Source organism: Monodelphis domestica, chromosome 4 (assembly GCF_027887165.1).
Source record: "Monodelphis domestica isolate mMonDom1 chromosome 4, mMonDom1.pri, whole genome shotgun sequence".
Classification (NCBI taxonomy): Eukaryota; Metazoa; Chordata; class Mammalia; order Didelphimorphia; family Didelphidae; genus Monodelphis; species Monodelphis domestica.
In genome coordinates this window covers 448039215-448111303 of record NC_077230.1, presented here as the reverse complement: position 1 = coordinate 448111303, position 72089 = coordinate 448039215, and the positions used below count along the sequence as shown (strand labels likewise).

Genomic DNA, 72089 nt, shown 5'->3' with positions numbered 1-72089 from the left:
TGTTAAACAAGTGATTTGTTAAAACTTGATGTATCACTTTTCCAATTATCTCTCTTTGATTTTGTATACCAGCATGCCAAGAATATGGATATAAAAATAAATCCCAGGCCTGGGAATGTCGGAGATGCTCAGAGATGCAAAGCAGTCCCATGGCCATAATGATTAAGCTGTCTTCTGTTTGTTATTTATTTTATTTTATTTATTTTGACTGATTGTTCGCCACTTGTCGGGAACCCTGGAGTTGCAAGTGGGGCTGGACCATGACCGCGGCACCTTTAATCTCCCCTTTTTTTATATCACTGGAACAGACCTAGTAATGGTATTAAAGGATCAAAGACTGCACAGTTTTATAGTGCATTGGGCATGTAATTGGGAAAACAGCAAAAATAGCAGCAGGAACTAGAAATACTTTCAAATTATATCTAGCAATATTTATTCTCTTAATGTTATTTTCTAATTCCTTTAGCTAACATATTGAGAAGTATGATAACAATGGGAAGCTTGAATTTCCTATTGTCCTTACTAAGAACTCCTCTTTTCTTTTCCCCATTATAAGCAGTTCTTTTTGCATTTCTATAATCAATGTTGATTTAGAGCATTTTTTTTTAACATGACTTGATTTCTTCTTCTGAAAAGTGCTTATTCATATCCTTTGGCCATTTTTCAATTGGGGAATGACTTACAGTCTTATAAATTTGGCTTATTTCTCTATGTATTTCAGAAATGAGGCTTTTATCAGAGAATTTTGCTTCTTAGTTATGATTCCTATGTATTTCCCTCCATCCAATTTTCCCGATTTATCCTTCTCTCTCCTTTCACCCTATCCCTACTCAAAAATATTTTGCTTCTGAACACCTCGTCCCCTAGTTCACACTTCCTTCAGGACCTCCTTCTATTTTCTTCCCTTCCTACTTTCATGTAGAGCAAGATCAAGATTTCTAAATCCAGCTAAGTATGCATATTATTCCCTCTTTGAGCCAATTCTCTTGAGAGTGAGGTTCAAGCATTGCCCACTAACCCCAATCTTCCTCTCTACTTTATATATAGTAATAAAATATGGCACTAGTGGTTCAGAGTCAGTTTTCCCTGGCAGGCTTTCGCTCCGGAAGGGCTGTGGTCAAGCTGGCTGCCCAGCAAACTTCCATATCCTAGAGCGAGGGTCTCCATGGCTTTGGACAGAAAGGGAAGGTATAAGGGTGGTCATGACACTAATGTCTAGAGTGCCCTTGGGTCTGTTAGTACAAACTTGTTGCCAGGAGCATGTAATGCAGCTGGAATCAGTAAGCATCAGTTCCTGGTTGTCCCTAACCTTTTGGATGTCCCAATTATAAAGCCAGCTGTCACTGCTTTATGTCTTATATAAAATACTTTTGAGAGATTAAAGGGGTTGTAGAGGAGGAAAAGATCTGTTTGTCATGCTGTTCATATGACCATCTTTGCTTCTTCATAAAAGGCTCTCTATACTTGTTCTATCTCCATGGTAGTTTGATCAATCCCATGAAATCAATTATCTTTAATGTAGAAACATTGCACATAAAGATGCTTTTCTCCATAGCCCATCTCTTCTTCCACATTTGCTGTTTCTCTTGAGCAACATTATCCTTTACCTTGATTAGAATTTCTTTTATCAGTTAAAATCTTACCTTATGCCAGAGTTCTTTCCTCGTTCCAATCAAAACCAGTGCCTCCACTTGCCCTCTATATCTTGGATGAGCATCATTGGAATGTGAGCTCTTTCCGTGAGGTGACTGTTTTTGTCTTTAGAAGCCTAGTCCTTCACCAGTTCTGGGCACACTTACTAATAATCATTGATGTGCTGACCATCCTAATAATATATGAAAATATAGTGGTGTCCCTACGTCTCTATGCCACAAGGAAGCGTGTTGGTATTTTCTACATGACCTTCACTATTTCTCCAATTACTTTAACTTCTGTTTAATGTTCTCTTTATTTAAGATAGACAGACAGATATATAGATAGATGGACAGACAGACATAGATAGATAGACAGATATAGATAGACAGACAGAGAGAGAGAGAGAGAGAGATCCAACTAACAAATCTAACAGACATTTATTAGGCATCCTATGCAAGGCACTCAATTACATACAAAGAGAAAAACAAGTCTTCACCATCAAGGAGCTTCCATACAAAATTCTATTTCCTCACCTGAATCTATCTATGAAAAGTCACCTCCAAGAAAGGCTGCACATTTCTATATTCACACTTACTACTGCCAAGTAATGCGAAATGTGTGGTTGCCCTCCAATCCCGGGAAAAGTGGCTTCGCTCTATCAAATACATCTTGAAAGCTTGAGGGGGTAAAAGCTGGGACAATCGCTAATCCTAGAGCAAATTAAACAGCAAGAGGCATTCTCCTTCGACTCTATGGCTTTAAGGATAAACTTTTTAATAGACCTCATTGTTCATGACCAAAGTTCCTGTGTCTAGATGAGGAGAATGAATGAAAGAGCATTTATTAAGCACTTAGATGCTATGTGCTGGCAACACACATAAAAAAGTGGAATGTCTCTGATCTCAGAAATTCACATTCTAATCAGGGAGACACCATATCAAAAGTTTGAGCTACAAGTTCCATGTTGCTCAGGGTACAACAGTAAAACAAGATGGTACGGCACATACTCTAATGTGATTTCCATGGATGAAACCACATTCATTTCTAATGTTAAATCATTTGACCATGTCAAGGACTCTGGTGGTGAGAACCTGCTTTTCTGAATCCTCCGTCGTGGATGTTATAGTTGCAAAAGCAGTTTGCCAGGTGGCATCTCCCCAAGGATTGCTATCTTGGTTAACAGGGAACAAGGGCTAAGCTAGAAGTGGTGGTCTGCGTGGCAGTGCTATTTCCAGAAATCTAGGGCCTGGAATCCTGGGCAATCTGCATTCTCACAGGAGTGAGGATGGTGATCCAAGTGGTGGCGGCATGACTCCCCTGACATGTGATCTCCTGTCTTCTCTTCAGGGTGCTTTGCCACTTCCGCTAAATTGGCTTTCTTGCCCCATAGGTACGAATTGGTGAAGGTCACTGGCCCCCTTTGATTCGTTCTGCTACACTGGATGACAGCTATGGGGCTGGGCTAGAAGCAGAGTCTGTGGAGGCCTCCTAGTGCTAGGGCTCTAGCTGCCTGATACTGATAAATGGGGTTGCTCCTTCATTGATGGGGACTAAAGAATTGAAAGAACTGGGTCTCTATGCAATCTCTTTATTTCACCATAAGATGAATAAACAATTGGGAAGAACTTTCAGTAATTCACTCAACATTCTTTTTAATACCTACAATCTTGTAAGCCCTCTCCTCACTTTGCATTACTCTGTGTTGATTCTTTAATATGCCTGCATGTTCCTCATGGTTTTTGCTCTATGGCATGACAGTTTCCATTGAATTGAAGTACTGGTTTGCGTAACCATTTCCCAATCTGGGGTCCTTACACTATTTCCAGATGTAGGCTTTTAAAAAAATACTATGTATAAGACTTCTGGAAACAACTTTGTATATAGTTTTCTTTTCCCCCAAGGACATATTTTAGTCAGAATTTCCTCTTCAGAGAAGAAAGCTCTTACAACTATTCTCTATTGTCAGATTGTACAAATTCTATCAATAGCAGAAACATTTTTCTCCCCACAGTCCTGCCAATATTTGATTGGATTGTTTTTAAGTAACTCCTTTCAGTTGTTTGTGATTTGGGAGTAAAGAGCTTGGAGATCTTTGCAGAATACTCAGAGAAAGTTTAGTTCTTATAGATTCTGCTCTTGGGATACTTTGGAAGTTTCTACAATCAGACCTTCCACTGACATCCTCAATTCAAGTCCTCCCACCCTCAAAAGCCTTTACCTTCTGTCTTAGTAGTCATTCTAATAAATGAGCAACAAGAACTAGAGATCTAGGGTTGTGACATGCCCACAGTCACATAGTTAAGAAGTGCCTAAACCCAGATTTGTACCCAGGTCCTCCTCACTCTAGAACATCCCTGGTGTCTTAGCTTCTATTCTGAAAGGCAATTTTTTATGCATAAGTTTGAAGAACTTGATTACTAGATTCCAAACCATGCCTTTTAGGATTTATACAAATTAGGCTCTTCGTGACTTTTAGCTTATAATCTTATGATTTTTGAAGTCTTCATGATGTCAGTTCTATTTTTGTTGTTTAAAGAACTTTATCTCTATCCTTCTGGAGTTTGAAAATTATGTACAGATTTTGTGCATATGATTTTGCGTCTTTTTCCTGTTTTAAGTGTTACTGCTAATTCTTCTTAGCTATGAAGGATATTCTTCAATATAATCTTCAAGTTGAATTCTTCACAAATGGCCATTTTGGGTAGGTTGGAGAACCCCAATTCATTCTCAACAACAGATTTCCCTCTGCCTTTGTATAAATCCTAGTATAACTCATCAGGTTTTTGCCCCTCTTCGGCACCTGGCACCTCCTCCTTACCCTGGTCATCTTTGTATACATCATCCTAGACATCATCAGGCTTAGAAAGTAGGGATCAGTTTCCCCTGCTCCTCGCCTTGCCTATCAAGTAACTTCTACCAACAAGATTATTCAACCCATCCACATCCCTCTATTTTTATCACTGTCTTAGATTATTTCACAAGTTGTGATATTCTTGAGTTATAAAAGAAGTCTTCTCACAAGTGGGTTCCTTTAGTCTTGACCAGAAGTCCGGCTTTATTATAAGACTGGCACTGGTGTGTAAACCTTAAAATTTGTTAGACTTATAAATGTTGGAAATTTCACCATTGGGAAATTTCATACTTGAAAAATTTCCTATTGAGAGTGGGAACTCTATTGGAATGTGAACCCCATTGGCATGGGAGGTTCCTCCTCCTCCCTTCTTAAGATTACTTTAGGACAGAAACCTTTTTCTGAACAATGGAAAGGGCTTTGACCTACACGCTTAAGCATAGAACAGGAAGTTCTTTGAGTCATGATTGATTTTAGAATGGATACAATGGAGATACTTGGAATGACAGAACAAGGTCTTGGGAATTGCAATCTCCACCCTACTCAGTCGTAACAGGATTTAGGAAGGGCTGCAGCATAGATCAAAATTTAATTATTCCAATCTCTACCCTTCTCAGGGTAACAGGATTTAGGAAGGGCCTTAGCAAAAGATCAAGATTTAATTATTTGAAAATATGACCTTCAACAGACATGTGCAAAGCCACAGACCTCTGGGTGGTCCTGGGTTAAGCTAGAACCACCATTGGCACAGGGAAAATGATGGAGAGTGATTGGTAGACGTGAGAACTGAGGGGAGGGAACTTGGATGGTTTCCTTAAAGATAGAGGGGTCTGAGGACTGAGGGGTTGGTTGGAGAGTTTTGGCTATGAGTGGTTGGAGAGGTGCTCTGAGAAGCTTGCTCTGAAGTAAGCTGGAGGTGGAGGCCCTTGAGACTGTTTCTCCATTTTGGTCACGTGAGTAATAGGGAGTGATCTCCTTTCTTTGCCCCAGCTATCTAAGGGCTTGGGCCTTTTGGCCCAGCCTAAACAGAAGGGGTATTTAAGCCCTATTCCCTTCTCTCCCCATTCTCTCTCTCTCTAATTCCTTTCTTCCTCCTGTTTTAATTAAACTCTATAAAAGGTTGACGGCTGACTTGAGTTTTCATTTAGGAATTACATAGCTGAATTCCTTGGCAACCTTAAATGAATATATATATATATCAGTCTTTTAAAGTTATTTCCTTGTCACAGGTGCAATAAACCTATTTCTTTTTGGCTTGGAGACTTGGTTTCCCTTACTTGCATTCCTACAGTTTGAAATTATACAACACCTTACTGAATGAATGTGGGGAAAATTTCACACACAGATCACCTTTTTCTCACCATCAGAGAATTCATACTTAAGTTTTATCTTGACTATGAATTCTCTGATGATGAGAAAAAGATGACCTGTGTGTGAAGTTTTCCCCACATTCACTCGTTACATTCATAAGGTTTCTCTTCAGTATGAATTTTCTGATGTTGAGAGGATAAACTGTCACTGAAAGATTTTCCACAATCAATAAACTTATAAGACTTTGGTCCAATACGAATTCTCTGATGTTTCATAAGGGAAGAGTTCCTACTAAAAGCTTTGCCACATCTACTACATTCATAGGGTTTCTCACCAGTATGAACTCTCAGGTGTAGAACCAGTAATGCATTCTGCCTGAAGGTGTAACCACAATCATTACACTTAAAGGGTTTTTTCCCCAGGATGAATTCTCTGATGATGAGAAAGAGAAGAACTATCACTAAAAGATTTTCCACAAGTACATTTATAAGGTTTCTCTCCAGTGTGAATTCTCTGGTGTCTAGTAAAAGATGAACTGTCACTGAAAGATTTTCTACAATCATTGCATTTATTGGGCTTCCCTCCTGTATGAATACTCTGATGCTTAGTAAAAGAAGAGCTATCACCAAAGGCTTTGCCACGCCCACTCCATTCATAGGGTTTCTCATCAGTGTGCATCCTCTGATGTAGTATCAGAAGTGCATTCTGCCTGAACCCTTTGCCACATTCATTACACTTTTTCTCCAGTATGAATTCTCTGGTGGGGAGAAAGGGGTGACTGTGTGTGAATGCTGCACGACATTCAGAACATTTGTAGGGCTTCTTTCCAGTATGAATTCTCTGATGTTGAGCGAGAGACGAACTGTCAATGAAGAATGTTCCACAGTCACTACATTTATAAGGTTTCTCTCCTGTATGGATTCTCTGATGTTTAGTAAGAGAAGAGCCATCATTGAAAGCTTTACCACATTCATTGCATTCATAAAGTTTCTCTCCAGTATCAACTCTTTGATGTAGTTTAAGAAATGAAATTTACTTAAAACTTTCCCACACTCCTTGCATTTATAGTGTGTCCCTCCAGTACACATTCCCTGATGTTGAGTTAAGAACTTACTGTGTAGAAATGCTTCCTCAAATTTATTATGTTTGTAGGATTTCTCTCCAGTAGCTATTTTATTACATAGAGCTGAAGAGTAATTAAATTCTTTCTTACAAATATTTTTGTTACAACGTATCTTTCTTGAGATTCTATGTTTTTAATTGCTTCTGAATACTGTTTAAAGTTATTCCCACGTATATCATATTTATGAATACTCTTTCCTAGAGAAATGTCTCTTTCTATAACAATGCTTGACTTATGAAGGAAATTCTTCCCAAATATATCACATTCACAAATTCTTATTTTATAAGGTATATTCTTGTGGCTGATTGTTATTTGCCTCAAATTCCTTTCATGGGTCCCCTGTGGCCTCTGGAATCTGCATTCCATGGTCCCAAATTGAAGTCCCATAAGTCTTATTCTGCAAGTCTTCCCTGGGATAAGTCTTTCAAGGAAGTACCTTGCTTTGCAACTGAGTTCTTGGTCTCAGGTCTAGCCTCCCAATTTATGGGGAAACAAATCATTGGAGTAAAAGCCCATGTTCATATTGGAGATATTTTCTCCTCACTCAGATTAAAAATAACATTTCCTCACAAACATCTGGTGAAATACTTAGACTGAGTAACATCCACATTTACAGATATAGAAAAGCCAGGGGAGACAGGGATTATTAGAAGGAGAAAGACTAAGTAATAGAAGTTCAAGGAAGGGAGGAATAAAAATAATCTGTAATAGCAAAAAAAAAAAAGGGGGGGGTGGACATAAGGAAGGTGAGGCTCCAATTGACTATTAGAAGATGTAGAAGATGTAGAGTATGTGGATTATTGGAGAAGGAACAGGACAGTGGAGGCAGGAGGCATACTCCTGTTTGTCAGTATATGAAAGAGTTTAGCTTAGATGAGAAAGAGAGTGTCCTTTCAGTAATAAAAAGTTTAAAACAGGCAAAAGATGAGATACCATTACTAGAGAACTTCAAGGTTGTATTATCAGAAGTCTGAAAAAAAAAAAGACAAACTTGTGGTCTGACCATATTCAAGAAAACCAAGGGCCCCAAGTCCTACCTTCAACACATAATGGTTGAGGGAATGGCAGGAAAGAAAAGATGAGAAAGTCAGGCAGGTGATTTGATGACAATAGGTCTATGGGAAAAAACTAATGTCTGAAAGTCTGAGGCCCCCTCTCCAGGACTAGTAGACTGAGTAAAACTACACACCTAATACTCCAAAGACTGAGGAACAGAGCTATTGACTACAATAACTACTATCCACTCGTCTTCTCCCTTGCTTACTTGGATATGTGTTTCTTGGTACTTCTTTCACTGCTGTCCATGATACTTCTTGTTCCAACAGGGAAATCACTTCTGCTTTGGACACCAGAAGCCTTGTTCATGAGTTTTTTAAAAAAGAAATGAAACAGAGTTGGAGAAAAGTATCAGTCTCACAATTTAATCCTAGCTAATCTTCATTAGGAGAAAGAAGACATGATAGGAAAGCTCCAAGAGTGACAGATTTTTAAAATTTATTCTTATATTTCATTTTACAAAAAATTGGTAATTTACCAATAAGAAATTTCCAAATTATTCAAAGTTACAAGATTCAAATTTTCTTCTTCCCTCCCCCTTCACAGAGCTGGCAGGCAAGCAAGCAATTCAATCTGGGTTATACACATATCATCACGTTTTCCATTCCCAACTTAGGAAACACTCATGACCCTCTAATTGGGGTTTTTGTAGATGGTTTAACTCTGGAAAGACCAAAGAAAAACCTGATCTTTGGTTTGGACTCTGAGTCTGTTAAGGTTCAGAGTCCTAACTTGATTCCTGTTGAGACTTAACCAGTAGACTGTGCTATTTTATAATTTGAAGGTGAAGTTGAGAAGTATAAGGATAATAGCAGTAGTTTTTGTTTAGATAATATAAATTTGGGTTAGTCAGATCAGGGAGGAGTAGTGTAGCCTGCAAAACACAGGAGAACTGGTTCCTCCTGGAATCTGGGTGTTTATTTGGGTGGATTTAGAATCTCTTAGAATTAGAAGTCCTTTATTTATCCTTATATAGTACAATAAACATTTTATGTTTATAACAAGAGTCTCTTTAGCATCCTTGCACCTGGGCCTGACGGGAAGTTCACATTTGAGCTTCACTTGATCACTGAAGATACTTTTGAATACATCTATCAAAAGTATTGGAACACTTTTAAAAAGTTTTGAATCTATATAGAAACAGTTTTTCCAGCTAAATATTTTCTTTATTTTTACACTGGCTTTCAAGTGGAAGTCTAACACCATTAAGGGAAACAATCCTTCCTTCTGGAGGGTCTAGATTCTCCTCCAATTAAACTCCTAAACAGAAAACAGACTCATATGCACATATACCCTTGTGGCACATGCATACCCAAAGGCATAGAATTCTAGACCAAGGATTCTAAACCACAGAGGATCCAAGAATCAGAGGTGGAAGGGACCTTCCCTCTAATTCTGACTCTTTACAACATCCCCAAAGGGGGGTTATTCACATTCCAGATGCTAACCTTCCCCAACAACTCCTTTTGGGCAGCTCTCATATTCAGGATGGTTTCTTTCCATGTCAGAAAGATCTTCCCTTCCCTCTTTTCTTGCCAAGGCACATTCCCATGAACGTTCTACTTTCCTGAGTTAGAGGGACAGCAAAGAGACAAAAAAATTTTTTTTGAGAAATTTTTATTGATTGATTTAGAATATTTTTCCATGGTTACATGATTCACACACTTTCCCTCCTCTCCTTCTACCTCCCTCCCATAGTCAACAAGCAATTCCACTGGGTTTTATATATAATGTGAAGAGTGAAATATTGAGGGAACTCATTTACTCATGAAGGGAAATCCAAAATCAGAGAACTTATGCAGAGTATGTAGAAAATGACTCCTCAAAGGGGAGCAAGTTATCTGAGTTCAACCAAGAGACAGGCCTTCAGTATCATGCAGGTGTATTAAAAATAGATGATCTGTGGAGCTATTTATAGTTGCGGTAAATGATATGCTCTGGTTCTGACGAGAGATACTGGGGAAAACTCAGGAAGCCCAGTTGTAATGGAGATAGAGGTACTTCTGAGAGATAGAGAGATACTATTACAGAGAGATATTCTAGGGTTGCCTATTGATCACTACTGATGTCTAATTGATTATTTTTCCTAAGCTCCTCCTCCCTCAATCCCTCCCGTCACCACCCTATTCTGAAGCCTTTGGCTTCGCAATCACCCCCACCCCCCTGAGTGGACTATAGGATTTATCAGGAAAAACTCTTTTCTCTTCCTTTTTCAAGTAAGGGGGTTTATTGGGAACAACAGGATGGAGAACCGAGGTAAGATGAGGTGAGAGGGATAAGGTGTTCCCTAATCTCTAAGGAAGGTTAGGAGGATTTTGGGAAATGTCAGTTCTGTCACAGCTGTGACACAAGTCTGTCAAGGAGATATGAAGGACAATTGATTTTCTTCTGTCTTCTTCTAATCAGCCCAGTATATAACAATCAATGACCAACATCAGCCACACCAAAGCCTCAGCCTAGGACAGAAGCCAAGGCAGTCTCTCAGTTCATCCCCTGGCCATGCTCCACCTGACATTCCTGGGAACATCCTATTTGAAATGTTCTTTCTTGATTGACATCTGAGGTCCTTTACTCTCTGTCTCCCATGCATGGAATTATCTCTTCCTTCATGCCTCTTCCACATTGGGGAAAACTCCCAGAAGTCTTTAGGGAAGCAAATGGAAAATGGGGATAGACTAAGAATCCAACTTCCCCTACCTGGCTTTAATAGATCTCTCTTTCTCTTTCCTGCAGTCAGTTTCAAAGAGTCTATCATCATGAGTGCTTGTCTCCAAGAAGGAATGAAAAACACTTCTTATCTGCAAAAGTCTTCTACTGATTCTGACTCTCAGGTGGGCACAACATTGGCTTTCCAACACCAATTAGTAGAGCCACATGCAAGACAACCATAAGGACTCATGATAAGAAGGGCCCTCTGCCACCAGAGAAGGAACTGATGGAGTCTGGATGCAGACTTCCTTTTTTCATTGCTCAGATTCTCTTCCACTCAGTGATGAGTATGGGGAACAGTTTGACAGTATTGCTTCTGTACACTCCATATCACATTGCTTGCCCACTGTTACAGGGAAATTAGCAGGAATAAGAGATCCTGCAAGGCAGAAGAGCAAGGTTCCAGAACTCTGGAGAGTGACAGGCAGTTCCTTCTGAGAGGGACAGTAGAGCAGCCAGGAGTTGAGTTTCTGCCTAGTTCTTCTGGGAAGGATGTACAGAGCTAGATATTCTCTCTCCTGTGGCTTTCCTGGTGATCCAGTCTGTTCTTGTGGGTCCCTGCTACTGCTGAGACTGATTTCCAAAAGAGATGCTCAAGACTCCAGAGGACAACTGTCAGTGAGACCTTCCTTTGAATCCTGTTCCTGCTACCTGCAATTCCGTCCCATTTTTATATATTAACTAAGGGGGTTTCATTTCACTAGATGAAGCAAGTAGATTTGTAGGTAGTGAAGTATTAAATGGTGGAGGTAACCACTTGACTTGGGTTTTAGATAGATCATCCCAAATCCCTTCCTCCCCTTATCTGAAAATGAACTATTGTCTGAGTTAGATTTATATACATTATTTCAGTAGAGTTATTTCACCACTCAGAGAAAGGGAAGGGGAAAAAGAGAGATATGCTGTGATTCTTCCACACTCTGCCCTTCTCAGAAGGCATACTGGCTGCACTTTCCTGTCCTTTTCCTGGTCTCTCTCTTTCTCGATGCTAGTCTCCCTAGCAGGCTAACTCTCACTCTCCAAGGCTACAATGGCCCTCAGATCCAATCACACATGGCAGCTGAAATAGCCAGAAATAGACATGCTCCAATCAGATTCTCCTCGAGCAGCAGGGATCCCCCACCAGCTCATCCACGCCACTCACAAGGCCCTGGTTCCACAAAGATCTGCTTCTCCTGTGTTTCACAGGCTACACTAATCATCCCTGATGTGATTAACCCAAATTTATACTATCTAAATAAAAACTACCACTATTATCCTGATAAATCTTAACTTTGCCTTCAAATTATAAAAAAGCAAAGGATAGCTGGTTGAGTCTCAACAAGAACCAAGTCAGGACTCTGAGCCTTAGCAGACTCAGAGTCCAAACCAAAGACCACATCTTTCTTTGACCTTCTCAGAGTTAAACAATCTATAAAGACAGTAATTGATAGTCAATAGTACTGCACACAGACAAAGGACATCATTATGTCCTGAGTCCCCCCTCACTCTGGAAAGCAAAGAAGTCATTGTAAAACCAAGACTGAAAGTACCACACTTCCCTTTCTCCAAGTTACACAGAAGAGATTAGCAATCACAGTTTCTCAGCTTGCTTACCTCTATAATAGCAACCCTGGTAATGTTCATGTGTGGAGTCATTTTCATAAACATTATCCTGAGGGAGAGTAGCACATCCAGCCCCCAGGAATGTTGCTGTGCTTAGGATTTTTCTCTCTATAAAAGTCTTTCTTTTTGTCACAATAAAGGAAGTCATAGCCCCAGTCATGGTGCCATGATTCTTCCCCAGGTCCTTCTCAAAAGGCATGCTGGCTTCACCTTTCTGGTCCTTCTCCTTATCTCACTCTTTCTCTCTAGCTGCTAGTTTTCCTAGCTGACTTACTCTCACTCTCCATGGCTACAACAGCCCTCAGATCCAATCACTCATCACCAGTCTCCCACACATGACCCCCATAGAAAGGGGAAAACAATTTGACTCAAAAAAATTTTAAAGAAAGTTTAAAATCAATTTTACATTTAATTAAGGGAAAAAATAGAATGTGATTTTTAAAAATGTACCAGGCTGGGCCCAAAATCTGCTCCTTAGATAAAGAAATCCAAACCTTCTCAAGGTCTATGCCATCTCCCCAGGGAAGTAAATAAGCCCTGAATTAAGGGAAAATTCCACCACCTGGAGGTGATCAAGATGGGGCAGGGCAGAGCTGAGGCCTGGAATAAAGGCAGAACTCCCAGAGCTTCAGAACCTTGGGAGGAAAGAGGCCAGATAAGGAAGTGAGAGGTACCAGGCCTACACTTTCTGATGGAGACTTCCTCAGGCAGCCCTCAGCCTGGATGAGTCTTTTTAGGTGGGAGCTCTTGTTCTGTCCCACTGAACTGAACCTGAGGTTACTCTATTGAGCTTCAGGGCCTTCTGGGGTCTGTTCCTGCTGTGGGTGAGTCTGCCCCATTTTCTCCTCCTCCTCCTCAAGTCCTCCTTCCTTCAGTCCCTCACCCCAAGCTCTCAGAGGGGTCTCCTCCTGCCTTAATGAGGACCAATGACCTAGAACAAGGTAGCTGAGGGTCACCCCTGATTGCAGAGGAAAGGAGGCCCTGGATTCCTCAGGGGCCTTAGTTCCCCAATGAAACCCTTATCTATGAAACCTCTGGTAGGTGCTACTCCCAGTTCTAGGTGATGGGGAATCAAAGGCCAAAGGCAAATAGAACCTTTCCTTTAGGAGTTTCCCATTTACCCTAAGGCAAACAGATAAGAACATAGGGAATGGGAAGGGACCTCAATACTAAGAAGGGCCAGGGGAACCAGGAGATATTCCCTTGGGTGTCCTGTTAATCCTATGTATAGCTTCCTTGGTATGTTTTTGTTTGAATGTTGTCTCCTGTGAGCTTCCTCAGGGAGGAGCCATTTTTTACCTCTTTCTTGGATGTCCAGCACTTAGCATAATACACAGCTCATAACAAGCTCTCAAGACATGTCCATTGATCTATTTTTCATGTTTAGAGTGTTATCAAATCGGTTACAACTTGACATAGAAAATTTAGAAACTTCAGAAGCAGATTTAGAGATAATAGATAAATTAATGGATAAATAAAATATCGACAGCAAGTCTATTCTATGCTGGGCTGTACTGAGCACTTTATAATACTACTATCTCTTAAGATCCTCACAACAATCCTAAGAGGTAGGTTGTCACTTTACCATTGAGGAAACTGAGTCAGCAGAGGTAAAGTGACTTGGCCAGGGTCACCCAGCTAGGAAGAGTCTGAATCCCAGATATGAACTCAAATCTTTCTGACTCTAGGCCCTTATGAACTCTTCCCTTCACCATCACTTCACTGCTACTAGATTAGGAGGGACCTTTTCTGCAATTAGCAGTTGAGGAAATAAGAGAAGTCAGTGATTTACCCAGTGTCTACTAAGTAGTTAGTCTAATAGTTGCAGCCAGATTTCCTGTCTCCTAAACTAGGGTTCTCTTTAGGCCACAGTGCTGCTTCCTATGACTGATGGTGGAGTCTGACTTGACTCTCCTATCCCAATCAGACCATGCCATTCTCCTACTCAAGGAATGCCAGTGACTCCCATTTGCTCTGGAATTCATGGGTCCAACTATGTGACCCTGAGCAAGTCACCTAATCACCACAGTCTACACTTTCCTGCTCTTTTCCTTTGGAACCCATACACAGTACTGATTCTGAGAGGGAAGGGAAGGGTTTAAAAAACAAAGAATTCATGAGTCTTCCTCTGTTCAGCATTGATAGGCCTCTCTACCTCATTCCAACTTCCTTTTACACAGTGTTTATTCATTACAATCATTCAGTTGTCCTTCTGATATTTCCCCTCATCTTCCTTCATCCTTGAACCCTTTTGGTAGTTCTCATGGCTTGGATTCCTGAATCTCTGATCACTCCTCATTACCCACCTCCTTCAATTCCTTCCTAGCTCTGTGTTGCCCATGGATCATGGCCACTTTTCCCTACTAGTTCTGTTGACCTTCTCTGCCTTTTCCCCATGAGTTCAGGCTATGTTTGAGAGAACTCAAGGACATTCCTCTTAGGGCTATTGTCACTGTGGGGTATGTGCCTGGTTGTTCTCAGCTACAAGGGTCCCGTTCCCCTAGAAGAGGCCACAAAGGAAATTTGTGTATTTCATTTCATCTCTTTCAGACTGGGAGTCCAGGTCTAAGACCAAGAAGGAAACTCCAAAGTAAAGCATTCCTGAGGAAGAAGGAAGCAAAAAGATTGGTCTTGCATTCTGCTTTGGAGAAGTAGAAATTGATGAAAACAAATTCTGTGGAGAAATCAGAGAAACCAGGAGTCACATTTGGGGCATTTCATCTTTACTCATTTCAGAAAAGTACCAACATGTATACTGGAGAGAAATTCTACAAGTGCCCCCAATGTAGGAAAGCTTTTAATAAAATCTCAAAACTCATTTTACATCAGAGAATTCATGTTGGAGAAAACCCTTGTGAATGCAATGACTGTGGGAAAGGTTTCCATCATAGGTCAAAACTTAACATACATAAGAGGGCACATACTAGAAAAAATCATTATCAATGCAATGACTGTGGGAAAATGTTTATTAATGGCTCAAAACTTATTTTACATCAGAGGATTCATATTGGTGAGAAGCCTTTTAAATGTAGTGAATGTGGGAAAGGCTTCAGTCATAGGTCAAAACTTATTATACACCAGAGAATTCATACTGGTCAGAAGCCATTTCAATGTCATGATTGTGGGAAGGCCTTTAATCAGCATTCCAATCTCCTTCAACACCAGAGAATTCATACTGGTGAGAAGCCATTTAAATGTGATGATTATGGGAAGGCATTTAATTGGATTTCCAAATTCCGTAAACACCAGAGAATTCATAATGATGAGAAGCCATATAAAGGTAATGATTGTGGGAAGACCTTTAATCAGAATTCCAACCTCTCTGTTCACCAAAGAATTCATACTAGTGAGAGGCCATTTCAATGTAATGATTGTGGGAAAGCCTTTATTCGGTGTTCCACTCTCTTTCAACACCAGAGAATTCATACTGTTGTGAAGCCATTTCAATGTCATGATTGTGGGAAGGCCTTTAATCAGAGTTCCCACCTCCTTCAACACCAGAGAATTCACACTGGTGAGAAGCCATTTCAATGTCATGGTACTGGGAAGGCCTTTAATCAGAATTCCAACATCTCTGTTCACCAAAGAATTCATAATACTGAGAGGCCATTTCAATTTCATGATTGTGGGAAGTCCTTTAAACAGAGTTCCCACCTCCTTCAACAACAAAGAATTCATACTGGTGAGAAGCCATTTCAATGTCATGATTGTGGGAAGGCCTTTAATCAGAGTTCCCACCTCCTTCAACACCAACGAATTCATACTGGTGAGAAGCCATTTCAATGTAATGATTGTGAGAAGGCCTTTAATCAGAGTTCCACCCTCCTTAAACACCAGAGAATTCATACTGGTGAGAAGGCATTTAAATGTGATGATTGTGGGAAGGCCTTTAATCAGAATTCCCACCTCCTTCAGCACCAGAGAATTCATAATGGTGAGAAGCCATTTAAATGTAATGATTGTGAGAAGGCCTTTAATCGGAGTTCCAACCTCCTTAAACACCAGAGAATTCATACTGGTGAGAAGCCATTTAAATGTAATGATTGTGGGAAGGCCTTTAATCAGAATTCCCACCTCCTTCAGCACCAGAGAATTCATACTGGTGAGAAGCCATTTCAATGTCATGATTGTGGGAAGGCCTTCAATCGGAGTTCCACACTCCTTAAACACCAGAGAATTCATACTGGCGAGAAGCCATTTCAATGTCATGATTGTGGGAAGGCCTTTAATCAGAGTTCCCACCTCCTTCAACATCAGAGAATTCATACTGATGAGAAGCCATTTCAATGTAGTGATTGTGGGATGGCCTTTAATCAGAGTTCCACCCTCCTTAAACACCAGAGAATTCATACTGATGAGAAGCCATTTAAATGTAATGATTGTGGGAAGGCCTTTAATCAGAGTTCCCACCTCCTTCAACATCAGAGAATTCATACTGGTGAGAAGCCATTTAAATGTGGTGTTTGTGGGATGGCTTTTAATCAGAGTTCCCCCCTCCTTCAACATCAGAGAATTCATACTGGTGAGAAGCCGTTTAAATGTAATGATTGTGAGAAGGCCTTTAATAGGAGTTCTGACCTCCTTAAACACCAGAGAATTCATACTGATGAGAAGCCATTTAAATGTAATGATTGTGGGAAGGCCTTTAATCAGAATTCCCACCTCCTTCAGCACCAGAGAATTCATACTGGTGAGAAGCCATTTAAATGTCATGATTGTGGGAAAGCCTTTAATCGGAGTTCCACCCTCCTTAAACACCAGAGAATTCATACTGGTGAGAAGCCATTTAAATGTGATGATTGTGGGAAGGCCTTTAATCAGAATTCCCACCTCCTTCAGCACCAGAGAATTCATACTGGTGAGAAGCCATTTAAATGTAATGATTGTGAGAAGGCCTTTAATCGGAGTTCCAACCTCCTTAAACACCAGAGAATTCATACTGATGAGAAGCCATTTAAATGTAATGATTGTGGGAAGGCCTTTAATCAGAATTCCCACCTCCTTCAGCACCAGAGAATTCATACTGTTGAGAAGCCATTTAAATGTCATGATTGTGGGAAGGCCTTTAATCGGAGTTACACCCTCCTTAAACACCAGAGAATTCATACTGATGAGAAGCCATTTAAATGTAATGATTGTGGGAAGGCCTTTAATCAGAATTCCCACCTCCTTCAGCACCAGAGAATTCATACTGGTGAGAAGCCATTTCAATGTCATGATTGTGGGAAGGCCTTTAATCGGAGTTCAACCCTTCTTAAACACCAGAGAATTCATACCGGTGAGAAGCCATTTAAATGTAATGATTGTGGGATGGCCTTTAATCAGAGTTCAAATTTAATTGTCCATCAGACAATTCATACTGGAAAGCTTATTAAAAAATATTGAATGTGGTACAGATTTCAATAAGAGAACAAACTTCCTGGTACATCAGAGAATTCACACTGGTGAGGAACCTTATTAACGTGAAGGCTGTGAGAAAGTCCTCAGTTTTCAGTCATATTTTCTTGACCATCAGAGGGCCCATATTAGTGAGAAACTTTAGTAATGTGATGAATATGCCAAAGGGCTCTGTAAGCATCTAGTACTCATTGATCATCTGATCATGTTAGATATAAACCTTTTCCGTACGCTTCTTGTGAGAATGTTTTGGTACGAAATACAAAATTTTCTACATTAGAAAACTTGTGCTGGAAAAAAAACTTTCATTTGAAAAAAAAGTTTCATTTGGCTGTATGATAATCATGAAATGTGTTTCTGTTATGTAGCCCAATAATGAATTCAATTTTTTATTTCATTCTTTACCTCATTTTTGACACTCAGATAATACAAACCATCTATATTTATTATTTTTATTAATATATTTTCTCCTCTCATTTATTCCTAGCTTTCTATAGGATTGATATTTATCTTTACATATTACAAACAAGGTAATGTTTTCTAGTTTGAATGTCACTTCATCTTGATATTAATATTCTAATTTCTGACTTATAATAAAATGTGATTTTTAGAATAATTGCTTATTTTAAAACTAGGGATTGTTTATCTTCAATGGTTTTTAAAACTCATCAGTGTTTTTGTTAATTGAGACATTCCACATGTCTTATTTTAATAAGAAATTCAAACTATTTCTAAAATTTTAGGAATTTCAGTTTATTTTCAATAATTTTCTTTTTATTCTTTTTGTCAATCCCATCATTCATTTATTCATTTATAGCAGAAACATATAATGGGGACAGTAAATGGACAAGTTCAGTAGCAGGAATAAGGGAACATTGCTGAACAGAATATGTCCCCTGTTGGTATCCATACAATATCTGCACATTAGGTGGATTGTCTGTAAAGGGCTGAGGAAGAAGAGATGAGTTTGGATCTGTACTACTAGGGGCAGATGCAGACTAGTAGTAAATGGGAAGAATTGGGTGTTTAAGGAAATGATAGATTTCCAGATAATGGAGGTAGATAGTTTTGAGTGATGTTAAGATCAAGCATATAATCAACTTTATGGATGGCTAAGTCACCAAGATAATGTTAACTTGGATGTGGAGAGGCTAAAGAAATGGGCGGCCAGCCCATTAGAGGGGGTATCACCATGGATGCTTCAGACTCGTAGATGAGAAGGCGATTGATTTGGAGGAAAAAATGATGTTCTGAGCACTGGAATCCAAGAGAAAGGAAAGAAGTCTCTCAGTTTTGATGGGTTTTCCCCCCTACTATATTGCAATTCTCTCCATTTGCTTTACAAGTTGCACTTGAATGGTTCCTTCTGTCCATGGATGAATACCAGTAGTGAGAAGGTGACAGTTTTGTAAAAAGTTTTCCAAATGATTTTAAGTCCAGGTTTCCAAGCAGGCTTCACAGTGTCTTTTGGAGTGGGAGAACTTGGCAATATTCCAGAGAGATTTTTCCATTTTGTCCCAGAAGATGCATTTAGACAAATCGTGTAGACTTCCTCATCTTACAAGGGCAGCCCTCATACACCTTACAGCTAATTTGGGGAGGAGGCAGAGAACTTTTCCCAGTAGGGGCCCTACTCTCCGCACATTCTTTGTTGTCCCTATAATCCATGAAAGTGAAAGATTCATAAGACCTGGCAAGAGAAGATGGGAAGGGCGGATTTCCTCCATTGATGAAAACCATATAACATGAGAGCTGCCCACAGAGGGTAGAAGTGGCTTGGTGGGATAGGGTAGAGGGAAGTTGTTTCTTCACAGGTTAGTAACAGAGAAGTAACTGACCCCTCTTTGAGGATGTTGCACAGGGTCGGGAGAAGATAACTTCCAACTTCCGGTTAAGATGGCGGCTTAGAGAAAGCTAAAGCTCAGATCTCCGGAAAACCCTTCCCGACAGATCTCAAACGATAAGCTCCTAAGGCGCCGAAATTCAAAACGATCAAAAGCACAGACCCTGGGAACCCTCCTCCTGGACCTGGACCCTGTTCAAAAGGTACGGCTCCCCTCAAAAGCCAGAACCCGAGATCACTCGGACCTCAGGGGTAGGAGCGCAGAGTCCAAGGCTCCCGGAAGCCGCAGCCTGGCCGGGCTCAGAGAGCAGAGTCCTCCGAACCACAACCCTCAGGGCCTTCTACCCGAGTCCGGGTGAAAGTTACTGCCTGGGGCTTCCGCTGCAGAGAGCTGGTCGAAACAACAGCAACCCTCAGGGCGGGCAAAACAGCCTCACGGGCTGGATCCTGCTATCCAAGTCTCAGTGAAAGTCCTTGCCCTCAGACCTTGGGTTAGCTGCAGCCCATCCCCCCGGCAGGCCGAGGAAACAGCCTCACGGCCAGCGATTCTGAAGGCAACTTCCGGAAAGCGAGCAGGGGGGGAGAGTGTGGCCTCGTGGTCCGACCCTTCCATTCCAGTTCCAGTGAGGCATATTCAGTTTAACCCAGGGAAAGCTCATAGAAGGGACAATCTGCCCCGGACTAAAGCCTCTGATCACCAGACAGAGATAAGAAAAGCTAATCCTCCACATTCAGAGATGGCAGCAAACTCCACAGAAGCACAGAAGCCCCAAAATACCAAGAAAAATAAGAAGAAAGGGGCGACTTTGGACACATTCTATGGAGCCAAAATACAAAATACAGAGCAGATAGAAGAAGATATACAAGAAAATTCTCCAAAATCTTCCAAAGGAAATGGAAACTCTCCATAAACCCATGAAGAATTTGAATCAGAAATGACCAAAAAGATGGAAGCCCTCTGGGAGGAAAAGTGGGAAATAATGCAAAAGAAATTCACGCATCTACAAAACCAGTTTGACCAAACTGTAAAAGAAAACCAGGCTTTAAAGCAAGAACTAATAAAGCAGAGCCAAAACACCAAGAAATTAGAAGAGAACATAAAATATCTCACCGACAAGGTGATAGATCTGGAAAATAGAGGGAGAAGAGAAAATTTAAGAATAATTGTACTCCCAGAAAAACCAGAAATAAACACCAAACTGGACATGGTGATACAAGATATAATCAAAGAAAATTGCCCAGAGATTCTAGAACAAGGGGGCAATACAGCCACTGACAGAGCTCACAGAACACCTTCTACACTAAACCCCCAAAAGACAACTCCCAGGAATGTAATTGCCAAATTCCAAAGCTATCAAACAAAAGAAAAAATCCTACAGGAAGCCAGAAAAAGACAATTTAGATATAAAGGAATGCCAATCAGGGTCACACAAGACCTTGCAAGTTCTACTCTGAATGATCGTAAGGCATGGAACATGATCTTCAGAAAGGCAAGAGAGCTGGGTCTCCAACCAAGAATCAGCTACCCAGCAAAACTGACTATATACTTCCAAGGGAAAGTATGGGCATTCAACAAAATAGAAGACTTCCGACTTTTTGCAAAGAAAAGACCAGAGCTCTGTGGAAAGTTTGATACCGAAAATCAAAGAGCAAGGAATACCTGAAAAGGTAAATATTAAGGAAAGGGGAAAAATGTTATTTTCTTTTACTCAAACTCTCTTCTATAAGGACTACATTTATATCAATCTATGTATACTAATATGTGGGGAAAATGTAATGTATAAATAGGGGGTAAAGAAAGACCAAATAGAATAATCGTTCTCACACAAAGATTCACATGGGAAGGGGAGGGGAAGAAAACTCCTATAAGAAGGAGAGGAAGAGAGGGGTTTTTTTTTTTACTTAAACCTCAATCTCAGGGAAATAAACTCTGAGAGGGAAAAACATCCAGATCCATTGGGATCTTGAATTCTATCTTACCCAACAAGGGTAAGGAGAAGGGAAAACCGAGGGGGGGAGGGGGAGAGGGAGAACAAAAAGGGAGGGAAAGAGAGGGGGGAGGGGGAGAGGGAGAACAAAAAGGGAGGGAAAGAGAGGGGGAGGGGGAGGGAAGAAAAAGGGAGGGACTAAAAAGGGAAACATCAAGGGAGGGGACAAGGGGACTGATTCAAAGTAAATCACTGGACTAAAAGGTAGAGCTGAAGAAGAAAAGGTTAGAATTAGGGAAGGCAATCAAAATGCCAGGGAGTCCACAAATGACAATCATAACTTTGAACGTGAATGGGATGAACTCACCCATAAAACGTAGACGAATAGCAGAATGGATTAGAATCCAAAACCCTACCATATGTTGTCTTCAAGAAACACACATGAGGCGGGTTGACACACACAAGGTCAGAATTAAAGGATGGAGTAAGACCTTCTGGGCCTCAACTGATAGAAAGAAGGCAGGAGTGGTAATCATGATATCTGATAAAGCCAATGCAAAAATAGACCTGATCAAAAGGGATAGGGAAGGTAATTATATTTTGTTAAAAGGGACTCTAGACAATGAGGAAATATCATTAATCAACATGTATGCACCAAATAATATAGCACCCAAATTTCTAATGGAGAAACTAGGAGAATTGAAGGAAGAAATAGACAATAAAACCATACTAGTGGGAGACTTAAACCAACCATTATCAAATTTAGATAAATCAAATCAAAAAATAAATAAGAAAGAGGTAAAAGAAGTGAATGAAATCTTAGAAAAATTAGAATTAATAGACATATGGAGAAAAATAAATAGGGATAAAAAGGAATACACCTTCTTCTCAGCACCACATGGCACATTCACAAAAATTGACCATACATTAGGTCACAGAAACATAGCACACAAATGCAAAAAAGCAGAAATAATGAATGCAGCCTTCTCAGATCACAAGGCAATAAAAATAATGATTAGTAATGGTACATGGAAAACCAAATCTAAAACCAATTGGAAATTAAACAATATGATACTCCAAAACCGTTTAGTTAAAGAAGAAATCATAGAAACAATTAATAATTTCATCAAGGAAAATGACAATGGCGAAACATCCTTTCAAACCTTTTGGGATGCAGCCAAAGCGGTAATCAGAGGCAAATTCATATCCCTGAAAGCTTATATTAACAAACAAGGGAGAGCAGAGATCAATCAATTGGAAATGCAATTGAAAAAACTCGAAAGCGATCAAATTAAAAACCCCCAGCAGAAAACCAAATTAGAAATCCTAAAAGTTAAGGGAGAAATTAATAAAATCGAAAGTGATAGAACTATTGATTTAATAAATAAGACAAGAAGCTGGTACTTTGAAAAAACAAACAAAATAGACAAAGTACTGGTCAATCTAATTAAAAAAAGGAAGGAAGAAAAGCAAATTCACAGCATTAAAGATGAAAAGGGGGATAGCACCTCCAATGAGGAGGAAATTAAGGCAATCATTAGAAATTACTTTGCCCAATTATATGGCAATAAATACACCAATTTAGGAGAAATGGATGAATATATACAAAAATACAAACTGCCTAGACTAACAGAAGAGGAAATAGAATTCTTAAATAATCCCATATCAGAAATTGAAATCCATCAAGCCATCAAAGGACTTCCTAAGAAAAAATCCCCAGGGCCTGATGGATTCACCTGTGAATTCTATCAAACATTCAGAGAACAGTTAATCCCAATACTATACAAACTATTTGACATAATAAGCAAAGAGGGAGTTCTACCAAACTCCTTTTACGACACAAACATGGTACTGATTCTAAAACCAGGCAGGTCAAAATCAGAGAAAGAAAACTATAGGCCAATCTCCCTAATGAATATAGATGCAAAAATCTTAAATAGGATACTAGCAAAAAGACTCCAGCAAGTGATCAGAAGGATCATTCACCATGATCAAGTAGGATTTATACCAGGGATGCAGGGCTGGTTCAACATTAGGAAAACCATCCACATAATTGACCACATCAACAAGCAAACTAGCAAGAACCACATGATTATCTCAATAGATGCAGAAAAAGCCTTTGATAAAATACAACACCCATTCCTATTAAAAACACTAGAAAGCATAGGAATAGAAGGGTCATTCCTAAAAATAATAAACAGTATATATCTAAAACCAACAGCTAATATCATCTGCAATGGGGATAAACTAGATGCATTCCCAATAAGATCATGAGTGAAACAAGGATGCCCATTATCACCTCTACTATTTGACATTGTACTAGAAACACTAGCAGTAGCAATTAGAGAAGATAAAGGAATTGAAGGCATCAAAATAGGCAAGGAGGAGACTAAGTTATCACTCTTTGCGGATGACATGATGGTCTACTTAAAGAATCCTAGAGATTCAACCACAACTACAAAACACTCGCCACACAACTAAAACTAGACTTGAACAAATGGAAAAACATTAACTGCTCATGGATAGGACGAGCCAATATAATAAAAATTCCCATCCTACCCAAACTTATTTATCTATTTAGTGCCATACCAATTGAACTACCAAAATACTTCTTCACTGATTTAGAAAAAACCATAACAAAGTTCATTTGGAAGAACAAAAGATCAAGGATATCCAGGGAAATAATGAAAAAAAACACATACGATGGGGGCCTTGCAGTCCCTGACCTAAAACTATATTACAAAGCAGCAGTCATCAAAACAATTTGGTACTGGCTAAGAAACAGAAAGGAAGATCAGTGGAATAGACTGGGGGAAAGCGACCTCAGCAAGACAGTATACGATAAACCCAAAGATCCCAGCTCTTGGGACAAAAATCCACTATTCGATAAAAACTGCTGGGAAAATTGGAAGACAGTGTGGGAGAGACTAGGAATAGATCAACACCTCACACCCTACACCAAGATAAATTCAAAATGGGTGAGTGACTTAAACATAAAGAAGGAAACCATAAGTAAACTGGGTAAACACAGAATAGTATACATGTCAGACCTTTGGGAGGGGAAAGGCTTTAAAACCAAGCAAGATATAGAAAGAATCACAAAATGTAAAATAAATAATCATCATCTAACTAAATCAAACTAAAAAGCTTTTGTACAAACAAAACCAATATAACTAAAATCAGAAGGGAAACAACAAATTGGGAAAAAATCTTCATAGAAACCTCTGACAAAGGTTTAATTACTCATATTTATAATGAGCTAAATCAATTGTACAAAAAATCAAGCCATTCTCCAATTGATAAATGGGCAAGGGAAATGGATAGGCAGTTCTCAGATAAAGAAATCAAAACTATCAACAAGCACATGAAGAAGTGTTCTACATCTCTTATAATCAGAGAGATGCAAATCAAAACAACTCTGAGGTATCACCTCACACCTAGCAGATTGGCTAATGTAACAGCAAAGGAAAGTAATGAATGCTGGAGGGGATGTGGCAAAGCAGGGACATTAATTCATTGCTGGTGGAGTTGTGAATTGATCCAACCATTCTGGAGGGCAATTTGGAGCTATGCCCAAAGGGCGACAAAAGAATATCTACCCTTTGACCCAGCCATAGCACTGCTGGGTCTGTACCCCAAAGAGATAATGGACACAAAGACTTGTACAAAAATATTCATAGCTGCGCTCTTTGTGGTGGCCCAAAACTGGAAAACGAGGGGATGCCCATCAATTGGGGAATGGCTGAACAAAGTGTGGTATATGTTGGTAATGGAATACTATTGTGCTAAAAGGAATAATAAAGTGGAGGAGTTCCATGGAGACTGGAACAACCTCCAGGAAGTGATGCAGAGCGAGAGGAGCAGAACCAGGAGAACATTGTATACAGAGACTAATACACTGTGGTATAATCGAACGTAATGGACTTCTCCATTAGTGGCGGTGTAATGTCCCTGAACAACTTGCAGGGATCCAGGAGAAAAAAACACCATTCATAAGCAAAGGATAAACTATGGGAGTGGAAACACCGAGAAAAAGCAACTGCCTGAATACAGCGGTTGAGGAGACATGACAGAGGAGAGACTCTAAATGAACACTCTAATGCAAATACTATCAACAAAGCAATGGGTTCAAATCAAGAAAACATCTAATGCCCAGTGGACTTATGCGTCGGCTATGGGGGGTGGGGGGGAGGAAAAGAAAATGATCTATGTCTTTAATGAATAATGCTTGGAAATGATCAAATAAAATATATTAAAAAAAAAAAAGAAAAGAAAAAAAAAGAAGATAACTTCCAGCTCCAACTCTAGGATTCTCTGTGGTTCAGGATCTTTGGGCTAGATTCAGTCCTGGGGAGTACAACTGTTTCTGAGCTATGTGGCTGGCTGTGCATATCAATCCATTTCCTGTCCAAGAGTTTCATTTGAGGGTAGTCTAGCCCCTCTAGAGGCCAAAGGTTGTTCTCCCATCCATGGGAGGTGTTAAATTTATTTGTGCTTGTGACTGAAACATATTAATTAGGCCATTGCCAGGGAATTAAATTCTAAATCCCAAGATGAATTACTAAAGTAAATGGAATTTATGTTTTATTTATTTACAATTAGGGGAAGATCATATAGAGAGAGACAGAGACAGAGAGACATCAGGATTGGGTTTATTCTGATATCAGTTAGAATTTCTAAGCCCCAGGGGGTGGGGGGTTGGGTCTCAAGATGATGGGCCTTTCTTAAGAGATTTAGATCTCTGCTTCAGACTTTCACTCACCAATGGAAAGGCAGTCTGAGGTCTCCTGCAGGAGTTCCTCCAGAGGTCCAGTTCCTCTAGTCCAACTCTGTGTTGGATAGAGGAGTCAGAGAATCCTCCATCCAACTCGAATCTTGAGTCAAAATATCTTCTTCTGGCCTCTGATCTTTTTAAAGATCTTTTTCTCGTGTCACGTCCAATCACCCCAGATGCTCCTCTCCAGGACTGCCCACTCTTTAGTTCACACTGTCTTTAGTTATATTACCTATTTTTGGTTATTTTAACACCTTTTTTAAATTAGTTCACCTTTTGTAGTTACTTAACACCTTTTGTAGTTAAAATGGGTAGATCGACTTAAAATACTGAATCACCTCCTTTTTGTAGATTAACATCTAAAAGTAGATTGTGAATTACAATTCAATCTTCCCAAGAAAGGAAGACCCAAGTGCCTTCATTGTTAGAATCAGGGGATGTAAAGGGGTCAATTTAGGGGTTTTGACTAATATATCATCCTCATGGTCACCAGAGATTCATTCAAATCCCAATAAAAATATTCAAGTCAGTTAGGGAATTTTTTATATTGGTTTAATTAATATAGAAGGAAGGAATTAAGAACAGAGAGGGAAAAGGGTATAAGATTTCTCCAGCCAAGCCTGAGCCAAGCTCTTCAGAGATCTTGCAATCATGAGGCCTCCTCCCAAGATGAGGGACCTCCTAGGAGGAAAAAAAGGAATCAGCCTAAACTCCAAGAGAGCTCAGGAAACAGGCCTCACCTGACCCACAATCTTAAGCTTCTCCCAGTTACTGTATCAAGGACACTCATCACCAAACCGGGACAATAGCTGCAGCCATGCCAAGATGCCCAGCACACTGCCACAAGCCACCTCTCCACCAAAAGAGAGCTGGCAAGAGGAAGTGCCGTGAATATATAGACTTTTTTTAATATCACTTCCTGCATCTCACATGTACCAATGGTAGCTTAAGCTTGACTTAGGACAGCCTAGGGCATCTGTCAGTGGTTTCCGATTTGTCACTTGATGGCACATATCAAAGAAGGGGTGTAGACATTCCCATTTTGTTAGGATTTCCCAGAAAGTGCCCGCCTACTCCAGGCAGTCACACACAGCAGAATGTAGGCCTCTTGGCAAAGGGAGAAAGGACTACAGAGAAGGCCCAGAGATTCTTCCCTCTCTGACTGTCCGTCAGAAGCTGAAGGGCCCTTTTCCCTCCTCTACTATTAAGGTTTTGGGCCTGAGTAATGTAATATTTATAGAGGAAATGGGTGGGATATGAAGAACAGGAGATACTGAAGGTTTTGGAACAGGGAATGGAGGAGTTGAGGGGAGAGAGGAAATATGGCTGCTGATGAGGATATAGGAGATACCCCCTGCTGAGGCTATTTTTGAAAATGATAGCCTGAGGGGACATCTTCCCTATTTGGATTGATGTGGGAGATACTCCAGAGCAGGAAGGCATGGGACACTCCTGAGGAACAAGGCTCCCTCCAGTCTTAGTTGCCCAGCAGGGGTCAAGGACTATTGATTGTTGAATAAGTGTCCTGAGATTCAGCTCCCTCTATGTCCCCTGAAATGACAGTCCTCTTATCTGACTGCAAAGATAAATTTTAATAACAATGTTGGATTGGGGAAGGTATCAGGGAAGAAGAGGGATTTCCCTAGATGAGGTTTGAGTCTCTCTCAGCTTTTGAGCTGAGGCCAGGTCTCACAGAGGGATGGAGGGTTTCTTTTATTCCTGTCTATGCAATTCTGTGCTAGTTTTCTTAAATTCAAAGTCATAGCAGTAGACAGCAAGAGGAAGAAAAGTTCTGATCTTCAGAGGTGGTTGGGCCTGTCTCTTCGGGCTGATGCCCCTAAATACTGGCCTTACATCCAAACTGTTTCCACTGAGTCCTTTTGTCCGATGAATATGATCACAGGGATCCAGGTAGAGCACACAGTTGGGAAATTTGTGAAAAGAGGCACTTCTATCTAGAAACAGGAAGAGAGTGCTCCTCACACTCAACCATCTGAGCCTTTCCCACTAAATCCTGGCTACAAAAAGGCTGTCACCAATAGTGAATATTGAGGAAATCTATTTACTCAACCAAACCCAAACCACAAAATAGATGAATTGCAAAAATTAGAGTATGGCAAACATGGCTCCCCAACTGGGATCAAGCTATTTAAGTTCAACCAACAGTCAAGTTTTCCATATCATCCTGGGGAAAATTCTCAGAAGTCTTTAGAGAAGCCAATGGAAATCAGTAGAGATCAGTGGATATACAGAGGAGCTAGCTATCTCTACATATCTGTAAGAGATCTCTCTTTCTCCTTTCTGGTGACATTTTATGAGAAAGAACAAAGAGGGAACAGCCAGGTGATTTAGTGGATTGAGAGCCAGGTTCAAATCTGGCCACAGACATTTCTAAGCTGTGTGACCCTGGGCATGTCCTGACCCATCCCAGTTGGGCCCCTGGGCACCTCCTGACCCAGGCAGGCTGTCTCTGGTGTTCACCCTCTGCAGGGACTGCCTGGTCTTCACTGCTCAGCCTGACATGGCCTTCAAGGCTTGGTTCAAGCCCTGCCTTTTCCCTGTCACCTTCCCCAACCAGCCAACCACACCTTCTGCAAGATTCCCTCTCAGATGATCCCAGACTCTCCTGCTCATAGCTCCTGGCTGCCTGTCGTCTCACTTCTTTCTGATGGCTAGTAGCAATTTGTTTCCTTCTTTGAAAACTTCCAATTGCTTAGAGATAGTATCATTATAGATGTTGATCCTAAGGTTGTTTTGGTTTTCTTCATGCACTGCTTTTCCTTCTTATAGAAACAAATTAATCTTTTTTCACAGTTTCATGTTATGTCTCATTAAGACTTTTCCCCATCATATGTGTAAAAGATTTAATATCATCTTTTATATTTTTGATGAGGATTTTCTAAAACTCTTTATGAATCCATTTGGACATTGTAAACCTCAAATTTCCTTAGACTTATAAATGTTGGAAATTTCACCATTGGGATATTTCATACTTGGAAAATTTCTTACTGATAGTCTATTGGAATAGGAACCCCATTGGCATGGGAGGTTCCTTCTCTTCCCTTCTTAAGATTACTTTAGGACAGAAACCCTTTGCTGAACAATGGAAAGGACTTTGACCTATGCTTAAGCATAGAACAGGAATTTCTTTGAGTCATGATTGATTTTAGAATTGATACAATGGAGATACTTGGAATAAATCTCCACACTATTCAGTCCTAACAGGATTGAGTAAGGGCTGCAGCCTAGATCAAAATTTAATTATTCCAATCTCTACCCTACTCAGGTTAACAGGATTAAAAAGGGCTGTAGCAAAGGATCAAAAGATTTAATCATTTGAAAATATGACCTTCAACAGACATGTGCAAAAGCCAGAAACCTCTGGGCGGTCCTGGGTTTAAGCTAGAGCCTCCATTGGCACAGGGAAATTGATGAACAGTGATTGGTAGATGTGAGGACTGAGGGGAGTCAACTTGGAGGGTTTCTTTAAAGATAGGGGATCTGAAGACTCCGGGGGGGGGTGGGTTGAGTAGTTGGTCGGTGTGGTTTGTGTGGGCTCTTAGAAGCTTGCTCTGAAGGAAGCTGAAGGTGGGGGCCTCTGAGACTGTTTCTCCATTTTGGTCATGTGAGTAATAGGGACTGATCTCCTTTCTTTGCCCCAGCTATCTAAGGGCTGGGGCCTTTTGGCCCAGCCTAAACAGAAGGGGTATTTAAGCCCTATTCCTTTCTCTCCCTTTTCTTCTCTCTCTATCTCTAATTACTTCCTCCTATTGTAATTAAACTCCATAAAAGATTGATGGCTGACTTAAGTTTTCATTTAGGAATTACATTGTTGATTCCTTGGCGACCTTAAATTAATATATATCAGTCTTTTAAAGTGATTCCCTTGTAACAACATTATGGCTCTGCTATGACATGATCATCTGCTTCCTTTTCTCACCAAACTGCTTTCCAGTTTTCCAACAGTTTATTTTTAATCAAAACCTTTTCCCATGTTTTGTGAGTTTGGGTCTATCCAACACCAGAATAATGCCCAATATGGCAAGTGTCATAGTACTATCTCATCATTATCTAATCAGATTTCAGATCTTTTTCTATACTTTGTCAATATTTGCCAATTTTGCCTTACTCTTTTCACTTCCTTACATGTTTACATACTATCTTCTTACATTTTTATCTAGTTTAATGAAGCTTAAGTGCTATTTTGATTGGATAAAACTCTCTAGATTGATTCATTTGAGTACCATCATCATCTTTATCATGTGTATGCAGTATTATTATCTTTTACTGCACCTGTGATTTAATGTGTACTGAGCTCCTGGTAAGGAATTTTCTTTACCTTTGAGGCACCTTCTTTGCAATTTTTAGTGTTAGAGCTTTGGAGGGACTGAGTTATTAAGTGATTTACCCAGGATCATTCAAATTTGTCAGAAGTAGAACTTCAACTCAGATCTTTAGGACTAGAAGACCAACTTTTTACCAATTTTGACATGCTGCCTAATGGTATTATTGAATATATTTTACATATTTAAATTTTAAAAATATTTTATGTCCCCAATTATATGTAACAACAATATTCAATGTTTCCTCAAAATTATAAGGTCCAAGTTGTCTCCCTTCTTCCCTTCCCTCTCCCCTCCGCAGAGGGTGAGCAATTTGATCTGGGTTATACATACATGTATTGTCATGCAAATCATACTTCCCATATTGGTCACTGTTGTAAGAGAATAGTCATATAAAACCACATCCCCAAAATAAAAACACAAAGAAAGTGAAAAATAGAATGCTTTGATCTGTATTCCAACTCCCACAGTTCTTTCTCTGGAGGTGGATAGCATTCTTTATCATAAGTCCTTCAGAATTGTCCTGGGTTATTACATGGCTGGGAATAGCTAAATCTCTCACAGTTAATCACCATGAGTTATTGTTGTTACTGTGTACAATATTCTGCTGGTTCAATTTATTTCACTCTACATCAGTTCATTTTGGTATAATTCTTTCTGAAGTCATGCTGCTCATCATTTCTTATAGCACAATAGTATTCCATTAAAATCATACCCCACTGTCCGTTCAGCCATTCCCCAATTGATGGATATCCCATCAATTTTCACTTCTTTGCTATCATAAAGAGTTGTAAATATTTTTGTACAAGTAGGTCCTTTTTGCTGGGGGCCATCAGTCCATGACGCCTTGTGTGACAAGGAAATCACTTTTAAAAGACTGATATATATTAATTTAAGGTTGCCAAGGAATTAAGCTATGTAATTCCTAAATGAAAACTCAAGTCAGCCGTCAACCTTTTATAGAGTTTAATTACAGACAGGAGGAAGAAAGGAATTAGAGATAGAGAGAGAGAGAGAGAGAAAAGGGGAGAGAAGGGAATAGGGCTTAAATACCCCTTCTGTTTAGGCTGGGCCAAAAGGCCCAAGCCCTTAGATAGCTGGGGCAAAGAAAAGAGATCAGTCCCTATTACTCACGTGACCAAAATGGAGAAAAAGTCTCAGAGGCCCCCACCTTCAGCTTCCTTCAGAGGAAGCTTCTCAGAGCACCTCTCCAACCACTCAGCGCCAAAACTCTCCAACACCCCTCCCAGTCCTCAGACCCCTCTCTCTTTAAGGAAACCATCCAAGTTGCCTCCCCTCAGTTCTCACATCTACCAATCACCTGTGCATCATTTCCCCTGTGCCAATGGTGGCTCTAGATTAACGCAGGACCACCCAGAGGTCTGGGCTTTTCACATGTCTGTTGGAGGTCATATTCTCAAATAATTAAATTTTGATCTATGCTACAGCCCTTCCTAAATCCTGTTAGGACTGAGTGGGGTAGAAATTGTATTTTCCAAGACCTGATTCTGTCATTCCAAGTATCTTTATTGTATCAATTCTAAAATCAATCATGACTCAAAGAAATTCCTGTTCTGTGCTTAAGCATAGGTCAAAGCCCTTTCCATTGTTCAGCAAAAGGTTTCTGTCCTAAAGTAATCTTAAGAAGGGAAGAGAAGGAACCTCCCATGCCAATGGGGTTCACATTCCAATACACTATCAGAAAGAAATTTTCCAAGTATGAAATTTCCCAATGGTGAAATTTCCAACATTTATAAGTCTAAGAAATTTTAAGGTTTACAATCCCCCCTGATGATCTTTGGGAGACTAGTCTCCCCATTAATCATTTAACATAATCATTTTGTAGTTCTAAATTCACTTCTAACTAAAGATATACACAATATTCAATTTTCTAAGAGAAATTAGAATAGTGAGAGAGGAAATAGAAAAGAAAAGAAAGCAAAACCAATGTTTGCTAGGCGCATTGACAGAAAGCCAAATTAGGGGCAGTCCCTTTTGGCATAAATGTGAACAGTTACAATAAATGTTCAATCAAAAGTTCAGTCCAATCAATCACATCCAAAGTTCATTCTTGATCTTCTTGATGAAGTGTAGGTTTTCGGCATCTTTCTGCAACAGTTCATTCTCTGGATATAAAAGTTTCAAGCTTCTTTCTTGAAGATCTTTTCTTGAACAAAATCAAAATCTTTGAAAATTTTATAAAAGTAAAATCTTAAACAAAAGTCTTGGATTTTTATAAAAATACAATCTCAAACAAAAAAAATTCAAAAATTCTTAGATTTTAAATTAAAATACAATCCCCCCTGAAGTAAGTATTTAAAAAAAAATCAAGTTTAGCTCAGAATGCAATGTTCAGTTATGGGGGTGTATGTGTCAATTATCAAAAGAATAGAAAAATAATCAAAAACATAAGAAAATTTCAAAATAGACCTTGTATAGGTCCAGTTTAAAGTAATTTCTATCCCACAAGTATGTAGGACAGAATGCAGTAATATTTCACTTAGCCATTTGTAGCCAAGACTACAGGAAGTTGCCATAATATAAGAAGAAAAGAATTAGAATTCTATTTTGATGGGGAAATGTCATTCCCTTGTCTGATTTTTTTTCCTTCAGAGATATAGGGAGCCAGCATGATAGTCAAGCTTTGTACTTGTTTGAGTACTTCGAAAGGAGTGTAGATACAAGGAAGTCCTACGACTTAAACATAAGTTAAGCGTCGCAACCTCGAGTCTCACTTTAATATTTCATGTGTGCTCTATTGGCACTATTCAGGTTTAGTCTGTGCTCCTTGTTTTTATCCCTTTTCCTGGAATCAGACACAAACATTAATCACAGTCCTATAATATTTTATCAATAAATGACAGGTTCCCATAGTTTAAAGCCTTTAGGCATATATTGATATTATAGCAAGAGTATATATATTAACTTGTATTACTGCAGGGAAAAAAATAATATTAATATTAATTATGTGTACCTTCAGTACAAAAAAATGAGAAAAAAAATCAAATATTCTGATCAAAAAATAAAAGAAAAGAAATAAGAAAAAATAAGAAAAAAATCAGTAATTCAATATATTCTTGAAAAAAAAACATCCATTTGTCTATGGATTATTATCTCCAATTCATATGATAAGATAGAGTCACAATTCATATGATAGGATAGAGTCAATCAGTCTCAGCAGAAGATGCTTTCTTCACATGTGAGCAGTGAATCCAAGAGTCTCTTTCTCCAATCTTTATAGATGTTGGAGTAGTTAATAATATTTGGAATGGTCCTTCCCATGAAGGTTGAGTTGCTCCAGTTCGCTTGAAATTCTTGATATAAACTTTATCTCCTGGGTTCAGGTCATGCAGAGAAAAGTCTAATGGTCCAGCTTGTACTGCAGCTCCGGATTCATGAAGTTCACGTAGTTTGTGCTGTAACTCCTGTATATAGGAAGCAATAGTAATATCTCCCCCTAATAGCGATGTATAAGCCGGGGAGAAAGGCTTAGCCTGTATAGGCGGATGTCCAAAAAGCATCTCAAATGGTGAAATATGTAAGTCTCCTCTAGGCCTGCTTCTAAGATAAAATAGGGCCAGAGGGAGAATTTCAGGCCATTTTAAATGGGTCTCAGTGCATAATTTGCCAATCATAGTCTTAAGTTCTTTATTCATCTTTCCTACTATTTGGAGAGGAGAAAAAAAAAACTGAAAAAGGTTAATTAATATCAACAAAATCAATACAATCTAAGAAGAATCATCTTTATTATACTGGGAAGTTCCCTGGGCACCCTCCTGAAGGGCACCTCTCTGAGGGTCATTAGTACCTCGAGTAATTTTTGGACGAGCGCCATTTCTCATATATTGTTGAGTATTATCATTAAAATTTTCTTCAATTTGAGCATTGTCATTAAATTCCCAATTCCTATTTCTATAATTCTGGTTTCTAAAGTTCTTATTTCTATATTCATTATAGTTATTTCCATAGTCATTATTATAATTTCTAGAATTCTGGTTTCTATAACCATTATCATAATTTCTATAGTTATTATTTCTAAAACTATTATTAAACTGTGTATTCCTTCCAAACATCTTAAGAAAGGTTCTACATTCCATCATTTTGTGGCCCTTCTTCTCACAGAAGTGGCAAGTAATGGATTGATAATTGGATTTCTGGAGAGGGGCAATTGTCGTTGGTTCATTATCATGCCCACTTTCTAATTTAGTTATCCTATCTATTACACATCTCATTTTTTTCTTCATTTCCTCCATGTCATCATTATTCTCTTTCTCCTTTTCTTCGTTTCCCTTAAAAACATATATAGCTGTTTTTCGCAATTCTTCAAGGTCCATATCTGACCATCTTGGGCATTGTGTTTTAAAATAATTTTTAATTACTTTGCAAGAATTATTTACAAAGATTCTTCTAACTTGTCTTAAACTATTCTCTTTATTTAAGTCCCAATCTAAGTATCTGTCCCCAAACTCGATAATTCTGTCCATAATTCTGGAGGGTGTTTCGTTTTCCTTTTGCTTAATTTTTTCCAGTTCCATCCACTTATCTGTACTGTCCGCACATTCCTTCATGGCCGTGAGGATGGCCTCTCTACAACGGTATAGTTGTAGATAGTCCTCAGGATTATTATAGTCCCATTCGGGATCCTGAGATGGCCAATGTGCTGCATTACGCCCCCGGGTTTTGTTGACATGAGCAATTATTTTATTTTTTTCACGTTCACTTAAAAAAGCCTGTAGTAAGCTCTCAACGTCCTTGTAAGACGGATTATATTGAAAAAATATGTCTCCCATCTTTTTTGTTACTAGAAAAGGATCTTGTTCATATGTGGGGATATTTCGTGTAAATTCATTTATTTCTTGGGGAGTAAACGGTATCCTATGTCTTAAAGTCACCACATCCCCATTTCGTCCTATTTCAGGTACTTCTCTTAGAGGAAACAGGCCTCTAGTTGAATTTTGCACCTGTGGGTCAGTTTGACAAGGACAGGTTTCTCTAGGAGGACAAGATCTCCCTTGCATTGGAATTTGGTTTTCTGTAGGAGAAGGAACATGAGAAGCTGGGATTGCAGGGGAAGGGTTTTGGGGATTAAATTCAGACAAGATTTGCACTGCACGAGAGAAGCAGTCTGTTAACTGGGCTATAGGGAAGGTGTTTTCCATCTCTATTTCAGGGAAGGAAATTTCCTCATTCAAAGGTTCAGAAACAGGTCTGTTTCTGGTAGAGTGGGTGTTTGCCCATTGATCCTGTAAGAAACATTTTAGATCTTCTAATTGGGCTTGCATTTTATCCTCAATTTTTCCTATTTTATCTTCCATATCTCCCATTTTATCCTCAATATTTCCTATTTTATTCTCAATATTTCCTATTTTATCCTCAAGTTTTTCTATTTTATTCTCAATATTTCCTATTTTATCCTCAATTTTTTCTATTGTATCCTCAATTTTTTCTATTGTATCCTCAATTTTTTCTATTTTATCCTCAATATTTTCTATTTTATCCTCAATATTTTCTATTTTATCCTCATTTTTTTCTATTTTATCCTCAACATTTTCTATTTTATCCTCAATATTTTCTATTTTATCCTCATTTTGTTTTATTTTATCCTCATTTTGTTTTATTTTATCCTCATTTTGTTTTATTTTATCCTCATTTTGTTTTATTTTATCCTCAATATTTTTTATTTTTTCATCTCTAAATATAGTATTGAGGAGTACAAAAATGACAGTACCTATTAATATAAAAATTTGGAGGTATCCTTCATTCCTCCATGCCCCTACTTCTTCAGCTGCCATATAATTGTCAAAGAATGTAGTACTCATTTTTATATGTATATTTTGTAATTTCACAAAACACGTGGGGAGCAGGGCAAAGCAACAAACTTTCCACAGGGTTTTTTTTTTTTTTTAATCCAGGAAGTTGTTCCTTAAGGGAAAGGATATTTAGAAACAGTTCTTCCAGCCAGGACTTTAGAGTCCTGTTGCTGAGATTTAAAAACAGCTGTTTTCTGTCTATCAGAGTCACACAGCTGGGAAGTATCTGAGGTCCGATTTGAACCCAGGACCTTCTGCCTCTAGGGCTGGCTCTCAATCCGCTGAGCTACCCAGCTGTCCCTTAAGATTAAAGGGAAGAAAAAGAAAAAACTGCTAATTCCAATTTAACTTAAGGAGAAAAGAGAAAAAGTTTTTTATACTCACGTGTTCTAGCAGCTGTGTCTTTAAGCCAAGTTTTTTTTTTTTTTTTAAAAAAAGGACTAAGTGGTGAAACAGTATAGTAAAAAGGCAAGGAAAAAGTTTTATTGAGAGGATTCTTTAGACTCCCGTGTGGTCAGCCACAATGTTACAAGTGAATCACTTTAAAAGACTGATATATATTAATTTAAGGTCGCCAAGGAATTCAGCTATGTAATTCCTAAATGAAAAACTCAAGTCAGCCGTCAGCCTTTTTTGGAGTTTAATTACAATAGGAGCAAGAAAGGAATTAGAGATATATATAGAGAGAGAAAGGGGAGAGAAGGGAATAGGGCTTAAATACCCCTTCTGTTTAGGCTGGGCCAAAAGGCCCAAGCCCTTAGATAGCTGGGGCAAAGAAAAGAGATCAGTCCCTATTACTCACGTGTCCAAAATGGAGAAACAGTCTCAGAGGCCCCCACCTTCAGCTTCCTTCAGAGCAAGCTTCCTCAGAGCCCAGGAACCACCGACCAAAAAACTCCACCCTCTCCTCGAGTCTCCAGACCCTCCTATCTTTAAGGACACCATCCAAGTTGCCTCCCCTCAGTCCTCACATCTACCAATCACTCTTCATCAATTTCCCTGTCAATGGAGGCTCTTGCTTAACCCAGGACCGCCCAGAGGTTCCTGGCTTTTGCACATGTCTGTTGAAGGTCATATTTTCAAATAATTAAATCTATACTCCTTTGCTACAGCCCTTTCTAAATCCTGTTAACTTGAGTATGGTAGAGATTGGAATAATTAAATTTTGATCTAGGCTGCAGCCCTTACTCAATCCTGTTAGGACTGAATAGGGTGGAGATTTATTCCAAGTATCTCCATTGTATCAATTCTAAAATCAATCAAGACTCAAAGAAATTCCTGTTCTATGCTTAAGCATAGGTCAAAGTCCTTTCCATTGTTCAGCAAAAGGTTTTCTGTCCTAAAGTAATCTTAAGAAGGGAAGAGAAGGAACCTCCCATGCCAATGGAGTTCCCATTCCAATAGACTATCAGTAAGAAATTTTCCAAGTATGAAATATCCCAATGGTGAAATTTCCAACATTTATAAGTCTAAGGAATTTTGAGGTTTACATATATCAGTCTTTTAAAGTGATTCCCTTGTAACAACATTATGGCTCTGCTATGACATGATCATCTGCTTCCTTTTCTCACCAAACTGCTTTCCAGTTTTCCAACAGTTTATTTTTAATCAAAACCTTTGCCCATGTTTTGTGAGTTTGGGTCTATCCAACCCCAGAATAATACCCAATATGGCAAGTGACATAGTTCTATCTCATCATTATCTAATCAGATTTCAGATCTTTTTCTATACTTTGTCAATATTTGCCAATTTTGCCTTACTGTTTTTACTTCCTTACATGTTTACATACTATCTTCTTACATTTTTATCTAGTTTAATGAAGCTTAAGTGCTATTTTGATTGGATAAAACTCTCTAGATTGATCCATTTGAGTACCATCATCATCTTTATCATGTGTATGCAGTATTTTTATCTTTTACTGCACCTGTGATTTAATGTGTACTGAGCTCCTGGTAAGGAATTTTCTTTACCGTTGAGGCACCTTCTTTGCAATTTTTAGTGTTATAGCTTTGGAGGGACTGAGTTATTAAGTGATTTACCCAGGATCATTCAAATTTGTCAGAAGTAGAACTTGAACTCAGATCTTTAGGACTTTAAGACCAACTTTTTACCAATTTTTACATGCTGCCTAATGGTATTATTGAATATATTTTACATATTTAAATTTTAAAAATATTTTATGTCCCCATTTATATGTAACAACAATATTCAATGTTTCCTCAAAATTATAAGGTCCAAATTGTCTCCCTTATTCCCTTCCCTCTCCCCTCCCCAGAGGGTGAGCAATTTGATCTGGGTTATACATACATGTATTGTCATGCAAATCATACTTCCCATATTGGTCACTGTTATAAGAGAATAGTCATATAAAACCACATGCCCAAAATAAAAACACAAAGAAAGTGAAAAATAGAATGCTTTGATCTGTATTCCAACTCCCACAGTTCTTTCTCTGGAGGTGGATAGCATTCTTTATCATAAATCCTTCAGAATTCTCCTGGATTATTAAATGGCTGGGAATAGCTAAATCTCTCACAGTTAATCACCATGAGTAATTGTTGTTACTGTGTACAATATTCTGCTGGTTCAATTTATTTCACTCTACATCAGTTCATTTTGGTATAATTCTTCCTGAAGTCATGCTGCTCATCATTTCTTATAGCACAATAGTATTCCATTAAAATCATACCCCACTATCTGTTCAGCCATTCCCCAATTGATGGATATCCCACCAATTTTCACTTCTTTGCTATCATAAAGAGTTGTAAATATTTTTGTACAAGTAGGTCCTTTTTGCTGGGGGCCATCAGTCCATGAAGCCTTGTGTGATAAGGAAATCACTTTTAAAAGACTGATATATATTAATTTAAGGTTGCCAAGGAATTCAGCTATGTAATTCCTAAATGAAAACTCAAGTCAGCCGTCAACCTTTTATAGAGTTTAATTACAGACAGGAGGAAGAAATGAATTAGAGAGAGAGAGAGAGAGAGGGAGAGAGAAAAGGGGAGAAAAGGGAATAGGGCTTAAATACCCCTTCTGTTTAGGCTGGGCCAAAAGGCCCAAGCCCTTAGATAGCTGAGGCAAAGAAAAGAGATCAGTCCCTATTACTCATGTGACCAAAATGGAGAAACAGTCTCAGAGGCCCCCACCTTCAGCTTCCTTCAGAGCAAGCTTCTCAGAGCACCTCTCCAACCACTCAGTGCCAAAACTCTCCAACCCCCCTCCCAGTCCTCAGACCCCTCTCTCTTTAAGGAAACCATCCAAGTTGCCTCCCCTCAGTTCTCACATCTACCAATCACCTGTCCATCATTTTCCCTGTGCCAATGGTGGCTCTAGCTTAACCCAGGACCACCCAGAGGTCTGAGCTTTGCACATGTCTGTTGGAGGTCATATTCTCAAATAATTAAATTTTGATCTATGCTGCAGCCCTTCCTAAATCCTGTTAGAACTGAGTGGGGTAGAAATTGGATTTTCCAAGACCTGATTCTGTCATTCCAAGTATCTCTATTGTATCAATTCTAAAATCAATCATGACTCAAAGAAATTCCTGTTCTGTGCTTAAGCATAGGTCAAAGCCCTTTCCATTGTTCAGCAAAAGGTTTCTGTCCTAAAGTAATCTTAAGAAGGGAGGAGAAGGAACCTCCCATGCCAATGGGGTTCACATTCCAATACACTATCAGAAAGAAATTTTCCAAGTATGAAATTTCCCAATGGTGAAATTTCCAACATTTATAAGGCTAAGAAATTTTAAGGTTTACAATCCCCCCTGATGATCATTGGGAGACTAGTCTCCCCATTGATCATTTAACATAATCATTTTGTAGTTCTAAATTCACTTCTAACTAAAGATATACACAATATTCAATTTTCTAAGAGAAATTAGAATAGTGAGAGAGGAAATAGAAAAGAAAAGAAAGCAAAACCAATGTTTGCTAGGCGCATTGACAGAAAGCCAAATTAGGGGCAGTCCCTTTTGGCATAAATGTGTACAGTTACAATAAATGTTCAATCAAAAGTTCAGTCCAATCAATCACATCCATAGTTCATTCTTGATCTTCTTGATGAAGTGTAGGGTTTCAGCATCTTTCTGCAACAGTTCATTCTCTGGATATAAAAGTTTCAAGCTTCTTTCTTGAAGATCTTTTCTCAAACAGAATCAAAATCTTTGAATTTTTTTATAAAAGTAAAATCTTAAACAAAATTCTTGGATTTTTATAAAAATACAATGTCAAACGAAAAAAAAATTCAAAAATTCTTAGATTTTAAATTAAAATACAATCCCCCCTGAAGTATTTAAAAAAAATCAAGTTTAGCTCAGAATGCAATGTTCAGTTATGGGGGTGTATGGGTCAATTATCAAAAGAATAGAAAAATAATACAAAAACATAAGAAAAATTCAAAATACGTCTTGTATAGGTCCAGTTTAAAGTAATTTCTATCCCACAAGTATGTAGGACAGAATGCAGTAATATTTCACTTAGCCATTTGTAGCCAAGACTACAGGAAGTTGCCATAATATAAGAAGAAAAGAATTAGAATTCTATTTTGATGGGGAAATGTCATTCCCTTGTCTGATTTTGCTTTTGGCTTCGCACCACCCCCCTGAGTGGACTTTTTATGGAAGTGGAAGATTTATGAGGAAAAACTCTTTTCTCTTCCTTTTTCAATAAGGGGGTTTATTGGGAACAACAGGATGGAGAACCAAGGTAAGGTGAGGTGAGAGGGATAAGGTGTTCCCTAATCTCTAAGGAAGGTTAGGAGGATTTTGGGAAATGTCAGTTCTGTCACAGCTGTGACACAAGTCTGTCAAGGAGATATGAAGGAAAATTGACTTTCTTCTGTCTTCTTCTAATCAGACCAGTATATAACAATCAATGACCAACATCAGCCACACCAAAGCCTCAGCCTAGGTCAGAAGCCAAGGCAGTCTCTCAGTTCATCCCCTGGCCATGCTCCACCTGACATTCCTGGGAACATTCTATTTGAAATGTCCTTTCTTCATTGACATCTGAGGTCCTTTACTCTCTGTCTTCCATGCATGAAATTATCTCTTCCTTCATGCCTCTTCCACATTGGGGAAAACTCCCAGAAGTCTTTAGGGAAGCAAATGGAAAATGGGGATAGACTGAGAATCCAACTTCCCCTACCTGTCTTTAAGAGATCACTCTTTCTCTTTCCTGCAGTCAGTTTCAAAGAGTCTATCACCATGAGTGCTTGTCTCCAAGAAGGAATGAAAAACACTTCTTATCTGCAAAAGTCTTCTACTGATTCTGACTCTCAGGTGGGCACAACATTGGCTTTTCAACACCAATTAGTAGAGCTACATGAAGACAACCACAAGGACTCATGACAAGAAGGGCCCTCTGCCTCCAGAAAAGGAACTGATGGAGCCTGGATGCAGACTTCCTTTTTTCTTTGCTCAGATTGTCTTCCACTCAGTGATGAGTATGGGGAACTGTTTGACAGTATTGCTTCTGTATACTCCATATCACATTGCTTGCCCACTGTTACAGGGAAATTAGCAGGAATAAGAGATCCTGCAAGGCAGAAGAGCAAGGTTCCAGAACTCTGGAGAGTGACAGGCAGTTCCTTCTGAGAGGGACAGTTGAGTAGCCAGGAGTTGAGTTTCTGTCTAGTTCTTCTGGGAAGGATGTAGAGAGCTAGATATGCTCTCTCCTGTGGCTTTCCTGGTGATCCAGTCTGTTCTTGTGGGTCCCTGCTACTGCTGAGACTGATTTCCAACAGAGATGCTCAAGACTCCAGAGGACAACTGTCACTGAGACCTTCCTTTGAATCCTGTTCCTCCTAACTGCAATTCCTTCCCACTTTTATATATTAATTAAGGGGGTTTCATTTCACTAGATGAAGCAAGTAGATTTGTAGGTAGTAAAGTATTAAATGGTGGAGGTAACCACTTGACTTGGGTTTTAGATAGATCATCCCAAATCCCTTCCTTCCCTTATCTGAAAATGAACTATTGTCTGAGTTAGATTTATATACATTATTTCAGTAGAGTTATTTCACCACTCAGAGAAGGGAAGGGGAAGAAGGGAGAGATGCTGTGATTCTTCCACACTCTGCCCTTCTCAGAAGGCATACTGGCTGCACTTTCCTGTCCTTTTCCTGGTCTCTCCCTTTCTTGTTGCTAGTCTCCCTAGCAGGCTGACTCTCACTCTCCAAGGCTACAATGGCCCTCAGATCCAATCACACATGGCAGCTGAAGTAGCCAGAAACAGACATGCTCCAATCAGATTCTCCTCGAGCAGCAGGGATCCCCCACCAGCTCATCCACGCCACTCACAAGACTCCTGGCCAAGAGCAATTCTTTAGGGACACAAAAGACACAAGTGAGCAGGTGAAAAGTGGAACCAACGGATCACAGCCCCACCAAGCCAAACACCAAACCATTCCGGAGCACCGTAGGTGCCTTTCCAAAGAGTCAGCCCAGTATATTTCATTTCCAAAAAGATTGCAGGAACCAGAAACAGAATCAATTCGACACAAAAGACAGGATGGATGTAAAAAGAACTTTGACAAGGCCTGAGGAAACATCCCAATGTAAGAGAGCACAAGTGCAGCCAGAGGAGAGATTGAAAGACCTGGAGAGATGGAAAGAAACAGCTTTAGCCAAGAGACACTCGAGGACTTTTCAACAACTCACTGCCAAGAAGGGTCTGAGCAGCAGTTAATCCCAGAACAACAATGATTTTAGAACACGATCACTCTGTGTTAAACCTGGTCTATGTTGAACCCTGTGTTGTCCTCTGGTGTTGTCTTATCTGGTGTGCACAAACAAAAAAACCAGGATTGAGCCTAAGAGAACTCTGATCAGAATAAGTAGAGCCCCAAACAAGAAAGTTGTTTGAGGTTATGGATTATATATGAATGAAATCAGAATGCTAATAAGAACAGGTTTTTATCTCAACTGTAATGTATAAGATTTCTGAAAAAAGGGTTTATGGAAATCACACCACTGGGATATTTTTACTGAAAGTCGTGAAGTGAAAGATGATTAAATACCGCCCAAAAGGATTTCATATTCACACCGAGAATTTAATCATTGATGAGAACAATCTAAATGCTGCTGCGAGGCATTTTCATGACTGTAAAAATGAAAGGGGGACAGTAAATCTAATATAGGCAATGGACTTGATTATTGATTAAAACTGATTTCAGATACTCTGCTTACTGTGCTCACAAAGTATCCTCAGTTTATATCAGTGAAGTAAAACTCATAAATGAACATCATTTCAGGGCCAGGAACAAGGATGATAAAGAGACTCTTGTTATCAAAAATAAAATATATGTTGAAATATATAAGAATAAAAGGATTTCTAACTCAAAGGGATTCCAACTCCACCCAAATGAAACACCCTGGTTCCACAAAGATCTGGTTCCACAAAGATCTGCTTCTCCTGTGTTTCACAGGCTACATTAATCCTCCCTGATCTGACTAACCCAAATTTATACTATCTAAATAAAAACTACCACTATTATCCTGATAAATCTTAACTTTGCCTTCAAATTATAAAAAAGCAAAGGATAGCTGGTTGAGTCTCAACAAGAACCAAGTCAGGACCCTGAGCCTTAGGAGACTCAGAGTCCAAACCAAAGACCAGATTTTTTTTTGGTCTTTTCAGAGTTAAACAATCTATAATGACAGTAATTGATAGTCAATAGTACTGCACTCAGACAAAGGACATCATTAAGTCCTGAGTCCCCTCACTCTGGAAAGCAAAGAAGTCATTGTAATACCAAGACTGAAAGTACCACACTTCCCTTTCTCCAAGTTACACAGAAGAGATTAGCAATCACAGTTTCTCAGCTTGCTTACCTCTATAATAGCAACCCTGGTAATGCTCATGTGTGGAGTCATTTTCATAAACATTATCCTGTGGGAGAGTAGCACATCCAGCCCCCCAGGAATGCTGTTGTGCTTAGGATTTTTCTCTCTATAAAAGTCTTTCTTTTAGTCACAATAAAGGAAGTCATAGCCCCAGTCATGGTGCCATGATTCTTCCCCTGGTCGTTCTCAAAAGGCATGCTGGCTTCACCCTTCTGGTCCTTCTCCTTATCTCACTCTTTCTCTCTAGCTGCTAGTTTTCCTAGCTGGCTCACTCTCACTCTGCATGGCTACAACAGCCCTCAGATCCAATCACTCATCACCAGTCTCCCACACATGACCCCCATAGAGAGAAGAAAACAATTTGACTCAAAAAAATTTTAAAGGTGGTTAAAAATCATTTTTACATTTAATTAAGGGAAAAAATAGAATGTGATTTTTAAAAATGTACCAGGCTGGGCCCCAAATCTGCTACTTAGATAAAGAAATCAAAACCTTCTCAAGGTCTATGCCATCTCCCCAGGGAAGTAAATAAGCCCTGAATTAAGGGGAAATTCCACCACCTGGAGGTGATCAAGATGGGGCAGGGCAGAGCTGAGGCCTGGAATAAAGGCAGAACTCCCAGAGCTTCAGAACCTTGGGAGGAAAGAGGCCAGATAAGGAAGTGAGAGGTACCAGGCCTGCACTTTCTGATGGAGACTTCCTCAGGCAGCCCTCAGCCTGGATGAGTCTTTTTAGGTGGGAGCTCTTGTTCTGGTCCCACTGAACTGAACCTGAGGTTACTCTATTGAGCTTCAGGGCCTTCTGGGGTCTGTTCCTGCTGTGGGTGAGTCTGCCCCATTTTCTCCTCCTCCTCCTCAAGTCCTCCTTGCTTCAGTTCCTCACCCCAAGCTCTCAGAGGGGTCTCCTCCTGCCTTAATGAGGACCAATGACCTAGAACAAGGTAGCTGAGGGTCACCCCTGATTGCAGAGGAAAGGAGGCCCTGGATTCCTCAGGGGCCTTAGTTCCCCAATGAAACCCTTATCTATGAAACCTCTGGTAGGTGCTACTCCCAGTTGGAGGTGATGGGGAAGCAAAGGCCAAAGGCAAATAGAACCTTTCCTTTAGGAGTTTCCCATTTACCCTAAGGCAAACAGATAAGAATGTAGGGCATGGGAAGGGACCTCAATACTAAGAAGGGCCTGGGGAACCAGGAGATATTCCCTTGGGTGTCCTGTTAATCCTGTGTATAGCTTCCTTGGTATGTTTTTGTTTGAATGTTGTCTCCTGTGAGCTTCCTCAGGGAGGAGCCATTTTTTGCCTCTTTCTTGGATGTCCAGCACTTAGCATAATACACAGCTCATAACAAGCTCTCAAGACATGTCCATTGATCTATTTTTCATGTTTAGAGTGTTATCAAATCGGTTACAACTTGACATAGAAAATTAAGAAACTTCAGAAGCAGATTTAGAGATAATAGATAAATTAATGGATAAATAAAATATCGACAGCAAGTCTATTCTATGCTGGGCTGTACTGAGCACTTTATAATACTACCATCTCTTAAGATCCTCACAACAATCCTAAGAGGTAGGTTGCCACTTTACCATTGAGGAAACTGAGTCAGCAGAGGTAAAGTGACTTGGCCAGGGTCACCCAGCTAGGAAGAGTCTGAAGCCCAGATTTGAACTCAAATCTTTCTGACTTTAGGCCCTTGTGAACTCTTCCCTTCACCATCACTTCACTGCCACTAGATTAGGAGGGACCTTATCTGCAATTGGCAGATGTGTGCTGGGGGCCATCAGTCCATGAGACAGAGTCACTCGTGGGAGCTGGGAGACCACAGAGTGGTCCTTGGCGAGACGTGATTACCCACCCAACCCCCTTTTACATGACCTCTTTCATCAATGCCCCTCACCTATGAATTCACATGTTTATTATTCCCCCTAGTCTCAAAAGAAATAATAAAAGAGCAAAGCACACGTGCCCTAATTCTCCAAAACACCACCAAAAGGTCAGACCCTCAAACCCAATCCCAAAGAGACTGTCATGGGTTACCTTTTACTTAGGAACATAATTCCCAGAAAACCTCATCTACAGGCCAAGCCCAAAACTTGCTCATGAAGTCGGCACCCAAATCAGTCAAAGAGGCCCAAAGATAAGTACATCAAGCTTCCGTGTGACTCAGGAACTCCCTAGAAGCCACCAGTCTAAATCTGAATTGTGTTCCCAGACCCCACAGCCTCCATGATATGATTGTTGAGTTGTCTTCTAAGAACGGCTGATTAATTATTCCATTTTATTAAAAGCAAGACGTAATTTTCCTTGATTGTTAGCTCAAAACTTCTCACAGGGTGAGAAAATTAAGCCACCTGTGACAAAATCATTGATCTTGTGTGCAACCTTTATTCTGTCTGTAATCCCAATACAAGAATATGGAATGTTAATCAAGTCATTTGTTAAAAGATAATGTATTGGGGCAGCTGGGTAGCTCAGTGGATTGAGAGTCTAGAAATGGGAGGACTTAGCTTCAAATATGGGCTCAGACCCTTCCCAGCTGTGTGACCCTGGGCAAGTCACTTGACCCCCATTGCCTAGCCCATACCACTCTTCTGCCTTGGAGCCAATACACAGTATTGAATCCAAGAAGAAAGGTAAGGGTTAAAAAAAAAAAGTTAATGTATCACTTTTCCAATTATCTCTCTTTGATTTTGTGTATCTGCATGCCAACAGAATGGGTATAAAAATAAAGATTAGACATGGAGAAAGCAGAGCAGCAGTCAGATGCAAAGCAATCCCATGGCTGTTATGATTAAGCTCTCTTCTGTTTGTTATTTTTTTGACTGATCGTTCATCACTCCGGAATACCCTGGAGTCTTGGACTTCGCCCATGACACCAGTTGACCCAGTGTCTACTAAGTAGGTAGTCTAATATTTGAAGCCAGATTTCCTGACTCCTAATCTAGGGTTCTCTTTAGGCCACAGTGCTGCTTCCTATGACTGATGGTGGAGTCTGACTTGACTCTCCTATCCCAATCAGACCATGCCATTCTCCTACTCAAGAAATGTCAGTGACTCCCATTTGCTCTGGAATTCATGGGTCCAACTATGTGACCCTGAGCAAGTCACCTAATCACCACTGTCTAGTCTTTCCTGCTCTTTTCCTTTGGAACCGATACACAGTACTGATTCTGAGACAGAAGGTAAGGGTTTAAAAAACAAAGAATTCATGAGTCTTCCTCTGTTCAGCATTGATAGGACTCTCTACCTCATTCCAACTTCCTTTTACACAGTGTTTATTCATTACAATCATTCAGTTGTCCTTCTGATATTTCCCCTCATCGTCCTTCATCCTTGAACTCTTTTGGTAGTTCTCATGGCTTGGATTCCCGAATCTCTGATCACTCCTCATTACGCACCTCCTTCAATTCCTTCCTAGCTCTGTGTTGCCCATGGATCATGGCCACTTTTCCCTCCTAGTTCTGTTGACCTTCTCTGCCTTTTCCCCATGAATTCAGGTTATGTTTGAGAGAACTCAAGGGCATTCCTTTTAGGGCTATTGCCACTGTGGGGTATGTGCCTGGTTTTTCTCAGCTACAAGGGTCCCGTTCCCCTAGAAGAGGCCACAAAGGAAATTTGTGTATTTCATTTCATCTCTTTCAGACTGGGAGTCCAGGTCTAAGAGCAAGAAGGAAACTCCAATATAAGGCATTCCTGAGGAAGAAGGAAGCAAAAAGATTGGTCTTGCATTCTGCTTTTGGAGAAGTAGAAATTGATGAAAACAAATTCTGTGGAGAAATCAGAGAAACCAGGAGTCACATTTGGGGCATTTCATCTTTACTCATTTCAGAAAAGTACCAACATGTATACTGGAGAGAAATTCTACAAGTGCCCTCAATGTAGGAAAGCTTTTAATAAAAGCTCAAAACTGATTTTACATCAGAGAATTCATGTTGGAGAAAACCCTTGTGAATGCAATGACTGTGGGAAAGGTTTCCGTCATAGGTCCAAACTTAAAATACATTGGAGGGCACATACTAGAAAAAATCCTTATCAATGCAATGACTGTGGGAAAATGTTTATTAATGACTCAAAACTTATTTTGCATCAGAGGATTCATACTGGTGAGAAGCCTTTTAAATGCAATGATTGTGGGAAAGTCTTCAGTCATAGGTCAAAACTTATTATACACCAGAGAATTCATACTGGTGAGAAACCTTTTAAATGTCATGATTGTGGGAAGGCCTTTATTCGGAGTTCCCACCTCCTTCAACACCAGAGAATTCATACTGATGAGAAGCCATTTAAATGTGATGATTGTGGGAAGGCCTTTAATCAGAATTCCCACCTCCTTCAACACCAGAGAATTCATACTGGTGAGAAGCCATTTCAATGTCATGATTGTGGGAAGGCCTTTAATCAGAATTCCAACCTCTCTGTTCACCAAAGAATTCATACTAGTGAGAGGCCGTTTCAATGTAATGATTGTGGTAAGGCCTTTAATCGGAGTTCCCACCTCCTTCAACACCAGAGAATTCATACTGGTGAGAAGCCATTTAAATGTGATGATTGTGGGAAGGCCTTTAATCAGAGTTCCCACCTCCTTCAACACCAGAGAATTCATACTGGTGAGAAGCCATTTCAATGTCATGGTACTGGGAAGGCCTTTAATCAGAATTCCAACAGCTCTATTCACCAAAGAATTCATAATATTGAGAGGCTATTTAAATGTAATGATTGTGGGAAAGCCTTTAAACAGAGTTCCCACCTCCTTCAACACCAAAGAATTCATACTGGTGAGAAGCCATTTCAATGTCATGATTGTGGGAAGGCCTTTAATCAGAATTCCAACCTCTCTGTTCACCAAAGAATACATACTGGTGAGAAGCCATTTCAATGTCATGATTGTGGGAAGGCCTTTAATCAGAAATCCCACCTCCTTCCGCACCAGAGAATTCATACTGGCGAGAAGCCTTTTAAATGTAATGATTGTGAGAAGGCCTTTAATCGGAGTTCCCACCTCCTTCAACACCAGAGAATTCATACTGGTGAGAAGCCTTTTAAATGTAATGATTGTGAGAAGGCCTTTAATCAGAGTTCCCACCTCCTTCAACACCAGAGAATTCATACTGGTGAGAAGCCATTTAAATGTGATGATTGTAAGAAGGCCTTTAATCGGAGTTCCCACCTCCTTCAACACCAGAGAATCCATACTGGTGAGAAGCCATTTAAATGTGATGATTGTGAGAAGGCCTTTAATCGGAGTTCCCACCTCCTTCAACACCAGAGAATTCATACTGGTGAGAAGCCTTTTAAATGTGATGATTGTGAGAAGGCCTTTAATCAGAGTTCCCACCTCCTTCAACACCAGAGAATTCATACTGGTGAGAAGCCTTTTAAATGTGATGATTGTGAGAAGGCCTTTAATCAGAGATCCAACCTCCTTCAACACCAGAGAATTCATACTGGTGAGAAGCCATTTAAATGCGATGATTGTGGGAAGGCCTTTAATCAGAATTCCCACCTCCTTCAGCACCAGAGTATTCATACTGGTGAGAAGCCTTTTAAATGTAATGATTGTGAGAAGGCCTTTAATGGGAGTTCTACCCTCCTTAAACACCAGAGAATTCATACTGGTGAGAAGCCATTTCAATGTCATGATTGTGGGAAGGCCTTTAATCAGAGTTCCAACCTCCTTCAACACCAAAGAATTCATACTGGTGAGAAGCCATTTAAATGTAATGATTGTGGGAAGGCCTTTAATCGGAGTTCAAATTTAATTGTCCATCAGAGAATTCATACTGGAAAGCTTATTAAAAAATCATGAATGTGGTAAAGATTTCAATAAGAGAACAAACTTCCTGGTACATCAGAGAATTCACATTGGTGAGGAACCTTATAAATGTGAAGGCTGTGAGAAAGTCCTCAGTTTTCAGTCATATTTTCTTGATCATCAGAGAGCCCATATTGGTGAGAAACTTTAGTAATGTGATGAATATGCCAAAGAGCTCTGTAAGCATCTAGTACTCATTGATCATCTGATCATGTTAGATATAAACCTTTTCCGTACGCTTCTTGTGAGAATGTTTTGGTACAAAATACAAAATTTTCTACATTAGAAAACTTGTGCTGAAAAAAAACTTTCATGTGAAAAAAAAGTTTCATTTGGCTGTATGATAATCATGAAATGCGTTTCTGTTATGTAACCCAATAATGAATTCAATTTTTTATTTCATTCTTTACCTCATTTTTGACACTCAGATAATACAAACCATTTATATTTATTATTTTTATTAATATATTTACTCCTCTCATTTATTCCCACTTTTATATAGGATTGTTATTTATCTTTACATATTACAAACAAGGTAATGCTTTCTAGTTTGAATGTCACTTCATCTTGATATTAATATTCTAATTTCTGACGTATAATAAAATGTGATTTTTAGAATAATTGCTTATTTTAAAACTAGGGATTGTTTATCTTCAATGGTTTTTAAAACTCACAAGTGTTTTTGTTAATTGAGACATTCCACATGTCTTATTTTAATAAGAATTTCAAACTATTTCTAAAATTTTAGGAATTTCAGTTTATTTTCAATAATTTTCTTTTCATTCTTTTTGTCAATTCCATCATTCATTTATTCATTTATAGCAAAAACATATAATGGGGACAGTAAATGGACAAGTTCAGTAGCAGGAATAAGGGAACATTGCTGAACACAATATGTCCTCTGTTGGTATATCCATACAATATCTGCACATTAGGTGGATTGTCTGTAAAGGGCTGAGGAAGAAGAGATGAGTTTGGATCTGTACTACTAGGGGCAGATGCAGACTAGTAGTAAATGGGAAGAATTGGGTGTTTAAGGAAATGATAGATTTCCAGATAATGGAGGTAGATAGTTTTGAGGGATGTTAAGATCAAGCATATAATCAACTTTATGGATGGCTAAGTCACCAAGACAATGTTAACTTGGATGTGGAGAGGCTAAAGAAATGGGCGGCCAGCCCATTAGAGGGGGGTATCACCATGGATGCTTCAGACTCGTAGATGAGAAGGCGATTGAGTTGGAGGAAAAAATGATGTTGTGAGCACTGGAATCCAAGAGAAGGGAAAGAAGTCTCTCAGTTTTGATGGGTTTTCCACCCTACTATATTGCAATTCTCTCCATTTGCTTTACAAGTTGCACTTGAATGGTTCCTTCTGTCCATGGATGAATACCAGTAGTGAGGAGGTGACAGTTTTGTAAAAAGTTTTCCAAATGATTTTAATTCCAGGTTTCCAAGCAGGCTTCACAGTGTCTTTTGGAGTGGGAGAACTTGGCAATATTCCAGAGTGATTTTTCCATTTTGTCCCAGAAGATGCATTTAGACAAATCGTGTAGGCTTCCTCATCTTACAAGGGCAGCCCTCATACACCTTACAGCTAATTTGGGGAGGAGGCAGAGAACTTTTCCCAGTAGGGGCCCTACTCTCCCCACATTCTTTGTTGTCCCTATAATCCATGAAAGTGAAAGATTCATAGGACCTGGCAAGAGAAGATGGGAAGGGCGGATTTCCTCCATTGATGAAAACCATATAACATGAGAGCTGCCCACAGACGGTGGAAGTGGCTTGGTGGGATAGGGTAGAGGGAAGTTGTTTCTTCACAGGTTAGTAACAAAGAAGTAACTGATCCCTCTTTGGGGATGTTGCACAGGGTCGGGAGAAGATAACTTCCAGCTCCAACTCTAGGATTCTCTGTGCTTCAGGATCTTTGGGCTAGATTCAGTCCTGGGGAGTACAACTGTTTCTGTGCTATATGGCTGGCTGTGCATATCAATCCATTTCCTGTCCAAGAGTTTCATTTGAGGGTAGTCTAGCCCCTCTAGAGGCCAAAGGTTGTTCTCCCATCCATGGGAGGTGTTAAATTTATTTGTGCTTGTGACTGAAATATATTAATTAGGCCTTTGCCAGGGAATTAAATTCTAAATCCCAAGATGAATTACTAAAGTAAATGGAATTTATGATTTATTTATTTACAATTAGGGGAAGATTATATAGAGACAGAGACAGAGAGACATCAGGATTGGGCTTATTCTGATATCAGTTAGAATTTCTAAGCCCCAGGGGGTGGGGGGTGGGGGGTGGGTCTCAAGATGATGGGCCTTTCTTAAGAGATTTAGATCTCTGTGTCAGACTTTCACTCACCAAAGGAAAAGCAGTCTGAGGTCTGCTGCAGGAGTTCCTCCAGAGGTCCAGTTCCTCTAGTCCAACTCTGTGTTGGATAGAGGAGTCAGAGTATCCTCCATCCAACTCGAATCTTGAATCAAAATATCTTCTTCTGGCCTCTGATCTTTTTAAAGATCTTTTTCTCCTGTCACGTCCAATCACAGCAGATGCTCCCCTCCAGGACGGCCCACTCTTTAGTTCACACTGTCTTTAGTTATATTACCTATTTTTGGTTATTTTAACACCTTTTTTAAATTAGTTCACCTTTTGTAGTTACTTAACACCTTTTGTAGTTAAAATGGGTAGATCCACTTAAAATACTGAATCACCACCTTTTTGTAGATTAACATCTAAAAGTAGATTGTGAATTACAATTCAATCTTCCCAAGAAAGGAAGACCCAAGTGCCTTCATTGTTAGAATCAGGGGATGTAAAGGGGTCAATTTAGGGGTTTTGACTAATATATCATCCTTATGGTCACCAGAGATTCATTCAAATCCCAATAAAAATATTCAAGTCAGTTAGGGAATTTTTTATGTTGGTTTAATTAATATAGAGGGAAGGAATTAAGAACAGAGAGGGAAAAGGGTATGAGATTTCTCCAGCCAAGCCTGAGCCAAGCTCTTCAGAGATCTTGCAATCATGAGGCCTCCTCCCAAGATGAGGGACCTCCTAGGAGGAAAAAAAGGAATCAGCCTAAACTCCAAGAGAGCTCAGGAAACAGGCCTCACCTGACCCACAATATTAAGCTTCTCCCAGTTACTGTATCAAGGACACTCATCACCAAACCGGGACAATAGCTGCAGCCATGCCAAGATGCCCAGCACACTGACCCAAGCCACCTCTCCACCAAAAGAGAGCTGGCAAGAGGAAGTGCCGTGAATATATAGACTTTTTTTAATATCACTTCCTGCATCTCACATGTACCAATGGTAGCTTAAGCTTGACTTAGGACAGCCTAGGGCGTCTGTCAGTGGTTTCCGATTTGTCACTTGATGTCACATATCAAAGAAGGGGTGTAGACATTCCCATTTTGTTAGGATTTCCCAGAAAGTGCCCGCCTACTCCAGGCAGTCACACACAGCAGAATGTGGGCCTCTTGGCAAAGGGAGAAAGGACTGCAGAGAAGGCCCAGAGATTCATCCCTCTCTGACAGTCCGGCAGAAGCTGAAGGGCCCTTTTCCCTCCTATACTATTAAGGTTTGGGGCCTGAGTAATGTAATATTTATAGAGGAAATGGGTGGGATATGAAGAACAGGAGATACTGAAGGTTTTGGAACAGGGAATGGAGGAGTTGAGGGGAGAGAGGAAATATGGCTGCTGATGAGGGAATAGGAGATACCCCCTGCTGAGGCTATTTTTGAAAATGATAGCCTGAGGGGACATCTTCTCTATTTGGATTGATGTGGGAGATACCCCAGAGCAGGAAGGCATGGGACACTCCTGAGGGACAAGGCTCCCTCCAGTCTTAGTTGCCCAGCAGGGGTCAAGGACTATTGATTGGTGAATAAGTGTCCTGAGATTCAGCTCCCTCTATGTCCCCTGAAATGACAGTCCTCTTATCTGACTGCAAAGATAAATTTTAATAACAATGTTGGATTGGGGAAGTTATCAGGGAAGAAGAGGGATTTCCCTAGATGAGCTTTTGAGCTGAGGCCAGGTTTCACAGAGGGATGGAGGGTTTCTTTTATTCCTGTATGCAATTCTGTGCTAGTTTTCTTAAATTCAAAGTCTTAGCAGTAGACAGCAAGAGGAAGAAAAGTTCTGATCTTCAGAGGTGGTTGGGCCTGTCTCTTCGGGCTGATGACCCTAAATACTAGCCTTACAATCCAAACTGTTTCCACTGAGTCCTTTTGTCCGATGAATATGATCACAGGGATCCAGGTAGAGCACACAGTTGGGAAATTTGTGAATAGAGGCACTTCTATCTAGAAACAGGAAGAGAGTGCTCCTCACACTCAACCATCTGAGCCTTTCCCACTAAATCCTGGCTACAAAAAGGCTGTCACCAATAGTGAATATTGAGGAAATCTATTTACTCAACCGAACCCAAACCACAAAATAGATGAATTGCAAAAATTAGAGTATGGAAAACATGGCTCCCCAACTGGGATCAAGCTATTTAAGTTCAACCAACAGTCAGGTTTTCCATATCATCCTGGGGAAAATTCTCAGAAGTCTTTAGAGAAGCCAATGGAAATCATTGGATATACTGAGGAGCTAACTATCTCTACATATCTGTAAGAGATCTCTCTTTCTCCTTTCTGGTGACTTTTTATAAGAAAGAACAAAGAGGGAACAGCCAGGTGATTTAGTGGATTGAGAGTCAGTTTCAAATCTGGCCTCAGACATTTCTAAGCTGTATGACCCTGGGCATGTCCTGACCCATCCCAGTTGGGCCCCTGGGCACCTCTGACCCAGGCAGGCTGTCTCTGGTGTTCACCCTCTGCAGGGACTACCTGGTCTTCACTGCTCAGCCTGACATGGCCTTCAAGGCTTGGTTCAAGCCCTGCCTTTTCCCTGCCACCTTCCCCAACCAGCCAACCACACCTTCTGCAAGACTCCCTCTCCGATGATCCCAGGCTCTCCTGCTCATAGCTCCTGGCTGCCTGTCGTCTCACTTCTTTCTGATGGCTAGTAGCAATTTGTTTCCTTCTTTGAAAACTTCCAATTGTTTAGAGATAGTATCATTATAGATGTTGATCATATGGTTGTTTTGGATTTCTTCATGCACTGCTTTTCCTTCTTATAGAAACAAATTAATCTTTTTTCACAGTTTCATGTTATGTCTCATTAAGACTTTTCCCCATCATATGTGTAAAAGATTTAATGTCATCTTTTATATTTTTGATGAGGATTTTCTAAAACTCGTTATGAATCCATTTGGACATTATGGCTCTGCTATGACATGATCATCTGCTTCCTTTTCTCACCAAACTGCTTTCCAGTTTTCCAACATTTTATTTTTAATCAAAACCTTCTCCCATGTTTTGTGAGTTTGGGTCTATCCAACACCAGAATAACACCCAATATGGCAAGTGTCATAGTTCTATGTCATCATTATCTAGTCAGATTTCAGATCTTTTTCTATACTTTGTCAATATTTCCAATTTTGCCTTACTGTTCTCACTTCCTTACATGTTTACATACTATCTTCTTACATTTTTATCTAGTTTAATGAAGCTTAAATGCTATTTTGATTGGATAAAACTCTCTAGACTGATCCATTTGAGTACCATCATCATCTTTATCATGTGTATGCAGTATTTTTATCTTTTACTGCACCTGTGATTTAATGTGTACTGAGCTCCTGGTAAGGAATTTTCTTTACCGTTGAGGCACCTTCTTTGCAATTTTTAGTCTTAGAGCTTTGGAGGGACTGAGTTATTAAGTGATTTACCCAAATTCATTCAAATTTGTCAGAAGTAGAACTTGAACTCAGATCTTTAGGACTAGGCGACCAACTTTTTTCCAATTTTGACATGCTTTTAATTGTATTATTGAATATATTTTACATATTTAAATTTTAAAAATATTTTATGTCCCCAATTATATGTAACAACAATATTCAATGTTTCCTCAAAATTATAAGGTCCAAGTTGTCTCCCTTCTTCCCTTCCCTCTCCCCTCCCCAGAGGGTGAGCAATTTGATCTGGGTTATACATACATGTATTGTCATGCAAATCATACTTCCCAGATTGGTCACTATTGTAAGAGAATAGTCATATAAAACCACATCCTCAAAATAAAAACACAAAGAAAGTGAAAAATAGAATGCTTTGATCTGTATTCCAACTCCCACAGTTCTTTCTCTGGAGGTGGATAGCATTCTTTATCATAAGTCCTTCAGAATTGTCCTGCATTATTACATGGCTGGGAATAGCTAAATCTCTCACAGTTAATCACCATGAGTTATTCTTGTTACTGTGTACAATATTCTGCTGGTTCAATTTATTTCACTCTACATCAGTTCATTTTGGTATAATTCTTTCTGAAGTCATGCTGCTCATCATTTCTTATAGCACAATAGTATTCTATTAACATCATACCCCACTGTCCGTTCAGCCATTCCCCAATTGATGGATATCCCATCAATTTTCACTTCTTTGCTATCATAAAGAGTTGTAAATATTTTTGTACAAGTAGGTCCTTTTTGCTGGGGACCATCAGGCCATGAAGCCTTGACAGAATCACTCATGGTAGCTGGGGAGGCCACAGAGTGGTCCTTGGAGAGATGTGACTGCCCACTCTATCCCCCTTGCATGACTTCTTCCATCAATGCCCCTTACCTATGAATTGACATGATTATTATTCCCCCAGTCTCAAAAGAAATAATGCAAGAGCAAAGCACATGTACCCTAATTCTCCTAAACATCACCAAAGAACAGACCCTCAAACCCAATCCCAAAGAGACTATCATGGGTTACCTTTTACTTAGGTACATAATTCCCAGCGAAACCGCAGCTACAGGCCAAGCCAAAACCTCTCCCACATACAGAAGCCTCTTCTCATGAAGGCAGCACACAAATCAGTCATAGAGGCCCAAGCGATAAGTACAAGTATATCAAGCTTCAGAATGCCTCAGTGACTCGATCCCACAAATCAGTAACTCCCTAGAAGCCACCAGTCTAAATTTGAATTGTGTTCCCAGACCCCTCAGCCTCCATGATATGATTGTTGAATTGTCTTCTATGAACTGCTGATTAATTATTCCATTTTATTAAAAGCAATACATAATTTTCCTTGATTGATTGTAAGCTCAAAACTTCTCACAAGGCAATGAGAAAATTAAGCCACCTGTGACAGAAATCATTTATCTTGTGCGCAACCTTTATTCTGTCTGTAATCACAATACAAGAATATAGAATGTTAATCAAGTGATTTGTTAAAAGTTGATGTATCACTTTTCCAATTATCTCTCTTCGATTTTGTGTGTCTGCATGCCGAGAATATGGATATAAAATAATCCCAAGCCTGGAAATGTCGGAGCAGCTGAGATGCAAAGGAGTCCCATGGCCATAATGATTAAGCTGTCTTCTGTTTATTATATATTTTATTTTATTTATTATGACTGTTTCTTCGCCACCTGTCGCGAACCCTGGAGTTGCAAGTGGGGCTGGACCACGACCGCGGCACCTTTAATCTCCCCTTTTTTTATATCACTGGAACAGACCTAGTAATGGTATCAAGGGATCAAAGACTGCACAGTTTTATAATGCATTGGGCATGTAATTGGGAAAAGAGCAAACACAGCAGCAGCAACTAGAAATACTTCCAAATTATATCTAGCAATAGTTATTCTCCTAATATTATTTTCTAATTCCTTTAGCTAACATATTGAGAAGTATGATAACAATGGGGAGCTTGAATTTCCTATTGTCCTTACTAGGAACTCTTCTTTTCTTTTCCCCATTATAAGCATTTCTTTTTGCATTTCTATAATCAATGTCGATTTAGAGCATTTTTTATTCCACGTGACTTTAGATAGTTGTGATTTCTTCTTCTGAAAAGTGCTTATTCATATCCTTTGGCCATTTTTCAATTGGAGAATGTCTTACAGTCTTACCAATTTGGCTTATTTCTCTATGTATTTCAGAAATGAGGCTTTCATCAGAGAATTTTGCTGTAATATTTTTTAGTTATGATTCCTATGTATTTCCCTTCATCCAATTTTCCCTATTTATCCTTCTCTCTCCTTTCACCCTATCCCTACTCAAAAAATATTTTGCTAATGAACACCTCGTCCCCTAGTTCACACTTCCTTTAGAACCTCCTTCTATTTTCTTCCCTTCCTACTTTCATGTAGAGCAAGATCAAGATTTCTAAATCCAGCTAAGTATGCATATTATTCCCTCTTTGGGCCAATTCTCTTGAGAGTAACGTTCGAGCATTGCCCACTAACCCCAATCTTCCTCTCTACTTTATATATAGTAATAAAATATGGCACTAGTGGTTCAGAGTCAGTTTTCCCTGGCAGGCTTTCGCTCCGGAAGGGCTGTGGTCAAGCTGGATGCCCAGCAAACTTCCATATCCAAGAGCCAGGGTCTCCAAGGCTTTGGAAAGAAAGGGAAGGTATAAGGGTGGTCATGACACAAATGTCTAGAGGGCCCTTGGGTCTGTTAGTACAAACTTGCTGCCAGGAGCATGTAATGCAGCTGGAATCAGTAAGCATCAGTTCCTGGTTGTCCCTAACCTTTTGGATATCCCAATTATAAAGCCAGCTGTCACTGCTTTATGTCTTATATAAAATACTTTTGAGAGATTAAAGGGGTTGTAGAGAAAGAAAAGATCTGTTTGTCATGCTGTTCATATGACCATCTTTGCTTCTTCATAAAAGGCTCTCTATACTTGTTCTCTGTCCATGGTAGTTTGATCAGTCCCATGAGTTCAATTATCTTTAATGTAGAAACATTGCACATAAAGATGCTTTTCTCCATAGCCCATCTCTTCTTCCAAATTTGCTGTTTCTCTTGAGCAACATTATCCTTTACCTTGATTAGAATTTCTTTTATCAGTTAAAATCTTACCTTATGCCAGAGTTCTTTCCTAGTTCCAATCAAAACAAGTGCCTCCACTTGCCCTCTATGTCTTGGATGAGCATCATTGGAATGTGAGCTCTTTCCGTGAGGTGACTGTTTTTGTCTTTAGAAGCCTAGTCCTTCACCAGTTCTGGGCACACTTACTAATAATTGTTGATGTGCTGACCATCATAATAATATATGAAAATATAGTGGTGTCCCTACGTCTCTATGCCACAAGGAAGCGTGTTGGTATTTTCTACATGACCTTCACTATTTCTCCAATTACTTTAATTTATGTTTAATGTTCTCTTTATTTAAGATAGACAGATAGACAGACAGATATATAGATAGATGGACAGACAGACATAGATAGATAGACAGACAGATATATATAGACAGACAGACAGACAGAGAGAGAGAGAGAGAGAGAGAGAGAGAGAGAGAGAGAGAGAGAGAGAGATCCAACTTCCAAATCTAAACGACATTTATTAGGCATCCTATGCAAGGCACTCAATTAGATCCAAAGAGAAAAACAAGTCTCCACCATCAAGGAGCTTCCATACAAAATTCTATTTCCTCACCTGAATCTATCTATGAAAAGTCACCTCTAAGAAAGGCTGCACATTTCTATATTCACACTTATTACTGCCAAGTAATGAGAAATGTGTGATTGCCCTCCTATCCAGGGAAAAGTGGCTTCGCTCTTTCAAATACATCTTGAAAGCTCGAGGGGGTAAAAGCTGGGACAATCACTAATCCTAGAGCAAATTAAACAGCAAGAGGCATTCTCCTTGGACTCTATGGCTTTAAGGATAAACTTTTTAAGAGACCTCATTGTTCATGACCAAAGTTCCTGTGTCTAGATGAGGAGAATGAATGAAAGAGCATTTATTAAGCACTTAGATGCTATGTGCTGGCAACACAAATAAAAAAGTGGAATGTCTCTGATCTCAGAAATTCACATTCTAATCAGGGAGACACCTTATCAAAAGTTTGAGCTAAAAGTCCCATGTTCCTCAGAGTACAACAGTAAAACAAGATGGTACGGCACATTCTCTAATGTGATTTCCATGGATGAAACCACATTCATTTCTAATGTTGAATCATTTGACCATATCAAGGACTCTGGTGGTGAGAACCTGCTTTTCTGAATCCTCAGTCGTGGTTGTTATAGTTGCAAAAGCAGTTTGCCAGATGGCATCTCCCCAAGGATTGCTATCTTGGTTAACAGGGAACAAGGGCTAAGCTAGAAGTGGTGGTCTGCGTGGCAGTGCTATTTCCAGAAATCTAGGGCTGGGAATCCTGGGCAATCTGCATTCTCACAGGAGTGAGGATGGTGATCCAAGTGGTGGAGGCATGACTCCCCTGACATGTGATCTCCTGCCTTCTCTTCAGGGTGCTTTGCCACTTCTGCTAAATTGGCTTTCTTGCCCCATAGGTACCAATCGGTGGAGGTCACTGGCCCCTTTGATTAGTTCTGCTACACTGGATGACAGCTATGGGGCTGGGCTAAAAGCAGAGTCTGTGGAGGCCTCCTAGTGCTAGGGCTCTAGCTGCCTGATACTGATAAATGGGGTTGTTCCTTCATTGATGGGGACTAAAGAATTGAAAGAACTGGGTCTCTATGCAATCTATTTATTTCACCATAAGATGAATAAACAATTGGGAGGAACTTTCAGTAATTCACTCAACATTCTTTTTAATACCTACAATCTTGTAAGCCCTCTCCTCACTTTGCATTACACTGTGTTGATTCTTTAATATGCCTGCATGTTCCTCATGGCTTTTGCTCTATGGCATGACAGTTTCCATTGAATTGAAGTACTGGTTTGCATAACCATTTCCCAATCTGGGGTCCTTACACTATTTCCAGATGTAGGCTTTTAAAAAAATACTATATATAAGACTTCTGGAAACAACTTTGTATATAGTTTTCTTTTCCCCCAGGGACATATTTTAGTCAGAATTACCTCTTCAGAGAAGAAAGCTCTTACAACTATTCTCTATTGTCAGATTGTACAAATTCTATCAATAGCAGAAACATTTTTCTCCCCACAGTCCTGCCAATATTTGATTGGATTATTTTTAAGTAACTCCTTTCAGTTGTTTGTGATTTGGGAGTAAAGAGCTTGGAGATGTTTGCAGAATACTCAGAGAAAGTTTAGTTCTTATAGATTCTGCTCTTGGGATATTTTGGAAGTTTCTACAATCAGATCTTCCACTGACATCCTCAATTCAAGTCCTCCCACCCTCAAAAGCCTTTACCTTCTGTCTTAGTAGTCATTCTAATAAATCAGCAACAAGAACTAGAGATCTAGGGTTGTGACATGCCCACAGTCACATAGTTAAGAATTGCCTAAACCCAGATTTGTACCCAGGTCCTCCTGACTCTAGAACATCCCTGGTGTCTTAGCTTCTATTCTGAAAGGCAATTTTTTATGCATAAGTTTGAAGAACATGATTACTAGATTCCAAACCATGCCTTTTAGGATTTATACAAATTGGGCTCTTCATGACTTTTAGCTTATAATCTTATGATTTTTGAAGTCTTCATGATGTCAGTTCTATTTTTGTTGTTTAAAGAGCTTTATCTCTATCCTTCTGGAGTTTGAAAATTTTATACAAATTTTGTGCATATGATTTTTTGTCTTTTTTCTGTTTTAAGTGTTACTGCTAATTCTTCTTAGCTATGAAGGATATTCTTCAACATAATCTTCAAGTTGAATTCTTCACAAATGGCCATTTTGGGTAGGTTGGAGAACACAATTCATTCTCAACAACAGATTTCCCTCTGCCTTTGTATAAATCCTAGTATACCTCATCAGGTTTTTGCCCCTCTTCGGCACCTGGCACCTCCTCCTTACCCTGGTCATCTTTGTATACATCATCCTAGACATCATCAGGCTTTAGAATATAGGGATCAGTTTCCGCTGCTCCTCGCCTTGCCTATCAAGTGACTTCTACCAACAAGATTATTCAGCCAATCCACATCCCTCTATTTTTATCACTGTCTTAGATTATTTCACAAGTTCTGATATTCTTGAGTTATAAAAGAAGTCTTCTCACAAGTGGGGTCCTTTAGTCTTGCCCAGAAGTCCGGCTTCATTATAAGACTGGCACTTGTGCAATAAACCCATTTCTATTTGGCTTGCAGACTTGGATTCCCTTATTTGCATTCCTACAGTTAGAAATTATACAACACTTTACTGAATGAATGTGGGGAAAACTTCACACACAGGTCACCTTTTTCTCACCATCAGAGAATTCATACTTAAGTTTTATCTTGACTATGAATTCTCTGATGATGAGAAAAAGATGACCTGTGTGTGAAGTTTTCCCCACATTCACTAATTACATTGATAAGGTTTCTCTTCAGTATGAATTTTCTGATGTTGAGAGGATAAACTGTCATTGAATGATTTTCCATAATCAATAAACTTATAAGACTTTGGTCCTATACGAATTCTCTGATGTTTCATAAGGGAAGAGCTGCTACTAAAAGCTTTGCCACATCTACTACATTCATAGGGTTTCTCACCAGGATGAACTCTCAGGTGTAGAACCAGTAATGCATTCTGCCTGAAGGTGTAACCACATTCATTACACTTAAACGGTTTTTTCTCTAGGATGAATTCTCTAATGATGAGAAAGAGAAGAACTATCACTAAAAGATTTTCCACAAGTACATTTATAAGGTTTCTCTCCAGTGTGAATTCTCTGGTGTAGAGTAAAAGATGAACTATCACTGAAAGATTTTCTACAATCATTGCATTTATTGGGCTTCTCTCCTGTATGAATACTCTGATGCTTAGTAAAAGAAGAGCTATCACCAAAGGCTTTGCCACGCCCACTCCATTCATAGGGTTTCTCACCAGTGTGCATCCTCTGATGTAGTATCAGAAATACATTCTGCCTGAACGCTTTGCCACATTCATTACAATTAAAGGGATTTTCTCCAGTATGAATTCTCTGGTGGGGAGAAAGGGATGACTGTGTGTGAATGCTGCACCACATTCATAACATTTGTAGGGCTTCACTCCAGTATGAATTCTCTGATGTTGAGCGAGAGATGAACTGTCAATGAAGGATGTTCCACAGTCACTACATTTATAAGGTTTCTCTCCTGTATGAATTCTCTGATGTTTAGTATGAGAAGAGCCATCATTGAAAACTTTACCACATTAATTGCATTCATAAGGTTTCTCTCCAGTATCAACTCTTTGATGTAGTCATCCTAGACATCATCAGGCTTAGAAAGTAGGGATCAGTTTCCCCTGCTCCTCACCTTGCCTATCAAGTGATTTCTACCAACAAGATTATTCAACCAATCCACATCCCTCTATTTTTATCACTGTCTTAGATTATTTCACAAGTTGTGATATTCGTGAGTTATAAAACAAGTCTTCTCACAAGTGGGGTCCTTTAGTCTTGACCGGAAGTCCCGCTTTATTATAAGACTGGCACTGCTGTGTAAACCTTAAAATTTCTTACACTTATAAATGTTGGAAATTTCACCATTGGGAAATTTCATACTTGAAAAATTTCCTATTGAGAGTGGGAACTCTATTGGAATGTGAACCACATTGGCATGGGAGGTTCCTCCTCCTCCCTTCTTAAGATTACTTTAGGACAGAAACCTTTTGCTGAACAATGGAAAGGGCTTTGACCTATGCTTAAGCATAGAACAGGAATTTCTTTGAGTCATGATTGATTTTAGAATTGATACAATGGAGATACTTGGAATGACAGAACCAGGTCTTGGAAATTGCAATCTCCTCCCTACTCAGTCCTAACAGGATACCTTGCTTTGCACCTGAGTTCTTGGTCTCAAGTCTAGCCTCCCAATTTATGGGGAAACAAATCATTGGAGTAAAAGCCCATGTTCATATTGGAGATAATTTCTCCTCACTCAGATTAAAAATAACATTTCCTCACAAACATCAGGTGAAATATTTAGACTGAGTAACATCCAGATTTACAGATATAGAAAAGCCAGGGGAGACAGGGATTATTAGAAGGAGAAAGACTAAGTAATAGAAGTTCAAGGAAGGGAGGAATAAAAATAATCTGTAATACCAAAAAAAAAGGGGGGATGGACATAAGGAAGGTGAGGCTCCAATTGACTATTTAGAAGATGTAGAAGATGTAGAGTATGTGGATTACTGGAGAAGGAGCAGGACAGTTGAGGCAGGAGGAATACTCCTGTTTGTCAGTATATGAAAGAGGTTAGCTTAGATGAGAAAGAGAGTGTCCTTTCAGTAATAAAAAGTTTAAAGCAGGCAAAAGATAAGATACCATTACTAGAGACCTGCAAGGTTGTATTATCACAAGTCTGAAAAAGAAAAGACAAATGGGTGGTCTGACCATATTCAAGAAAACCAAGGGCTCCAAGTCCTACCTTCAACACATAATGGTTGAGGGAATGGCAGGAAAGAAAATATGAGAAAGTCAGGCAGGTGATTTGAAGACAATAGGTCTATGGGAACAAACTAATGTCTGAAAGTCTGAGGCCCCCTCTCCAGGACTAGTAGACTGAGTAAAACTACACACCTAATACTCCAAAGACTGAGGAACAGAGCTATTGACTACAATAAGTACCATCCACTTGTCTTCTCTCTTGCTTACTTGGATATGTGTTTCTTGATACTTCTTTCTCTGCTGTCCATGATACTTCTTGTTCCCACAGGGAAATCACTTCTGCTTTGGACACCAGAAGCCATGTCCATGAGTTTTTTAAAAAAGAAATGAAATGGAGTTGGAGAAAAGTATCAGTCTCACAATTTAATCCTAGCTAATCTTCATTAGGAGAAAGAAGGCATGATAGGAAAGCTCCAAGAGTGACAGAATTTCAAAATTTATTCTTATATTTCATTTTACAAAAAATTGGTAATTTACCAATAAGAAATTTCCAAATTATTCAAAGTTACAACATTGAAATTTTCTTCTTCCCTCCCCCTTCACAGAGCTGGCAGGCAAGCAAGCAATTCCATCTGGGTTATACACATATCATCACGTTTTCCTTTCCCAACTTAGGAAACACTCATGACCCTCTATTGGGGTTTTTGTAGAGTGTTTAACTCTGGGAAGACCAAAGAAAAACGTGATCTTTGGTTTGGACTCTGAGTCTGTTAAGGTTCAGAGTCCTAACTTGATTCTAGTTGAGATTTAACCAGTAGAATTTGCTATTATATAATTTGAAGGTGAAGTTGAGAAATATAAGGATAATAGCAGTAGTTTTTGTTTAGATAATATAAATTTGGGTTAGTCAGATCAGGGAGGAGTAGTGTAGCCTGCAAAACACAGGAGAAGTGGTTCCTCCTGGAATCTGGGAGTTTATTTGGGTGGATTTAGAATCTCTTAGAATTAGAAGTCCTTTATTTATCCTTATATAGTTCAATAAACATTTTATGTTTATAATAAGAGTCTCTTTAGCATCCTTGCACCTGGGCCTGATGGGAAGTTCACATTTGAGCCTCACTTCATCACTGAGGATACTTTTGATTACATCTATCAAAAGTATTGGAACAGTTTTAAAAAGTTTTGAACCTATATAGAAACAGTTTTTCCAGCTAAATATTTTCTTTATTTTTACACTGGCTTTCAAGTGGATGTCTAACACCATTAAGGGAAACAATCCTTCCTTCTAGAGGGTCTAGATTCTCCTCTAATTAAACTCCTAAACAGAAAACAAACTCATATGCACATATGCCTTTGTGGCACATGCATACCCAAAGGCATAGAATTCTAGTCCAAGGATTCTAAACCACAGAGGATCCAAGAATCAGAGGTGGAAGGGACCTTCCCTCTAATTCTGACTCTTTACAATGTCCCCAAAGGGGGGTAATTCACATTCCAGATGCTAACCTTCCCCAACAACTCCTTTTGGGCAGCTCTCATATTCAGGATGGTTTCTTTCCATGTCAGAAAGATCTTCCCTTCCCTCTTTTCTTGCCAAGGCACATTCCCATGAACCTTCTACTTTCCTGGGTTAGAGGGACAGCAAAGAGACTGAAAAAAATTTTTCAGAAATTTTCATTAATTAATTTAGAATATTATTCCATGGTTACATGATTCACACTCTTTCCCTCCTCTCCTTCTACCTCCCTCCCATAGCCAACAAGCAATTCCACTGGGTTTTATATATAATGTGAAGAGTGAAATATTGAGGGAACTCATTTACTCATAAAGGGAAATCCAAAATCAGAGAACTTATGCAGAGTATGTAGAAAATGACTCCTCAAAGGGGAGAAAGTTATCTGAGTTCAACCAAGAGACAGGCCTTCAGTATCATCCAGATGTATTAAAAATAGATGATCTGTGGAGCTATTTCAAGTTGCAGTAAATGATATGCTCTGCTTCTGATTAGAGAGATACTGGGAAAAACTCAGGAAGCCCAGTTGTAATGGAGATAGAGGTACTTCTGAGAGATAGAGAGATACTATTAGAGAGAGATATTCTAGGGTTGCCTATTGATCACTACTGATGTCTAATTGATTATTTTTCCTAAGCTCCTCCTCCCTCAATCCCTCCCGTCACCACCCTATTCTGAAGCCTTTGGCTTCCCACCACCCCCCTGAGTGGACTATAGGATTTATGAGGAAAAACTCTTTTCTCTTCCTTTTTCAATAAGGGGGGTTATTGGGAACAACAGGATGGAGAACTGAGGTAAGATGAGGTGAGAGGGATAAGGTGTTCCCTAATCTCTAAGGAAGGTTAGGAGGATTTTGGGAAATGTCAGTTCTGTCACAGCTGTGACACAAGTCTGTCAAGGAGATATGAAGGACAATTGATCTTCTTCTGTCTTCTTCTAATCAGCCCAGTATATAACAATCAATGACCAACGTCAGCCACACCAAAGCCTCAGCCTAGGTCAGAAGCCAAGGCAGTCTCTCAGTTCATCCCCTGGCCATGCTCCACCAGACATTCCTGGGAACATTCTATATGAAATGTTCTCTCTTGATTGACATCTGAGGTCCTTTACTCTCTGTCTTCCATGCATAAAATTATCTCTTCCTTCATGCCTCTTCCACATTGGGGAAAACTCCCAAAAGTCTTTAGGGAAGCAAATGGAAAATGGGGATAGACTGAGAATCCAACTTCCCCTACCTGGCTTTAATAGATCTCTATTTCTCTTTCCTGCAGTCAGTTAAAGAGTCTATCACCATGAGTGCTTGTCTCCAAGAAGGAATGAAAAACACTTCTTATCTGCAAAAGTCTTCTACTGATTCTGACTCTCAGGTGGGCACAACATTGGCTTTTCAACACCAATTAGTAGAGCCACATGCAAGACAACCAAAGGACTCATGATAAGAAGGGCCCTCTGCCTCCAGAGAAGGAATTGATGGAGTCTGGATGCAGACTTCCTTTTTCCTTTGCTCAGATTGTCTTCCACTCAGTGATGAGTATGGGGAACAGTTTGACAGTATTGCTTCTGTACACTCCATATCAGATTGCTTGCCCACTGTTATAGGGAAATTAGCAGGAATAAGAGATCCTGTAAGGCAGAAGAGCAAGGTTCCAGAATTCTGGAGAGTGACAGGCAGTTCCTTCTGAGAGGGACAGTTGAGCAGCCAGGAGTTGAGTTTCTGTCTAGTTCTTCTGGGAAGGACGTAGAAAGCTAGATATTCTCTCTCCTGTGGCTTTCCTGGTGATCCAGTCTGTTCTTGTGGGTCCCTGCTACTGCTGAGACTGATTTCCAACAGAGATGCTCAAGACTCCAGAGGACAACTGTCAGTGAGACCTTCCTTTGAATCCTGTTCCTGCTACCTTCAATTCCTTCCCACTTTCATATATTAATTAAGGGGGTTTCATTTCACTAGATGAAGCAAGTAGATTTGTAGGTAGTGAAGTATTAAATGGTGGAGGTAACCACTTGACTTGGGTTTTAGATAGATCATCCCAAATCCCTTCCTTCCCTTATCTGAAAATGAACTATTGTCTTAGTTAGATTTATATACATTATTTCAGTAGAGTTATTTCACCACTCAGAGAAGGGAAGGGGAAGAAGGGAGAGATGCTGTGATTCTTCCACACTCTGCCCTTCTCAGAAGGCATACTGGCTGCACTTTCCTGTCCTTTTCCTGGTCTCTCTCTTTCTCGTTGCTAGTCTCCCTAGCAGGCTAACTCTCACTCTCCAAGGCTACAAAGGCCCTCAGATCCAATCACACATGGCAGCTGAAGTAGCCAGAAACAGACATGCTCCAATCAGATTCTCCTCGAGCAGCAGGGATCACCCACCAGCTCATCCACGCCACTCACAAGGCCCTGGTTCCACAAAGATCTACTTCTCCTGTGTTTCACAGGCTACACTAATCATCCCTGATGTGATTAACCCAAATTTATACTATCTAAATAAAAACTACCACTATTATCCTGATAAATCTTAACTTTGCCTTCAAATTATAAAAAAGCAAAGGATAACTGGTTGAGTCTCAACAAGAACCAAGTCACGACTCTGAGCCTTAGCAGACTCAGAGTCCAAACCAAAGACCAGATTTTTCTTTGGTCTTCTCAGAGTTAAACAATCTATAAAGACAGTAATTGATAGTCAATAGTATTGCACTCAGACAAATGACATCATTAAGTGCTGAGTCCCCCCTCACTCTGGAAAGCAAAGAAGTCATTGTAATACCAAGACTGAAAGGACCACACTTGCCTTTCTCCAAGTTACACAGAAGAGATTAGCAATCACAGTTTCTCAGCTTGCTTACCTCTATAATAGCAACCCTGGTAATGCTCATGTGTGGAGTCATTTTCATAAACATTATCCTGAGGGAGAGTAGCACATCCAGCCCCCCAGGAATGTTGCTGTGCTTAGGATTTTTCTCTCTATAAAAGTCTTTCTTTTAGTCACAATAAAGGAAGTCATAGCCCCAGTCATGGTGCCATGATTCTTCCCCCTGGTCCTTCTCAAAAGGCTTGCTGGCTTCACCTTTCTGGTCCTTCTCCTTATCTCACTCTTTCTCTCTAGCTGCTAGTTTTCCTAGCTGGCTCACTCTCACTCTCCATGGCTACAACAGCCCTCAGATCCAATCACTCATCACCAGTCTCCCACACATGACTCCCATAGAGAGGGGAAAACAATTTGACTCAAAAAAAATTTTAAAGAAAGTTTAAAATCATTTTTACATTTAATTAAGGGAAAAAATAGAATGTGATTTTTAAAAATGTACCAGGCTGGGCCCAAAATCTGCTCCTTAGATAAAGAAATCCAAACCTTCTCAAGGTCTATGCCATCTCTCCAGGGAAGTAAATAAGCCCTGAATTAAGGGAAAATTCCACCACCTGGAGGTGATCAAGATGGGGCAGGGCAGAGCTGAGGCCTGGAATAAAGGCAGAACTCCCAGAGCTTCAGAACCTTGGGAGGAAAGAGGCCAGATAAGGAAGTGAGAGGTACCAGGCCTACACTTTCTGATGGAGACTTCCTCAGGCAGCCCTCAGCCTGGATGAGTCTTTTTAGGTGGGAGCTCTTGTTCTGGTCCCACTGAACTGAACCTGAGGTTACTCTATTGAGCTTCAGGGCCTTCTGGGGTCTGTTCCTGCTGTGGGTGAGTCTGCCCCATTTTCTCCTCCTCCTCCTCAAGTCCTCCTTGCTTCAGTCCCTCACCCCAAGCTCTCAGAGGAGTCTCCTCCTGCCTTAATGAGGACCAATGACCTAGAACAAGGTAGCTGAGGGTCACCCCTGATTGCAGAGGAAAGGAGGCCCTGGATTCCTCAGGGGCCTTAGTTCCCCAATGAAACCCTTATCTATGAATCTCTGGTAGGTGCTACTCCCAGTTCTAGGTGATGGGCAATCAAAGGCCAAAGGCAAATAGAACCTTTCCTTTAGGAGTTTCCCATTTACCCTAAGGTAAACAGATAAGAATGTAGGGAATGGGAAGGGACCTCAATACTAAGAAGGGCCAGGGGAACCAGGAGATATTCCCTTGGGTATCCTGTTAATCCTATGTATAGCTTCCTTGGTATGTTTTTGTTTGAATGTTGTCTCCTGTGAGCTTCCTCAGGGAGGAGCCATTTTTTACCTCTTTCTTGGATGTCCAGCACTTAGCATAATACACAGCTCATAATAAGCTCTCAAGACATGTCCACTGATCTATTTTTCATGTTTAGAGTGCTATCAAATCGGTTACAACTTGACATAGAAAATTTAGAAACTTCAGAAGCAGATTTAGAGATAATAGATAAATTAATGGATTAATAAAATATCGACAGCAAGTCTATTCTATGCTGGGCTGTACTGAGCACTTTATAATACTACCATCTCTTAAGATCCTCACAACAATCCTAAGAGGTAGGTTGCCACTTTACCATTGAGGAAACTGAGTCAGCAGAGGTAAAGTGACTTGGCCAGGGTCACCCAGCTAGGAAGAGTCTGAAGCCCAGATTTGAACTCAAATCTTTCTGACTTTAGGCCCTTGTGAACTCTTCCCTTCACCATCACTTCACTGCCACTAGATTAGGAGGGACCTTATCTGCAATTGGCAGATGAGTGCTGGGGGCCATCAGTCCACGAGACAGAGTCACGCGTGGTAGCTGGGAGACCACAGAGTGGTCCTTGGCGAGACGTGATTACCCACCCAACCCCCTTTTACATGACCTCTTTCATCAATGCCCCTCACCTATGAATTCACATGTTTATTATTCCCCCTAGTCTCAAAAGAAAGAATAAAAGAACAAAGCACACGTGCCCTAATTCTCCAAAACACCACCAAAAGGTCAGACCCTCAAACCCAATCCCAAAGAGACTGTCATGGGTTACCTTTTACTTAGGAACATAATTCCCAGCAAAACCTCATCTACAGGCCAAGCCCAAAACTTTCTCATGAAGTCGGCACCCAAATCAGTCATAGAGGCCCAAAGATAAGTACATGAAGCTTCCGTGTGACTCAGGAACTCCCTAGAAGCCACCAGTCTAAATCTGAATTGTGTTCCCAGACCCCACAGCCTCCATGATATGATTGTTGAGTTTTCTCCTAAGAACGGCTGATTAATTATTCCATTTTATTAAAAGCAATACGTAATTTTGCTTGATTGTTAGCTCAAAACTTCTCACAGGGTGAGAAAATTAAGCCACCTGTGACAAAATCATTGATCTTGTGTGCAACCTTTATTCTGTCTGTAATCACAATACAAGAATACAGAATGTTAATCAAGTCATTTGTTAAAAGATAATGTATTGGGGCAGCTGGGTAGCTCAGTGGATCGAGAGCCTAGAAATGGGAGTTCCTAGCTTCAAATATGGGCTCAGACACTTCCCAGCTGTGTGACCCTGGGCAAGTCACCTGACCCCCATTGCCTAGCCCATACCACTCTTCTGCCTTGGAGCCAATACACAGTATTGAATCCAAGAAGAAAGGTAAGGGTTAAAAAAAAAGTTAATGTATCACTTTTCCAATTATCTCTCTTTGATTTTGGGTATCTGCATGCCAACAGAATGGGTATAAAAATAAAGATTAGACATGGAGAAAGCAGAGCAGCAGTCAGATGCAAAGCAATCCCATGGCTGTTATGATTAAGCTCTCTTCTGTTTCTTATTTTTTTGACTGATCGTTCATCACTCCGGAATACCCTGGAGTCTTGGACTTCGCCCATGACACCAGTTGACCCAGTGTCTACTAAGTAGGTAGTCTAATAGTTGAAGCCAGATTTCCTGACTCCTAAACTAGGGTTCTCTTTAGGCCACAGTGCTGCTTCCTATGACTGATGGTGGAGTCTGACTTGACTCTCCTATCCCAATCAGACCATGCCATTCTCCTACTCAAGAAATGTCAGTGACTCCCATTTGCTCTGGAATTCATGGGTCCAACTATGTGACCCTGAGCAAGTCACCTAATCACCACTGTCTACTCTTTCCTGCTCTTTTCCTTTGGAACCGATACACAGTACTGATTCTGAGAGGGAAGGGAAGTGTTTAAAAAACAAAGAATTCATGAGTCTTCCTCTGTTCAGCATTGATAGGCCTCTCTACCTCATTCCAACTTCCTTTTACACAGTGTTTATTCATTACAATCATTCAGTTGTCCTTCTGATATTTCCCCTCATCGTCCTTCATCCTTGAACTCTTTTGGTAGTTCTCATGGCTTGGATTCCCGAATCTCTGATCACTCCTCATTACCCACTTCCTTCAATTCCTTCCTAGCTCTGTGT

At 39.8% G+C, this 72089-nt stretch overlaps 1 protein-coding gene across 1 annotated transcript; it reads left to right on the top strand.

Annotated features, from left to right (window-relative positions):
• Positions 1–14906: 14906 nt before the first annotated feature.
• LOC130454041 (zinc finger protein 721-like) lies at positions 14907–50097 on the top strand. Its single transcript, XM_056796863.1, has 3 exons — positions 14907–17630; positions 24553–24563; positions 48574–50097. The coding sequence occupies exons 1-3, from the start codon at positions 14952–14954 to the stop codon at positions 50033–50035; spliced, it is 4152 nt and encodes a 1383-aa protein (XP_056652841.1). The 5' UTR covers positions 14907–14951; the 3' UTR covers positions 50036–50097.
• Positions 50098–72089: the final 21992 nt, after the last annotated feature.

Bases quoted from the DNA above. Each gene is read 5' to 3' on its own strand.
- LOC130454041 (XM_056796863.1), top strand. From the start codon at position 14,952: ATGAAAACAAATTCTGTGGAGAAATCAGAGAAACCAGGAGTCACATTT.